Genomic DNA, 60,948 nt, shown 5'->3' on the forward strand with positions numbered 1-60,948 from the left:
TTTTTTTTGGCAAATTATTTCTTTTACCTTTTGATTTAAAGAGCGAAAGCTTAAAATTTGGATAGGTATAAAATGCTTTAGCTTAATAAATGCGAGACATGAGAATACTACAAAAGTGAAAAAGGTCTAAGACAATAATTAATAAAATTAAGGACTGAAGTGAATGAAGTCTCAAAGTGAGTAATTTGGAACAATAAACTGGTACAGCTAGTAGATCATGCATACTACATGGTTATTACTTTCAATCAAAATATATTGTCAGTTCTTTTAATTGAAATATGTCATAACACGGTAATACTATATTCATATGTAAAGCTTATTGCAATCCAGTTGGGAGGATCAATTTCCCAATACATCTATTTCTTCTTTGAGCTCCTTGGGATCTAATCACTGTCCTATTTTGATCACAGTTGGAACCCAACTGGACCAACCCCCAATTACCTTCAAATTTGATCTAGCCTGGCTAAAAGAAGTAGACTTTGTTGAGTTGCTTCAGAAATGGTGGCATGAATTTCCTCTTTCTCCTTCTGGTGATTTAGCTTTACAATGGAAACAAAAATTGAAATCTCTGTCTTTCAAAATCAAAGAGTGGGCTAAGAATCATTATAGGAAAAAGAGGAAGATTAAACAACATGCTTTACAACTTCTCAAACACCTTGAAGCACTCAAAGAGCTTAGGAGTTTGACAACTAGGGAATTAGAGGAATGAAAACTTCAAAAATTCATTCTTGAAGATATTTACTTAGAAGAAGAAATTCATTGGAAAAAATAGGTCTAAACAACAATAGTAGAAGAAGGAGATAAAAATACCAAATTCTTGTATAGGGTAGCCTCTCATAGACAAAAAAAAAGAATAGAATTTCTAGGATCTCAGATGGCCACACAGACTTTATAGATGTTAAGGACATTCAGATTCATGCTAGCTCTTACTATAAATAACTATTAGGAGATGTAGGTGTCAAATATGCCTCTCTGGAACCTACTTTTTGGCAGGAATCTGAGTTGTTAACACTGGAAGAACAAAATACTCTTACTAGACCTTTCACAGAAGAACTCAAACATGCAATCATGACTTCCAATCCTAATGGAACCCCTGGGCCTGATGGTTATTCTTTTAAATTTTATTAATTCTTTTGGGAGTTAATTAAATATGATCTTTTGTTGTTATGTAGTCATTTTCATAGCAATACCCTCAATCTGAGACACATTAATCAATAAGTTATTTGCTTAATTCCTAAATAGACAGATGCTAGGACTCTCAAGCAATATAGGCCTATCAGCTTAGTGAATTGTAGTTTTAAAATCATCTCTAAAATGCTTACTTTTAGATTAGAGGCAATCATGAATAGAATCATTGATCCTACTCAAGTAGCCTTTATACAAGGTAGGTTCATTTTAGACAATGTAGTTCTTAGTCAAGAGGTGACACATTATGCTCAGAGTCTACAACAGCCAGGTGTAGTTATCAAAATAGACTTTGAAAAAGCATATGATAAGATTAATTAGACATATCTTTTAGAAATTATGCAAGGTAGACATTTTGGTGTCCAATGGATTCAATGGATGCATCACTGGTTAGAAAGCTCTCACTCTTGTATTAATATTAATGGCCACCTCACTTCTTATTTTAAATTCAAATGAGGGGTTAGACAAGGGGACCCTCTTTCTCATTTTCTTTATATACTAGCAGCACACACCTTGAGTAGGTTGTTTGATAGAGGCAGGAATCTCAATCTAATTCAGGGCTTAGGCCATCATTGTCATTAGCATAGGGCAGTTACTAACTGTCATTATGTTGATGATACCATCCTTTTTGCTGCAGCAGATTCTCAAAACATTGAGAGAATTTGGTGGACTATGAGAGGTTTTGAGGCCTTGTCTAGTATCAAAATTAACTTTGATAAAACTGAACTATACCCCCTCAACATTCCACCAAACTACACCCAGGTGTTGGCTAGTATCTTTGGTTGTAAAATTGGTTCATTCCCTTTTAAATACCTTGGCTTGCCTCTCTCTAATTCTAAATTACTAGTAAAGGACTGGAAATTTCTCATTAAAAAAAGTGGAATCCAAATTACAGAGTTGGAAAGGTAGGATTTTATCACTAGGTGTTAGGATTACTCTCTTAAACTCAGTTTTATCTGCATTCCCCCTCTATGCTTTATCAATATACCATATTCCTAAAACAGTGTTACTTAGGTTAGATAAGGCAAGAAGACAATTTTTATGGCAAGGATATGGGGTCCACCAACATAAGTATGCACTGATTAACTGGGAGCACATATGTTTGCCAAAATAAATATGGGGGTTTGGGGATCCTAGACCTCGAACTTATGAATGTCTCTCTGCTGGGAAAATGGAGATGGAGATTCAAAGACCTCTGCTGTCAGGGCCTTTGGAAAACTGTCATCACACTTAATTACTATTCTGCTCAACCCCATCCATCCTTCTCCCATTTTCGGCGTGCTATCCAGGAGCACCAATCGATTTATGATAGAAATATTAAATATCATCTTGGTATACACAGTGTGGTTCACTTTTGGACATATATTTGAATAGGAGATTGTGCTTTGTCTATCAGTTATCCCTTTCTATTTGCTCTATGCTCTAACCCTAATATTACATTGCCTAAGGTAATACATTCAAAGGGTCAGATTGTTAGCTTTAGCAGAACTCTGACAGGAGTAGTGAAGCATGAATGGCAAGAAGTATTACACATTTTAGATACTTTCATTTCTGATAACAGTCAAGCTCACATTACTTGGCTCTTGGATTCAAAAGGAAAGTATACTGTTAAATCTTTATATCAATTCCTTAGTTTTGGAGGCTGTCAGGAACTTCATACTATGGAGTGGTGGATATTGAAAATTCCTCCAAAAATTAGAGTGTTTATGTGGCTACTTAGCAAAAATAAAATTTTGACCAAAGACAACTTAACTACCAAAGGTTGGACAGGGAATCCAAAATGTCACTTTTGTAGTGACAATGATCCTAAAGCTAGACAAGTTTTATTTTGCTTAGGCAATATGACCCATTTCCTCTCTGATTGGGACTCTTTCCAGGATATCCTTGATTTTGGCTTTGCTTTACCTTCTAGCTTTAAGCAACATTTCTTGATTGTCCTTAGTGTATTTGCTTAGACTATTTGGAATTCAAGGAACAATGTGTGTTTTAACCATGCTGCAATTGAGAATGTTAAATATTTGGTTACTCATATAATTAATTTGGTCTCTTATTGGACATGTGACTTGGATGGCACTGACTCTCCATGAAGAGCTGATTGGCTGCCTCAAAACATGGAGGACACCCCCCTACAAGAGTGGAACCCAGCTACTGAAGGGCAGATCATAGATGTGGACAGTGAGGGTGACTCTGCACATTGATATAAGAAATAGTTACTTTGTTTTGTGTGTGTCCTGCATGGCCTAACTTTAGCTTATCTGCTATTACATATTATCAGAGTTTGCTGGTTGATGCCGTGTGTAGCATATATATACTTCTCTTTTGGTGTTTGGTTGCATTTGGATTTTAGATCTTCTGTTGGTAGTAGTTAAACTAAGTAAGATGTAACTTAACTTGTTTCTATATAAACAAGATCTTAAGCCTTTTTTCCAAAAAAAAAACATATGTAAAGCTTATTTCGGCCCAAAGTGATAAATGGAGCGCTGGTATGTGACTAGCCTTTTCCTTGCGCTACGCCTTGAAATGACATGGCCTAAGAGAACTGTTGTAGAGAAACTTGTGTGGCGAGTCTCTGACTTGACTGTATTCATACTCCTAGCCATAGTAACAAATGAATAGTTTGAGTTCGGTTCGGCGAGATTAAAAATTCATGATTCGGGTATAATTCGGGAATGATTCGGTACAAGTGTATAACTAGGAAGCAAAAAAAAACCCACCCAAATTTAAATTGCTATACAAAATTTATGTAATTCCTAACCACAAAAGATCTAATATCCACTCAAATGGTCTCTGGCATGCTTTTTGAGAATTGAGATAGGGAATAGGGATCACGTGGTCTGGCAGTAGGCTTTTGTTTTTGCTTCTCCTCACGTTTCTCTCTTCTCGTCAGACAAATTTTTATGGAAAAAATGCGAATAATTCGTAAAATTTGTATTTTATTCGATCAAAGGTTCGATCAACGTTTAATAAACTGTTCGGTTCGGTAATATCAAAAAAATAAATTATTCGTGAATTAAATGCAAATAAAACGCGTACCTTGTCACTATGCTCCTAGTCAACCAAAAATCAATTCGGTTCATATTTAAAATATAGAAAGGTCTGTCTTAAGATTCGTGTCAGATCAGGTATTGCACTGGATCTGAATTCTGAAAATCTAGTGTGGCATAGAGATGGAGCTTATTTTTAAGATTTAATTTTCTCCGATATCTGATGTCAATTACATAAAAATCTAAACTGCCACCTGAGTATAATTCACATGGAATCGGCAAAATTTGATGGGGCATCAAACCAAGTTCAATATGATTTTCAATCAAAGCAGTCCGATCTATATTAATATTGGTACGGACAACTTTCCGTGTTAATCAAGTGCATATGATAAAAATCGGATATGGTTTTAAATTCTAAATTAAATACAGATATCTGATATCCAATTATCGGATACATATATGATTTTAAATTTTGATTAGAGCTATTGAAACAGATGTATACACGGTCCATATACACCTATACACGGACCGTGTACCTGCACCGCCAGACCAAAGAAGGAAGGTGGCAGATTATTTCCTTTATTTCTGAGTTATTTGTTTCCTGATTTTTAAAAGATTGTTTCCTGATTTTCTTAGAAGATTATTTCTAAGATTGTTATTATCTTTCTCTATATATTCTTCTCTTCCTCTCATGTAATATATACATTAAAAATAAATAAAAAAAGAGTGTGTGGTGGTGTGGAGGACGTAGGTACCAAATTGGTACTGAACCTCGTTAAATCTTGTGTCTGTCTCAATACACTTTACTCATACTTGAATTCTTACAGGGTGTGGAGGACACTGATCGGTGTGCAGACTCTAACCCAGAGGAGTACACGGACTGGATGGAGGAGGACATGGACCGTGCACCAGAACCTGAGAGAACCAGATTGAAATAAGAAGTGATACAGTCAGACGAGGAACAAGAAATACCACGCTCAAGCTCTCCAGAGGATGTTCCTGAGGTAAGTTCTTTTCAAACTGAACCTAAAAGACGGTACCCTCTAAGAGCTGTTAGTTTGTAATAATCTAGAAGTCAATAATACGATAAATTATCATAAAGCTTTGTTCATGAATTGAATGCTTATTTATATATATCATTTTGTTGCCTTGAGTATTATTGAAATTATGGATCATTTCGAGTTCATGACTGAAATTGTGAAACTCCATAAATATCGATAATATATACTCTTAAAAGTCACTGACCAAGGTAATTAGCAGGAACACTAATTACCGCGATAAGGTTAGCATGTGGATTAAAAGAGGGTTAAGTTTTACAAACCACCTGACACGATATGTCATTTTAATCACATAGATACATGTTATAGGAACATGGTATTTGACAGACCCCGAATGAAACATTAAATAGAATTGTGTTCGTGTCATTTATGTTTTCATTCAGTGTCAAGTTCTACAGTATGAGGTATTTATCGTTCCTACTAAGAAATATGTATGTGTGAGTGTTATCTAACGCTGTCTGTAAAAAGCAGTCATAACGGTAGCATTTCCATATGTATAGCTTAGCTGAGGAAGTGATAGTCTACCAAGAATACTATTTGTCCCTCGTATCTCTATACGAGCTATAGCGTCACTGGGCCCCTTGGTAGAGTTAGATTATCTGCATGCGGTATAATTACAAGAGTAATTATATTTGATAATCTACTCAAGATCAAGAAAAGATACAGTTAGCAAGGATGGCACACATCTACCTTGAAACTAATCTGATAGCTATGAGACAGAAGAACAGACACAAGTAAATTGTTTACTGGATCGTGATATTGTACAGTACAGCATCATATGTGTAATTGGATGGTCATAGTGTATACTGCCAGATGCCTCCTATGATTATAGAAGTTAAAACAGTTTTAATTCTATTTACCAACATAACACAGATCCTATTGGGTCACACCATATAGGAGTTAATCGGAGAATCTTATTGTGATTGATTATAAATTGGTTATGATCAATATTAAGATGGTTATAATTAATTATACGTGTTATAATTAAATTATATTTGTCATGTTAAAAATGACAAAGCAAAAACTAATGGTTATAATTAGTTATACTTGGTATAATTAATTATAATTAATTATAATTAATTATACGTCGTTTAGAATGACAAACAGAAACATAGGTTTGTTTATAAACGTGTTTGACATGTTGTATAAAAATTACCAAACGAAAACTGTAAACGAATATAATTGTACATGACAATTATACATATTTGATTTGGATAGTTACTATTTACTATTCCTTTGGGTTAATGGGTTTAGAATCCATTAAACAAATCCAACCAATATGAAATAGCAAAATCCAAATTGGATGCCTCATCCAAAACTGCCACAAAAGGGCAAAAATGTAATTTTGTCAAGTACGGGGGTATTTTGGTCTTTTGGCGAACCTCCTCATTTGCCTATAAATAGAGGGGTGAGGGTTAGAGAGAAAAACCACTAGATCACGTGTTAATCTGATTACTTCGTTAATTGGAATTCTCTCTTTCTCTGTTTACGGTTTTTCGATCGGTGAATAGTGTTTTACCGAATTTTCGCGGTATTCCAGATTGGGTTTAATTAGCAAATCTGATTAAAACGAATTTTTCGGTGAATAGTGTTTTTGCAGAATACCGCGGTTTATAGTATTTCTGGCAAAAGAAATAAACCGCTCTCTGGTTAGTACTGGTGGATAACCAATAGAGGTATCACACGTGTGATACTCCGAGTCGATTCTTTCCCTGGTGAGGCTCTACTCGCTCGGTTTGCATTCCAACTGTGATTTGGAAACAAGGTATAAACATGTTATATTAATCTATTTAATTGATAAATAGATTTAATGTTTTAGAAAATCAATTATGGAGTAGATCTGTAAATAGGATTAAACGGATCTTCTTGATTCGTTTAATCTGTAGCTTAAGGTAGATGTAAAAGTTTTGTTTTACTCTTCCGCACCTTAAGCATATAAATGGGTTTGAACAGTCAAAACCCCAACATAATTAATCAATGGGTTTGAACAGTCAAAACCCAACAAGAGCCACTCGGAATATACCACCAAAACGGTATAGGGAAGAGGGTAATAGACAACAAGGATATGCAATATCCAATTATACCAATACTATTGGGTTGTCCAATATGGTGAGAAATTTCACTGAAGAACTGTCAAAGATTCAGGTACCAAATAGTGTAGACGAAGCATTGCGAGACCCCAAATGGGTTAAAGCAATGGAAATAGAAATGGAAGCCCTGAAAACCACAAAGACATGGAAGTTAGTGAAACTACCAAGTAGAAATAAAACTGTTGGGTGCAGTGGGTGTTCTCGGTAAAATATGATGCTACAGGTAAAGTTGAAAGGTATGAGACAAGGTTGGTTGCAAAGGGGTACACCTAGACATATGGAATAGATTTCTAGGAAACTTTTTCTCCAATTGCAAAACTTAACACAGTTCGAGTTTTATTGTCTCTTACAACAAATCAGGACTGGCCACTACATCAATTTGATGTGAAGAATGCATTCTTGCATGGAGATCTGGAGGAAGAGATCTATATGGACATTCCAACAGGATATACACACCAAGAACAAGAGAAGTTGGTATGTAAGCTGGAGCGAAGTCTATATGGATTGAAACAGTCACCACGAGCATGGTTTGGGCGCTCTTGCAAAGCCATGAAGAAGTACAACTACACTCAAAGTGATTCTGACCATACTCTGTTCTACAAGCATCGTCAAGACAAGGTAACTATCCTAATTATCTATGTTGATGACATGATAATTACAAGGGACGATAGTGAGGAGATATGATGGCTAGAGTAGAGATTATCACAGGAGTTTGAGATAAAAAATCTGGGTGGTTTAAAATACTTCATGGGAATAGAGGTGCTATGCTCAAACAAAGGTATCTCTCTATCACAACGAAAGTATACACTTGACTTACTTGCAGAGGTGGGGATGCTAGACTGTAAGCTAGCCGATACACCTGTTGTTCAAAACTTGAAGTTTGAAGGTCTTTCAGATGACCCGGCTGTCGATCGGGAAGCCTATCAGAAATTGGTAGGTAAACTTATCTATTTATCACATATCAGACCCGACATTGCGTATGCTGTAAGTATTGTAAGCCAATTCATGCATGACCCAAGGGAGCAACATATGGATGCTGTGACAAGAATTCTGAGATACCTCAAAAAGACTTCAGGAAAAGGTATCCAATTTAGAAAAAACGGACACTTGGATATTTGGGGTTACATAGATGCTGATTGGGCTGGAGATAAAACCGACCGAAAATTTACATCTGGATACTTCACCTTTGTAGGAGGAAACTTTGTCACTTGGAGAAGTAAGAAGCAGAATGTAGTTACCTTATCAAGTGTAGAAGCTGAGTTTAGAGGAATGTCCAAAGGTCTATGTGAACTTCTATGGCTGAGAAAACTGATGAGCGAGCTAGGCTTTAAGCCGAAAGAAGGAATGCAACTTTATTGTGATAATAAATCAACAATTGAGATAGCACACAACCCGGTACAGCATGACAGAACAAAGCACATAGAGATTGATAGACATTTCATCAAGCAGAATTTGGAAGAAATGATCATCTTATTCCCATTCGTGAGATCCGAGGAACAACTTGCAGATATGTTGACAAAGGGAGTGTCGACAAAATGCTTTGAAGAATTAATTGTCAAGTTAGGTATGGTAGATATCTACCTACCAACTTGAGGGAGGCTGTTGAAACAGATGTATACACGGACCGTGTACCTGCACCGCCAAACCAAAGAAGGAAGGCGGCAGATTATTTCCTTTATTGCTGAGTTATTTGTTTTCTGATTTTTAGAAGATTGTTTCCTGATTTTCTTAGAAGATTCTTTCTAAGATTGTTATTCTTTTTCTCTATATATTTTTCTCTCCCTCTCATGTAACATATACATTAAAAAAAAAGAAATAAAAAAGAGTGTGTGTGGGTGTGGAGGACGTAGGTACCAAATTGGTACTGAACCTCGTTAAATCTTGTGTCTGTCTCAATACATTTTACTCATACTTGAATTCTTACAAGAGCAAAGCTAGGGTGTGATGTGCTTACCAAAAGAGTTTTGTGAGCACGACTTCAAAAGCCTATTGAATTGGCTTGAAACGACGAATCCAAACCGTTAAAATCTATCTACTTCATTTGTGATGCATTTACATATAAATTTTTAAAGTTTCAAATTCATTTAGTATAAGATCAAGTGGTCAAAAGAAATAATGAAAAATAAATACATAAAACAATTTATAAAATAACTTATACAAGTTCATTTTTTATTTACCGCTTGACTTTGTTCTAAATAAATTTAAAACTTCTAAAAAGTTTTATTTACATGCATCACTCATGAAGTATATGAATTTCAACGGGTTGGATTCGTTATTTGAAATTAATCGGATAGATGACTCTTAGAGTTGTACTCATCAAACTTTCTTGATGAGCACATCACACTCTTGTTTTTCTTTTTTAATTATATATATATATATATATATATATCCAAATAATAAATTATATTATATAGTTTAATATATTAAAAAAATTATGTAAATATTTACAGACATATTTGTTTAAACCTAATCCGTATATACATAATAGTTTTATCATCTATCCGATCCGTAGGTGAATATCAGCGGGAAAGTGTATACCTGCGGTACATAGGATACTCCTAGCCAAACCAAATTCATTTCAAAGCCTATTTGAAAGAGATATAGCATGTAGGGGATCGTATTGAGATTATTCGTGTCCAAATTAGAACAGACGACTCGGATCTCAGCACGGTCAGGTATTGCAATGGATGTCAGCATGGGTCTGAATTCAGCTGGAAAAGAGATCATCTTATCTGTTCCGTAGATGATCTGCTGCGGCGACAGTTGTGTGTTCAACTCAGTGCAGTAATATAGAAATTTTGGGTTCCCCAATTTGCCAAAAATATTAATATTGTTCAATCCCGGATAAACCTTGTTGTAGGCCTTTAATTCGTACCGGATTAGAAAAAAGAGGCTCGTTTCAAAAATTAACTAATCAATCTACTAATTAATCTAGCCTTATTCATAAAATAGCAGATTTAGAACAATAATCTCTTGCATAATCATTATGTAAAAAATAAATATACTTATGGCCGGAAGGCGTCTATAGGCAAGCCAATGCTTCCTATATATTATTCTAATTTACGTACATTCATTAATAATATAAAAAAAAATTACTTATAAGGATCTGTTACACCCACTACACGTATATTTTCAAAGTAGCACAAATGCAACTGCTACACTCATTCCCTCTCGTCATTGTGTCAACTTATCCATTTCAGAGCATTCATTAAATTCCTCTTACATATATACCTTATCGGACATTCCCTTTTCCATAACCAAAACAAATTAAGATTCTAAGTCTGTTTCTCTCTCTAAAACAAAGATGAGCACCTCCTTCCAAACCATCACCATAACCTTACTTCTCATTATCACTATCCACATCACCTCCTCTCATGCACAGGTACCGCTAACCGGCACCGGCACAGTAACAGGACCCACAGTGGGAACCCAAACCCAAGGAAGCACCGGCGCTGCTACGGGAACAGGTGAATCGAGCCTAGAATTATACATGCATGACATACTTGGAGGATCAAGCCCGACAGCCAGGCCCATTACAGGATTGCTCGGTAATATTTACAGCGGACAAGTCCCATTTGCACGGCCGATTGGATTCAACACCCCCAGAAATGGCGTTGCAATTCCAAATTCCAACGGTGCAGTCCCGACATACAACGGAAATACCGGCATCCCATTGGATACTGGCTTGGCAGGGTCCGGTTATGTACAACAGACTGCCAATGGGCCCACACCTTCTAACCCAATCCAAACTCAGCTGGGACCTGATGGCCTTAGCCTTGGTTTCGGCACAATAACGGTCATAGATGATGTCCTGACTGCTGGGCCCAATTCAGGGGACCAGAGGATTGGCAAGGCTCAAGGTGTCTATGTGGCAAGTTCTGCTGATGGGACCACCCAAATGATGGCATTCACGGCTATGATGGAAGACGGGGAGTATGGTGATACATTGAACTTCTTTGGCGTGTATAAGATCGGTACAACAATGTCACGTTTGTCGGTGACAGGTGGGACCGGGAAGTTCAAGGGTGCTTGTGGGTTTGCAGAGGTGCGGCCGCTTATTCCATCGGGTCAGCATGTCAGTGATGGGGCTGTGACATTGTTAAGGATCATTGTTAATCTTAAATATTAAATGATTTGCTTATAAAGCCCCGTGGTAAGGCCCATGGTTGATTAGGTGAGAGTGTGCTTGTGTTTGTTTTTGGTTTTGTGTTTTGTGTTTTCATACCAGTATGCATGCGGCTTTTGTGTGAGCATCCAAGTAGAATGCAGTTCTCTTCATTTTGTCTAAAATCAATGTAATTTAAAATTCATATAAATATTATTTGTACAATACAGTGCGCCGAGTCCCCGACATTTTTATTTTTACCCCATTCAAAAATTATTTTAATAATAATAACCAAAGTTCAGCAAAAGTTTTAAAAATACCCCACCCGTGGAAATTTTCCACGGGCAGGAATTTTAATTCCATTTTTTTTTTTTTATAAAACAGAAATTTGTTTTTATTTTTTTATTTTTTGTATTGAAATATTAGAAATGTTAGATATATTTCTTTGAAAATAGATGGAATACAATATAATTTGATTTATTAGAAATACTGTAACAAATAACCCGGATCAATATTTTTCAGGACGGATTTTTCGCGGCTGTAAGAAAAATTAATATATTTCTGTATGTGTTATTGGAAAAAAAATAAAAATGTTTAGATTCTGAGTTATTGATCCCGGTTCAAAAGTCACTTCTATGTAATCTAGAAAATATTGTGATCCTTCTAAGACATTTAATTTATGGAAAGTTGTATCTATTTTTGAAAAAAAACAAAAACTTTAAGTTATTTATTATTCAAAAAGAATTCTCAAAATAGATACAACTTTTTATAAATTAAATGTCCTAGAAGGATCACAATATTTTCTAGATTACATAGAAGTGACTTTTGAACCGGGATCAATAACTCAGAATCTAAGCATTTTTATTTTTTTCCAATAACACATACAGAAATATATTAATTTTTCTTACAGCCGCAAAAAATCCGACCTGAAAAATATTGATCCGGGTTATTTGTTACAGTATTTCTAATAAATCAAATTATATTGTATTCCATCTATTTTCAAAGAAATATATCCAACATTTCTAATATTTCAATACAAAAAAAAAACAAATTTCTGTTTTATAAAAAAAAAAAAAAACGGGAATTAAAATTCCAGCCTGTGGAAAATTTCCAGAGGTGGGGTATTTTTAAAACTTTTGCTAAACTTTGGTTATTATTATTAAAATAATATTTGAATGGGGTAAAAATAAAAATGTCGGGCTGAGTCCTTTTGATAAATTGCCAAGAATGAACGATGCATGTTAAAGCTGACATTTGACAATTCTTTAATTCTAATTTTTCTGACTGACAATACGACATCGAAGTAATTTTGAAATGGATAAAATTGGATATTTGACCTTGTATATCTGAAAAATATATTTCTTTTGGGACCGGGAAGTCCTAAAATATATGGCGTGTCAAGATAATAATACAAATGTCGTATTTAACATAAAATAAGATTAAGCAACACTACAGTTTTCAAAATCTTCGGATACGCTATCTTAACATATATGTATAGTATTTTGATAATCATTAGCTTTGTGTATGAAATAAAAAAAAATTATGTGAAACTATACGATGTTATGTTTTTTTGGTTTCAGAAATAACGTGGAAATTAATAGATGGATGATCAAAGGTGGCAATTGAGGGGAAAAAAAATATACACAAAAGCGCATTAGTAACATTGGTACGAATAAGATTATATAAAAGCAATTGTGGGGGAAAAAACACAAAATCAAACTGGTAACATTTGAAGGAATATAGAGCATTCTGTGACTGAGTACTTCAGCACTTGTTGCTAGCTAAGTATTTCCTCGACGAATGAACCAACTATCTACTGAGTTATCAAAAAAAAAAAATGAACCATCTCTGTTTCACATTGCTTTTCCAATCATTGTATCATTTTTTTTTTAATCATTGGGCCAAATTGATCTTGGACTACCCGTATACACAAATCCAAGATTTCATTCGTAAAAATTTTACAAGTTCCATCCTTATTAGGAGTCAGATAAGCACACTAAATGAGAAATAACATTTTCAAGGGACGCCATATGAGACGAAATCTCGTTTTCAAATCCAGCCAAGTCAGTTTGATCAAGCGCACCACGCATGGCCTTCAAACCACTCTGCAACAGGACTACACCTTCACAAAATCCTTCTGGAATCTTCCTTTTCTTTCTCAAAAGAACCTCTTGCTCCTCCCCCATTTCCATTGGTACAGCAACACTGGTACATGATTCAACTTTCTTTTGAAGAGATTCTCCTTCTTTTTTAAGGAACCCAAATTCTTCACCAGAAAAAACAGCCACACTTGCTGCAACTTCCTTTTCAAGGAATGCCTTTAGTTCAGACATGAACCGGTTTTCATCAGTGACTGTACCAGTCTCGGTATCATAAGAAAGAGCTGCATCATCTGGTACGAACCGCCAGAGCTGAGTACAAGTAGTATGAGCCGCAAAATACCCAAATGCAGCTACTGCTTGATGCATGACTGCCCAGTGCCTTTCTCTTAACAAGATATGATTCAGGTCCCAAATTGCAGTGGACACAGAATTGTCATTGCCTTCAGGTATCTTCATGTGACTTAGACCAGTAATGAAACGGACCAGAGATGGCAAGAAAGTGGTATTGGTGTCAGATTTTGGTACGAAAATGGAATGCACATCTGTAACTAACTCGCTCATTTCAGGATAACCATATAGTTGCTTAGTTTCTGAGATAATATCTAGCATGGAGCTGATTAGCTTGGCAAGAGAAACCTTGGTGCTATTATTGGGTGCATTTTTGTAGCTATGAATCAGACAATGTGTGAACTTGAAGAGCGAGGAGATTGTTTTTTCGTCTAACATGTCCCAATCCTTCAAATTACTGCAGGGCAAAAGAAAAGAAGACAAAGAACAAATAATTAGAAAACCTAATATAAAACAAAAACTTCACTGCAAGATTATATATTTATATTCAAGTCATGACAGGCAGTGGGAAAAGTAGTATGTATGTAAATCCAAGGAAAATTCGCAGAATATCCCCAATTTAGCCAAGAATTTGTAGAAACCCCCTATTTGTAAGAAGAACCTATGTTGTTGGAAAAGACTAATTTAGGCTATTTTCATTAGATTCACATTATGCAACTCCGATACCAACGGGTGATACAAAAAAAAAGGTAATTCTACTGAAATAGTAAAAATAACTTCATTGAAAAATAAATTCACTTGAAACTCTAAGAAACATATTTTTAAAAAAAAAAAAAAAAATGTCATAACAGAACTTATTTCCTCAGATGTTAAATACTAATTTATATTATACTCAAAAATTAAAACTGTTGCAGAACAAACCTGAAGCAATAAGTAATTTTCTGTAAATGAATTTAGAACGAAACTATTTTGAAAATAATGACTGAGGTATGGGTCCAGCAATTTTCATGACAACTAGGGTTTATTGGAAAATTCCTACAGTAAACTAGCCTAGTGTGCTTACCAAAAAAGTAAGGCAGAGGCCAGAGCATGTACAGGAAATCCAATCAAATCAGTACACGTGCCTCCATTTTCTCTACAGTAAGCCTCCATAAACTCATTTAGCACCAAGAAAAGTCTCCTGATAGCAATCCTGTTTACATTTTCAGACAGCGAGTCAAAAGGGAATCCTTCCACTAATAATTGCAAGTAGATGCCAGATTTCTCGTCGTTTGATATTAAAGTGTAAATCCGATCAACTATGTCAGAGCTACCACATGCCAGAAGAGTATTAAAAGCACGTGCGATTCTTGGACTTAAACCATGTGGTGCAACTATTCTTAGAAGAGAGAGGATGTTTTCTATGATTTGATATGTTAGGGCAGCTTCGGCATGATGAAGCACAAAGCATAACAGCTCAGTTGTAATTTCTACGCATAGATAGTGCGTATGGAAAAGGTTTTCCAGCAAAACAGTTTCCACTTCCATCCATGCAACTGCACTTGAAGGAGCCACAAATATCAGAAAAGCTTTCAGGGTTTGTACAACAAAGGTATACATTAATTTCCATGTAATTTCAGGAGTAGGTTTTGAGTTTTCCAATACTGGTATTTCCAAACCAAGAACAAATGGGTATGTTCTTTCATCAATCAGACTACTAAATAGATTTCCAAGACATTTAGATAACTCTATGGTTGTGCTTTCTCCAAGGGAGGGAGAAGTTCGAAGAAGGTTCAAGAAGAGAAGAACCCCACCCGGTAAGGGTGCATCACAATCCGTGCTGAACATTGAAGCTAGCAGATCTGGTTCTTTTGTTTTCAGAAAATCAACCTCTTGCTTGTTTTGAAACAAGCACCCAATAACTTCACACTTGGCACTCGAATCCATAGCATCGGAGCTTAGAACTGCTTGGAGTAGGATAAAAGACGTGGGGCCCACGTATTCTGCAATTGCTTCACTTGCTGCTCTCAGCCGGGTCTCTTTGCTAAAGTACAAACCTAGATTTGAAATAACTAATGCACAGCCAACAATTTTGCGTTGCACCACCAGGGCTTCTAACGGAAATGCAGAACAAATTCGCACAGCATTAATCAAGAAAAACTTTATTGGCAAGAATGCCCTCTTGGCCTCTGCAATACTCGGGCCTTCCTCCAGTGTGAGCACAGACCAACTTTCACTGGCTGACTTTAGCATCTCGAGTGCAAGAGAAATTAGAGTTGTGATAATATCACCCACTTTAAGTTTCTCATCTAAAGCCCCTTTATTAGTTTGCAATAAGGTGACAACACCTTTCCACGATAAATTGAGCAAGGTAACATAGGTCCCACCACCAGATGCAGCAAACACCCCAATTTCATATGAAGTTTGGATGGCGTGTCTTGTAATTTTCGAAACAAGGGATGTGAAGTTTATTTCTCCAATTTTATTGAGCTTCTCTTCTTTTGTGGCGGTATCCATTTTGGAAGCATCAGAATAAGTTGTGCATAATGCTCTTGTTCCTTCGAGAATATTTTGTGCAACCTTGAGCACTTCTGACAAGACATTACAAATCTTCTGCTTCATAAAGTTAATAATCAGAATGAGACATGGTGCAGGACATAATTATATAGTTGTAGTACCAGATAACTGCACATTAACAGTTTGGTTCATTACCAGCGCATTGCAGTTATATGCACCACTAAAGAAAAGTCTTTAGCATGGCCAATACTAGACTCTGTTGGATTTTTAATCGGCACTTTGTAGTTAATATAAACAGCAAATGAGATTTTGTTGTTGTATTTGGAACATACTGGTGCATAACTGGAGATGACCATATGTACCTTATTGTCCATTATTGAAGCCTTGGTTAGGTTTAACAGCTCAGAGATGAAAGTTTCAGTCATAAGCATCAAATTTTCATCTTCCTTTGTAATGCGAGAACTCGTAAGAACTGAGATAAGGTTGGAGGCAAAAACCAAGACATCTAAAATGATCTGCAATGAATCTTAAATTAGTAACCAAAAAGGAAGAAAAGATATTATGCAACAATTTCTGTAGACTTCTCATTTTCCAGAGACAAACCCTGACATAGATTCATCTAAACAAACGGGTAAGGCACCACTCATACTTCTTTTTTGTGACGATCAGCACCTTGAACTTGTAATTCTAACAACACCCCCGCCCCCAGATTGCAACTTTACTTCAAACCATACGCTCATGGTACACCAGATTCTAAAATTTAAAAGACATTTGTGCATAGAATCCTGATTCTGAAAATTGCAAGTTTGTAACTTTGACTTTACAACAAATGAACCTTTTGAAAAGCAGTTGAGTGATTTTCATCCTGTAGCTCATCAATCGCTCCAGTTTCCTTCAAATGCTTTTCACACCAGGAGCTTGCCTGTTACATGATAAATAGTAACAAATCCTGTTAACAAAAGTCAGTAAAAGAGAGATATTACAAGGGTGGGGATCCATTGACAACTGTCAAAATATAACACATTTTTTAAATCCGAAAAGTAAAATGTAATCAATTTTTTATGCAGGTTTAACTGATCATCAAATGAGATGAAATTTGCAATGGTCCATATTTTACGACATTTGATGGAACATCAAATAATATTTAAATTGCATGAAAACTTATACACAGTCAATTTACAAGGAAAACCACATGTCTGTAATATTTTTCTATTTTAAAAGTTATTTTGGCATGATTTGAGAAAGTGTTGTCAGGGTTGTCAAGATAAGCCTTTGTCAACAGATCCTAACCCCACCCTTATATAATAATTTTAATGCAAAACCTATGGATAATAAAATTAAGCTATTGTTAGACAAAGGTCATTAAACTTCACCGAAATATTTTAATCGCTGAAATTAAACTAATTTGGACTTGCTAATATAAAATAAATTTTATATCAGAAAGTCATAATCTATTCCACAGAGAAATCTAAAACAATGAAGTATAGTGAGTTTCATAAAGACATGCTTATAAAAAGTAAATAAAATTAAATTAAAAAAAACCTTTGAACTGAGGACAAGAAATTGGCTTAGACATGTTGTGGTGTCCACTTCCATGCACTTCATGGCAATTTGAAGAATCATTTTGTGTAGCATACAGTGTGATGCACCGACACATGTCGAATCTTCCCAAAATAACCAAGCAGTTGTTAAGGTACAAAACTATAAATATCAAATTAGAGTCAAAGATACCATGCCAACCATACTAATGGATTGACTGGTTTTGAAGCAGTGCTTTGATAGCTGATTAAGGTAATTTATTCACTAAAACCCCCTGAATAAGCACAACGAAATGATACAGTGTCAGTAAAAAAATACAATAATGGTTCTACCTAAAGAGGAACAAAGGATACAAGAAGATAATCGGCCAAAAGCCCTAGCTCAGCAACTTCAAATTGAAAGGAATCTTCAAGTTGGCTAATCAGCGAAATTCTTTTCTCCAAAACCTGTAAGGAAAAAAATAACAAGATATTTCAACTGGAGATTCCAATAGTTGAATCTTAAAACTAACAGTATATCTGAGTTCCTGCTTAAGCAGTGAAATTGCCACTGAACGTAGCTATAACAATAATATCTTCCAACAATGCGCATATCAATTTTGGTATTACAGTATCAAAGCAAACATTGAAATCGTTATATCGAGGGTAAGAAGAAAGAAGATCGAATCTCACATCGGATGCCTTAATGACTTCCAGTAGGGACTGTAGATTATTTTTCTTCGCTTCCGCCTCCATTCTCTCTCTCTCTCTCTCTCTCTCTCTCTCTCTTTTTGGGCGTGGAACCAGCGAGCGCTTCTCTCTCCCGCCTTCCCGCTCCAGAAAATTTCGCGTCAGACTTGGGTATCGTCTTGTGCGTTGGGCCTTACCGGGCCTAATTTGGGCTCATAACTACAATTAAGAATCTCTTTGATTGGTCTGTCCTACTAGAACCTCTGAAGTAACTCAAATTTTGAGTTCAGATTATGTTGGATTTTGGTGCTATTCTTGTATTGGCTTAAGTGCGGAAAAAGACCAAAAAACAAAAAAAATTACGTATAACTTAAGCCAAAGATCTATCTCCTTGATTGATTTCTAAAACTAAATTTATTTAACAATAAAATAAATTAATATAACATTATACCTTAGTTCCAAATTCTAATTGGAACTGCCGCTGGTCTTGCCTCGCTGCTGCTCCTCGGACAATAACACCAGATGTCTAGTGCCTCTATTAGTAGTACACCAAGAATGATCAGAGAGCGAGTATTTCTTCTGCCAGAAATACTATACTCGCAGCACTCAGCTAAACAAGTTGTCTCGTGCTTTGCAGATACTTTGATTCACAACTTATGTGTAAAAGCAGAGTTACCGCTGACTACGCAAGATTACAACCGCTCACCACTCAAAATATATACTTCTATACGTATATATTTCTTTCCTAACCCAAACACTATGTGAGAGGAAAAATCAAGAAAGAAAGGAACCTGGCTTCCGCAGACGATCAATCAGATTTCCAATCTTTCAATGGAATTTGGTATGCCTTTACCATCACCCTCCACCCCTATTTATAAGTGTATATTGCGGTTCTAGGGTTGCTAACAAGCCGAGTTAGCTCGAGTTATGGATAATTCGAACTCAACTCAGAAGATTGTGAGGCGACTTGACTCGAGTTGGGATTACCGAGCCGAGCTGGTTCGCTGACTCGAACTCAACTCGTGAGTAACTCGAGTTGGCTCGTAACTCATGAGCAAACTAGTTTAAGATGTTGAAATGTTGAATATTTGAAGTTTTGAACTAACGATTGTTGTGTTGTAATAATACAGTCTACATCGATTTAACAAACAATTTATAAATTTAACAAACAATCCACAACAATTTAATAAACTAACAAATTTAACAAACAATCCACATTCCACAACAATTTTACAAACAATCCACAAATTGAAAACATGTCAGTAATCATTTAACAAAAGAAAAAACTACATATCTTCAATATTTCACATTCCACAATAATTTAACAAACAATCCACAAATTAAAAACATCTCACTAAGCACTTTGAACAAAAGAAAAATGTACATATCTCCAGCCTTCACCTTTCAACCTACAAAAAGAGCAAGAGAAAAAAGGATGAATACAAATGATGCTTGATAGAATGATAGGTCTTTTATAAGAATTAATAGGCAAAAATAAAACATATCATATCATATCATCATACCATATAACAAGAGAAAGTGGAAGTTATAGGCTTTGAGCCAACTGGAGATAAATAAAAGAAAACCATAAGAATCACAATTAAGTTGACCAATCTGACTCACAATTTTTTTATGGGTTGATCATAATTAAATTTAATCCCACATTACTAGATTAAGTATTTACTGACTTATTACTCTAATCTTAGAAAGCTAATAGGTTAGCAACAACTATATCAAAAAATTATTTAACTGTAGTACCTCTTTTTTCTGCACAACTGAGATTATTTAATCTGTAGCAACCTGAAAATACGTATAAAATATAATTAGTCTTAATTCATACAAAAGAACAACAGAAATAAACTAAATTGAAGGATATCATACCATTTTGGATTAATCATTGCTCATTTGGAATTGGAATGTCCAAATTCTCTTCCTCTATAGCGGATTGCTGAAAATAAATTTGTATTTGAAACATTCTCTTCTCTCTTTGATTGGTCTCGAATCATTGGCCTTAACAGCGAGCACTTTCTCTATAGCAGATTGCTGAGTATAAAGCTTTAAACTAATACAAATTTGAAACTGAAATCTTACTTGTAACGTTTGAATGGTGGTTTTTGCGGTTGCCTTTATCTAATCACTTCCACAAACGAGAATCTCCACCATATCTTTCGAGAGAGGACTTTGATAGTCGTCTAATATACGACCTCCGGCACTAAAGGCCGATTCCGAAGCCACATTCATGATCGGAATGCAAAGCACGTCATGTGCCAACTTGCTTAGAATAGGATACTTGCTGGAATTTTGATTCCACCACTTCAAAACATCAAAAGAATCTCATTTTCTACCAAATAATTAGGTTCTTCCAAATAGACTCAAGGTCAGATTTGGGTGGCTTTTCTACCCCCTAGTCTTAAGAAAAGCATAAAAATCATCATCTATTGGTGCCCGCACGTATGGGCAGCAACTGTTGCTGAATTTGAGGTGCTTGCGGCAAACTTAGCGGCAGCCTTAACCTTAGCCGCCATTTGCTCCTTTGAATACTTCTCAAATAGAACTTTAAGACTAGTGATTACCTCTTCTTTTCGAGTAACAACATCATCCGGATTTGGATACAACCTTCCAAAACTGAATTCAACCGAGACCAATTTAATTTGGATACAACCTTTCAAAACTGAATTCAACCGCGGTTCCAAGGGTGTAAAGTCGGTTTTGGCTTGGGGTGAAAAGACCAAAATGCCCCTGGCCCAATAATGTATTTACAGGGTCCAAAATGAATAGTTCTGGACCCAGAAAGACCCAGAATGAATAGTTCAAGGCCCAGAATAAATGGTTATTAGGCTTTGATTTGGGCTCAATATGAATAGTACATGGGCCCAGAATGGCCCAGACTGAATAGTATAAGGCCTAGAATGAATAATATCAGACCTGTGCTTTTAGGTTTTAACTCTTGGGCTTTCTTAATTATATTCTAAATATAATTAAGGCCCAAATATACTATTTCATATATATAATTGTTCTGAATAATTATATTTCATTTGTGGTTATAACAATAATTACACAATGTGTCATACACGCTTGTAATTTTAATCTGTTTAAGCCTATCATATTTATGATATTTCTATATTAATTATAATATTTATAATTAATGTTTCGCCATCTTATTTATTAATTATAACTATGTATAATTAATAATAAGATTCTCTGATCAGGTTCCTATATAGTGTGACCCGATAGAATCTGTGTTATGTTGGCAATAGAATTAAAAACTGTTTTAATTTCTATAGATCATAGTTGGCACCTGGTAGTGCACTGTGACCTCCAATTACACAGATGACGTTGTCCATTGCAGTAAACTTATTAATTTACTTGTGTTAATTTCATCGTCTCATAGCAACAGATCAGGTTCAGGGTAGGTATGTGTCATCCCTGCAATCCTAATCTTTTATTGATCTTTGAGTAGATTATTTTATATGATTAATCTCTATTAATCATACCGTATACGTATAATCCTACTCCTATCAAGGGGCCCAGTGTTACTATCGCTCATATAATAATACGAGGGATGATAGTACTTTTGGTGAGCATCTCTTCCTCCGCACAAGTCATGTGTATTGAAATGTCACCTTTATAACTACCTTTTACAGACAACGTTTGATAACACTTACAAATACACATTTCTCATGTAGGAAATGTTAACTAGTTGCACCATTAATTGCTCTAAAAACTGAAAATAATTACAATTAAGAGTAAAAAGATGAGTTTAGAGAAATTTGACACGCATGATGTTAACAGAGTTAGGCAAAACAAAGGCCTACGTCTCCGGAGCTTCGCAACCTCTTGTGGGTACGCCTTTCTATTACCCAGTACGAAAGGATTACAACTTGTGAACTGTTGAGCCCTTACACACCAACCGAAAAATCAATCGGCCAACTCAAAGAGATGATAACAAGGTCTCTTAGTTCAAGCTACTCAAGAGAAACACTCAATAGATCACTCTAATCTAAGCTAACTTAAGATTAGTGAAGTGGGTTTGAGGTTATTTGAGAAATTTTGAAGTTTTAAGCTCTCACAACAATGGAGTAAGCTAAGCTCTCAGAAAATCATTTTTTAGAAGTTTAGAGCCGGCTCAGATAATTTGGGAAGAAAGCCCAAAGCTCTATTTATAGAGATAGCTCAAAAATGATCTATTTGACCTAAAACATTATCAACGTTTTAGTTCAAAATGTGATTTAGGGTTTCAATTTTCTGATAGCTTAGTAAAACGTTACCAACGATTGTAAAACGTTATGTAACATTTTCTACTATAAAAACTTGATCAAAAACAGGAATTTCTGAAGCTCAGATTTAATTAAAACATTACAATATTTTTCAAACGTTATAACGTTTGTAACTTGAATTTTGAATTTGATATAGATGTACTTAACGTTCTAACATTCCTAAAACGTTATAACATTTTCAAGTTGATTCTGTACAGCTGTGCTTCATCAGTTCTGTCAGTCCTAAAACGTTACAATGTTTATAAAACGTTACAACATTTTAAGCTATTTCTGAGTTTGATCAAACTGTTACTTCAGTATTTCTGACAGGCCTAAAAAGTTACAACGTTTTACAAACGTTACCAACATTTGATCCCTGTGTAAACAGCCTCAAACATACTTTACCAAGCTTCTGATTTTACAATTTGTATTCTTGATAATTGTCTTCATGATTTCTTCAGTCCAAGTATTTCATAATGCAATTCCATTTGACTTGAACTTACATATCTTTCAAAAATAAAAGAAATCATAAAATTCAATAATTGTATGTTTTTGCAAATTAGTCAAATAGATGAAAAAAATTATTGCTCAAACAACAGGAAAGACCACACCTCATACTGTATAACTTAACACTGAAATGAAACCGTTAATGACACAAACACATTACCATTTAACATCTCATTTAGGATCAGTCAAATATCATGTTCTTAACATGTATCTATGTAATTAAATGACAACTCTTTGTCTATGGTCTGTGAAACTCAACCATCATTTAATCAACATACTAACCTTATAATGGCTAATTAGTGTTCCTGCTAATTACCACGATTAGTGACTATTTAGAGTATTTATCATCTATATTATGAAGTTTCACAATTTCAGTCATGAACTGATTCATAAAGGCAATAAAACTCATGGAACAAAATGATATACATTAATCATCCAATTCATGAACAAAGTACGAATTATGATTGACTGCTAGATTACTACCTAACAAATTAAACGGTCTGAATCTAAACTCAAAATTTAACTCAGTTGAAATGAATTTATAAAGAAGGTTGGATCCAATTAGGGGTGTGAACGGGTACAGTAAAAGTCGAGTGGAAGCATTTTCATACCCATACCCGCCACAAATTATTCTTACCTATACCCTACCCTTACCCGTTACAAATTGCCTTACCCGTACCCTATCCTTACCCATTGTAGTTGTCAGATAACGAAACGTTAACGGGTAAATAACGGTTAATACTTGTATAATAATTATTTTTATTATTTATTAAATAACACACTAAGACATATTTATTTGTCACATATATAATTACATTACTAATATGAAAAATAATTTCTGCTAAATTTTTTTTTTATCAAAACACAAATTAAAAATACAAATATCTTTGTTCTTTAATTAAAAAAAAACATGCAAATAAAAGCAAAATTTAATATCTTGCTTATAACAAAAGACATACAATTTCTCATCTTATCAACTTTAATAAAATTTTAATAAGTACATTACTAATTATTACTTAAAAGTTAAAACATTATTATATAGAATTTCATGTAAATCAATTTCACTCTCATGAAAAATCTATTCTGACATAGATGAGTGCGCTCCATCAGCTTCTTCATAAGATGCATATGGTTAAAACTTTATTGAATTAAGTTAAGTAGGCTTTTAAATTTTATTGGAAATTTGGAATTTACTGAAAAGCGTGGAATCTATTTAAGTGTTTTAATGGTGATTATGTTTAACACAGTTACATATATGGTCAATTGTTCAAATTAAAAAATTTAATTAATTTTATTTTCCAAGATCAAGAGTTGTTGGACTGTTGGAGATGGATAATAATTCAATGCTCATTAAAATACATAATATATATATAGAGAGAGAGAGAGATGGGCTATGGTGCATTGCAATGCATGGAGAGGTTTGTGCATTGGACCATAAATCTAAAATTCAAATGGCCGATCCAAACCGTTCATCTTGTTCTCCATATTAATATGTGCTTGAAGACCAAATTTTACATTTTTCTGAATTTTTTTACTATTTATTAAGTATTTTACAAAATTGTTGATCCAACGGTGGCTGCTGATTTTATTGTTTTGTTAAGCCACCATTGGATCAACAATTTTGTAAAATACTTAATAAATAGTAAACAAATTCAGAAAAATGTAAAATTTGGTCTTCAAGCACATATTAATATGGAGAACAAGATGAACGGTTTGGATCGGCCATTTGGATTTTGAATTTTAGATTTATGGTCCAATGCACAAACCCCTCCATGCATTGCAATGCACCATAGCCCATCTCCATATATATATATATAGAGGTAGGCTAATATACAATCGATTGTTTCTGAGGTCCCGTACAACCAAGTCATTTTTCAATTTTTAAAATCCAAATGATCGATCCAAACCGTTCATTTTGTTCTCCATATTAATATGTGCTTCGAGACCAAATTTTACATTTTTATGAATTTTTTTACTATTTATTAAACCACTTTGAAAATCGCTGATCCAACGGTGGCTTCTGATTTTACTGTTTTGTTAAGCCACCGTTGGATCAGCGGATTTTAATGTGGCTTAATAAATAGTAAAAAAATTCAGAAAAATGTAAAATTTGGTCTCCAAACACATATTAATATGGAGAACAAGATTAACGGTTTGGATCGATCATTTGGACTTTAAAAATCGGAAAATGACTTGGTTGTACGGGACCTCAGGAACAATCGATTGTATATTAGCCTACCTCTATATATATATATATATATATATATATAGAGAGAGAGAGAGAGAGAGAGATAGGCTAATATACAATCGATTGCACCACGCCTCTCGTACAACCAAGTCATTTTCCGATTTCTAAAGTCCAAATGATCGATCCAAACCGTTAGATGTCATCTCCATATTAAAATGTGCTTGGAGACCAAATTTTACATTTTTTGGAATTTTTTTACTATTTTTTAAACCACTTTGAAAATCGCTGATCCAACGGTGGCTTACCAAACAGTAAAATCAGAACCAAACCGTTGGATCAGCGATTTTCAAAGTGGCTTAAAAAATAGTAAAAAATTTCCAAAAAATGTAAAATTTGGTCTCCAAGCACATTTTAATATGGAGATGACATCTAACGGTTTGGATCGATCATTTGGACTTTAGAAATCAGAAAATGACTTGGTTGCACAAGAGACGTGGTGCAATGGATTGTATATTAGCCTATCTATATATATATATATATATATATATATATATATATATAATGTGGCTAATTTGCTACCGGAAGCACTTCGACCGAGGTGTTTCCGGGGCTATATTAGCATATGTGATGTTCAAACAACAAATTCAAACCGTTAGATGTTTAATCTATATTAAAATCTACTTGGAGACCAAATTTTATATTTTTTGGAATTTTTTTACTATTTATTAAGATGGTTTGAAAGTCGCTGTTTTTTACGGTGCAGAATTTTAATAAAAACAGCGATTTTCAAACCATCTTAATAAATAGTAAAAAAATTCCAATAAATGTAAAATTTGGTCTCCAAGTAGATTTCATCTCGGAAGAGAGGGAAGGAAGGAAAGGGGATGGAAGGTGATCAAGTAGAATTCATCTCGGCTACACTCCAATTTGGAGGTGAGATATTTTGTTGAGTTTCTATATAGCATTCACCTCGCTCCCCTCCTCTCCCTTTGTTTACCTCCAAATTTTTGGATTGTGGAGCAAGTGAACTCTCTGGGCAGGTTCGGTCACAGCCAAGTTCACCTTCCCTGCCCTCCTTTTTCTTTAATGATTGAGTTGTAGAGCATCCTAAAGGAATACCAACTTTTCAATACTGAAATACTGACATCATCCGATTTACAATCACCTGTATACTGTATGCAAAAGCAAACTCAACTAAAAGTATAAAACCCTTGAAAACTAAACCAAGTTCCAAACAAAGTAGACCTTTGAAAATATCATCTGACACATCAAACTCAACAGGCTCCTCTTTTGAGTTTAATAAGAAGGAAAATTGAAAAGCAAATCAAACCTACCACTACTAGTAGCTGATCCTATCAGTACCAATGTTTAATGTAGACAAGAAAACAAGTCCAAAATCAAGGTTTCTATATGCAAATAGCATCAGTTTTGTCAATCAACTTTGCGAGAGTTCTCTCAAAAAGCTTGCTGCAATTCACAACAAACCATCCAATATCAAGTTGATCCAGATTATCAATTGTTCAATGTTACAGGAAACTAATCTATAAATTGTCTTCTTCTTCGTCCATCTCTTCTCCTTCTTATTTCTCTTTTCCTTCCTTTTCCTCCATCTCTTCTTCTCATTGTTCTACATCTCCTTCTTCCTCCTCTTCTTCTGCTAAGCCTGCTTCACCTCCTACCACATCATCACCACCACCACCAACACCACCACCACCAGCCTCTTCATCATCATCATCTGTTGTTTCCGTCACATGCCGCATGGACCCATGCAACAGCTCCTCTATTTCATCTAGAGATTCATAAATGTGCCCCTGCTTGCTCTCAACCAACTGACAATTTTCATGTTCACATACTATCTTCCTCAACTTCTTCTTAAATTCATCAGATAAATCCTACAAAAAAATTTAATAATAGTAAGAATGATTAATAATAGTGATGGAACAAGAACAACACAGACAAAAGAAAAAAAATTAGGGTCAGAGGGTGGCATACAACAGCAACGGTTATGACAGAAAGAAAATGGACAAAGAGATACATCTCACAATATCCTAATCCCCCTAAATTATTTCATCACAATGACTCACAAATAGATTCAAGAGAACTTGGTAACAAAACTACCTAAAATAACAATTTTAGATCAAATTTAATAAAAGAAGATAAAGTTAGACAAATGTATTAATGACTAAGGTAACTACTAATTTGAATCCTTGGTTAATGACATTATTATTAAAGATTATTTTTTGAGAGTAATAGGCACCAAAATAGCTTGAAAAGTTGTACTCAATTTAGCCTAATCAATAAGACGACTCAACCAGACCTAAAATAAACAATAAGTTAAGAAAAGTATTCCCGAGTAACATAACTAATTTGAACTCTTGATCAATGACATTATTCATTAGGCTTATTTTTCAAGACAAGCAACAAAGCTCACAATTCATTATAACCATACAAATCTTGATCTGAAAAGTTGAACTCAATAGGCTTATTTAATAAGCCAACTAACCAAATCTTAACTCAATTTGCAGGATAAACTTCATCAAAGAAACAACCTAATAGGAATATGGTGTTTCATTTTATTCTAGAGAGATTTTGTTTCCTAAATAAAATAACAAAAGAGCAAAAATAAAAGAATATGTGCAAAAAAATCTGGTTTAAACAGCTAGGCCCAGATTTTGGTGTAAAAGATAAGTACCTCGCAACAGTAAAAGGTCAAGTTCTCCAAAATTGGTGAATGTTGGACGAGACATTCTATCATATCCATCGAATAAATCAGACAACCATCAAAATTCTCAAAATGTACGGCCTTCAGATTCTCAAAGTACGGACAGTTATTGAGAGCATGTTTTAGCATACCCTTCATATAAAGTAAGAGAACCAGAATTAAATAAAGAAACAAATAAATAAAACAACAGTTATCTAGGAGAACATTTTTAAATGATAAAAGCACTCAGTATAAATTTGTAAAGTGATTACCACAGCTTCTGATCCATGAAGAACTACATCAAGGTTTGTCACTCTCAAAAGGTTGTTCAGGATCTTGGCCTCGCTATTATAGAATTGTGTCACACGTTGAACATGCTCAGTAAAAAAGCAAACAGATGCTTTTACTAACGATGACATGTTTTCAAAAGCAAACTCTGCAGTATCAGAGGACATAATGGTGACTTTCAAATACTGGAGACTTGGAATGGAAACCCGAATCTCCTCAAGGATACAACAACCATTAAGAACTAAACTCTTAAGATTGCCACAATAAATCTGAGAAAAGTTCAATCCACAAGCATACAGCTCCAACTCTTCAAGCTTGGGACAACCCAGTAGAAGCTTGCTCATGAAATCAGCTGTGATTGTAAAATAACCTAGGTTTAATCTTTTCAGACTTGGAAGATTAACCAACTTTGGTTCTAGGACTTCAAGAAAATATTCTTGGTCAACTTGTAGCTTCATCTCCTCTAGAGATGAACATGTAAAAGCCATATCAGGCACGTCTACATAGGCATCACTAGGTTGCACATATATAGATAGCACCCGAGGGCTCTGCACTAGAACGAGACTAATCCACCTTCTCACAGGATGATCATGATCTTGATACTCTTTAATTTGATACTTCCAAACCAGCGTGAACCTATCTATCTGTTGACCTCGTCGTGAGGCTAACACAGCATCAATTAACCTCACAAAGTTCTCATGGCATTCTGAGTGTTCATTGATTAATAAAGTTCCGTGTTTCAGACGCCAAAATTCAGAAAAATCATATTCAAGGACCGGCACTGAGGCCCACACTTTATTCCATCGCTTTGAAAGCACCGACGTCTGTACTGCCTGCTCAGTAGGCAGGTAAGAAAGGATGTGATCTAGATATGTGTCATGCAAAGCACTTATCCGATCGTTGCCACTCATCTTGCTGCTTAAATAGAAAATTTTTAATCCCTTCAAAAAAATCATTTTGTCAAAACCCTTCAAAGAATCATTCTTGTATTAGGTGCACGTAGATCAAACAAGACAACCAGTAATTAAAGAGAATTTTTTATACCTCTTTTTTTTTTTGACAAAAGTGGGGGTTATTACCCCACCACTTTCATTACGAAACTAATGTTTTAGTTACAAAAGGGGTTGGTACAGAGACTGTACCAACATGCCTTGAACATTCAAAAGGAGTTAATATCTAAGGAATTAGACTATGCACACAAGCATAAGTCATCAGTTCTAGAAATAGTAAAAGCTAAAACATGAAAGCTGCAAGTTTCCTTAGAGGTTACAGTTAGAGACAAAATTGGTTACAACCATAGAAATACGAAAGATCAGCCACAACATTTGGAGCACACCATATTGCTGTCAGACTGAGACCCAGAATCAAAAGTTATCTATACCTTAAAACGCCTGAGACACGGTAGATCGTTGCAAAGAATCGAGCCCCTCAATTTAAGTTGCTAGCGTTTGGGTCTTTTGGTGTTGAGAACTACACGATGTTTCAAAGACTCAAGCACCTCGCTCCTTCAATTTGCTAGGGTTAGAATCTTTTGGCGAAGCAATACTACTATAGCGGTGCTAGTGTTTCGATGTAATTTTGGGAGCAAATCTTGAGAAGTGAGCGAGGTGAGAAGTGAGAAGAGAAGTGAGAAGTGAGAAGAGACGGGTTCTATAGACGAGTGAGGGCATTAAATTGATGACCGGGAAGAAATGAAAAGATTGTGAGCTTAAGTAATTTTTTGAAAGGACTCAATTTAATTGGGCTGTAATTTATCATTTACCACGGTCTTTATGTAGAATTTCAGGCCGCCTGGTCGAAGGGAGTCCATTAACTCAAAAGAGCATCTTTTGAGTTTAATGCATCTCAGCCGTTTGATACGGCTGATCAGGATCGGAGCCTAACGCACGGGGCCCTTTGAAATTAGTGCGGATCTCAATCGGACGGTCCAGATATATTAATGCTAGTTCCATTAATGCAGAGGGTACGGATTCGATTTAAGGAGGGTCCTATTTAGGTGGAAGCCAATCTACTCCTTTTCTTGAGTAAAAGGACTCTCGTATTCTCCAATCCGAACGGTTTCAATTACATTTTTTTTATATCAATAGATTTAATAGATTATATTGATATAAAAGAAAAATGTAATTGAAACCGTTTGATTGATTTTGAACGGTTCAAATTGGAGAATAGGAGGGTCCTCCTTTTCTCAAGAAAATGAGTAGAGTTCATTCCCTATTTAGGTCACTTCTTTATTCATGAAATCACAAGTTTATAATCCATGGTGGCACCTTTGATCAAGCTTTTTCTGAATAAGGTTAACCTACTCCTCCATGAGACTCTTACTCTCTGCTACCACCAGTTAACCTACTCCTCCATGAGACTCTTACTCTCTGCTACCACCAAGGCTGTGCTCCAAAAATCTTCGCATAGAGGGAAAGAACAAAAGGGAAAGAGAGGGATCAGCGTTGATTTCACTCCCTCTATACTCTGATTTGGGAGTGACAAATCTCAGAGCTTTTGTACAACAAACTCAACTTCTCTCCCCTTCGCTCCCCTTCGTTTTCTCTTCGATTTTTCTCACAAGGGAATAGCTCAGTCAGATCCGGACTGCTGGGATTTCAGCTCCGCTCCCTTCCCTTCCCTTTAATGAATAATATTTCACATTGTGTGGAGCATAGCCTAAAATCCCCACTCAATTTCTCTTAGGGCGTGCTCCAGAAATTTAAGTAAAGGGGGAGGGGAGGGAAGGGGAGGGGGTAGAAGGGAAGAGAATGGTAAGGCATGGGGCAACTTATAGGCACTTGCTCCAGTGAAAAGTACATAGGGAAAGAAGATTAAGAAATAATTTGTTGTTTTAACTTATATTTTATATTTTATGTAAATATGACTATTTTGCCCTCACCTCTTTAAAGTTTTTTCACATAGGACTTGTAGAATAATGTTAAACCATAATTGAATTCTGTCAAAGCTTGACACAATACTTTGTATGAGGTAAGCGATGAATTATTCCAGGTATTACATTCTAGAAATTTGGATAACTATTCAGATTTATACAATTCTCAAAAATAACACTAGCAAATCAGGAGTGGAAAGCAACTATGCAGGAAGAACTTAGGGCTCTCGACAAAAACAAGACGTGGGAGGTAGTGTCATTACCAGCAGGAAAGAAAAGACAGTTGGGTGCAAGTGGGTCTTCACAGTGAAGTAGAGCCTATAAGGGTGCATTAAGCGCTACAAAGCACTGTTGGTAGCAAAGGGGTATAGTCAGACGTATTGCACTGACTATGATGAGACCTTTGCACTAGTCGCGAAGATGAGCACAATAAGGACGCTGGTTTCTCTGGCAGTGAATGGTGGGTGGAAGCTACACCAACTCGACATAAAAAATACATTTCTTCATGAAAGGGATACAGTCAGACGTATTGCTGGATGAGGTGTAATACCTGGAGGTGTAATGCCTACATGAAAAATACATTTCTTCATGGAGATACCACCAAGTTTTGGCACAAACCAGACAGTCGACAAGGTGTGCAGGCTCAGAAAGTAACTTAATGGGTTGAAGCAATCTCCTCGAGCCTAGTTTGATAGGTTTAGAAGGGCTATGGTAGGCATGGGATATCAGCAGATCAATGCAGACCATACAGTATTCTTTCGGCAACAAGGAGGTCACACTACGATGCTTGTTGTGTATGTTGATGATATGATTATCACATGTGATGATGAAAGGGAGATTGCTCAACTAAAGAAGAAATTGGGAAAATAATTTGAGGTCAAAGACCTAGGCTTGCTTCGATATTTTTTTGGGATTGAGGTAGCTCGTGGAGCAGAGGGGATAGTCATATCTCAGAGAAAGTATGCACTAGATCTCCTCACAGAAACAGGCATGTTGGGATGCAAGCCTGCAGTCTCTCTAATTGATCAGAAGTTCAAGTTGAGTGCAGAGGCAGGAGAGCCAGTTGATCGTGAGAGGTACCAGAGATTGGTAGGTAGACTGATCTATCTAAGTCATACTCATCCCGACATCTCATTTGCAGTGAGCGTTGTGAGCCGCTATATGCATGATCCAAGGAAGAGTCATATGGACGCAGTGTATCAAAATCTGAGGTGCACCAGGAAAGGGGTTAATCTTCAAAAAGAATGGTCATTTAGGCATTGAGGACTATTGTGATTCTGACTGGGCTAGTTGTGTCGATGATAGAAGGTCCACATCAGGATATTGCATGTTCATAGGAGGCAACTTAGTCTCTTGGAAAAGCAAGAAGCAGTAGTAGCGAGGTCAACAGCAGAGTATAGGGCCATGGCCTTAGGAGTTGCCGAGATGTTGTGGCTGAGAGCTCTATTGGTAAAGCTGAAGATGGACCACGAATCTCAAATGAAGTTGTGATCCGATAACAAGTCAGCAATCAACATTGTCAACAATCCAATGTAGCACGACAGAACCAAACAACATGTTGAGATTGATAGGTTCTTCATTAAGGAGAAGCTGAATAATGGACTACTAAAGCTAAGTCATGTTGCTACTGGAAAGCGACTGCCTCACCAAGGAACTTAGCTTATTAGGTCTATCTAGATTGTGTGACAAGATGAGCTTAGTGGAGGATATCTTTCATCTATCTTGAGAGAGAGTGTTGAGATTTGTATCTTTGTTTAGGGACCTATTGGTAATTAGGAAATATAAAGAAGTCTAAGGATTTGTTTGTAAGAATGTAAGCTCTGTATAAATTCAAGAGGTCAATCAATAAAGTATTTTTTTTGGCTGAAATTCTATTCCAGTTGCCAAAACCAAAATCTCTGAGAATATTCGTGTCTAGTTCATTTTCTCCACTATGAAAAACTTCAAAATCAACGTAAGTTTTGAGCCCCATCTTTGTCTAAGCATTCCATTTCTAAGCTCTGATTGTTTACGAACCAAACGCTTCAATTTAAATGTTCTTAATTGTACTACAAAATAAAATAAACCCTACTACCTACTAATTCAGCTATGTATTTATTAATTCGTTCTATAACTGTAATCCGACTGAACAGCATACCAGTATCAGGAATATATCATTAGATAAGAAATTCACAGGGACTTATAAATCCTTCTATGTCAATCAAGGAATCACCTCTAACAGAGAAGTGGACGAGAGAGAAATAAAACATAAAAAAATGGGCTATACTACTATAGTGTTCCCCATTTAGCAAATACAGAAACTGTTTTGCATTAATTAAAACTTCTCCTGACACACACATTCATCATATGACGAAATGATTGTTATATTAGTAGGAGAAGCGAAAATTAGCATATGCAATTTGTCTCAGAAGCTTTCATACAGTGCGTAATACTTGAATGGAGAGCAGCAACAAGAAAAAATGATTGGGGATTAATAAACAACAATAGTTGTGCTGTACATTAATGGATTCTGATCCGTTCAACATTGTCACTAGATGAATATATACTTGTAAACTAAATTTAACATTTTAAGAATTTTTTATTAGTTTTTTAGATGGGTAGAAAATCACTTGATCTGAACCATCCCAAAACATTGATTTTCTTCTCATATAAAAAAATAGTAAAAAATATTTAAAAAATGTAAATTTTAGTTTACAAGTACATATTCATATATAGACCATGTTGAATGGTCCATATCGACCATTAGGATTTTGAAGGTAAAAATATTGATCCATAGTACGGACCACTCCACGCTATGCATAGTACCATAGCCTCACTCATTCAGAAATTATTTGTCATCTTTCTTTTATTTAGTTCCTCTTATAGTATGCCTGTGGCAAGTTTGGAGACTTTCATTTGTTGCAATCATAGTTACATGATTCGCGAATAATTTATTTTTTTGGTGATGCCGAACCGAACGTCGAATTATTCGGTTAATCAAACTTTGACTAAATTAAACCCGATAATTCGTGAATTTTACGAATTATTCGCAAATTTTTTCTGAATTTTTTCACAGAACTTTTTGTTTTTTTTGCTCTTTTGCAGGACTAAGATCTCTGATCCAGATAATTCCAAATCATTCCCGAATTATACCCGAATTATTTTCAAATTACGAATTTTTTACTTCGCCGAACCGAACCCAAATAATTCATTTGTCACTATGGTTGTAATCATGTATGAAACATCTCAGTTGAAGCTGCTTTGGGAGGATTAGTTCATGATATAATATATCATATGCTGATTACTTTCTAGTTTCTAGCAGCAACAGGCCATGGGTCATAACTTATTACTTATCAAGTTATTTAATCACGAAAACAAGCACAGTAGTAATGCTACTGCGCAAAACAAAATGTTAAAGGAATACCAACTTTTCAATACTGAAATACTGACATCATCCAATTTACAATCACGTGTACTCTGTATGCAAAAGCAAAATCCACTAAAAGTATAGAACCCTTGAAAACTAAACCAACCTCCAAACTTTCAAACGACAATATAAAAGGTAATCCAGTTTTGCAGAACATCGACGCTCAGACAACCGGGCTCAGGGGACACAATTGATTTCTGGGAAGACCTATTGGAACATATGCAACTCAAATTGGATATAAACTGAACCAAGCGACACAGATACCGGCAATGTTCAGAGAAGACCTATCGGAACAGGCACAAGAACAGAAACAGGAGCTAATACAACTAATACGGGATATCTCAACACAGCTGAATAGAAAAGATGGGGCCAAGTGGTACTGGACGATGGATGGCCAGTTCTCAGTCAAAACAGCATATTATGCTTTAAAAGACACACCGGGAGGAGGCACAGGATATGGAAATTAAGAGATCCACCAAGATTCAAAGTGTTTGCTTGGATCATGGTTCAAAACAGGATACAGACTTTGGATAATATAGCAAAAAGAGGAGTTTGCGTGGTCAACAGATGTGTGATGTGCGAGAGGGAGCTAGAAATGGTTAGACACCTATTTCAGGATTGCTCACAAGTCAAGGTATTATACTCAAAAATCAAGGACCACTTGCAAATTGGGACACCTACAATTGCGGCACTCACAGGCAGACACAACAGTAATAGTCAGAGATCGGGATTACTGATAACAATGTTCATATGGTGGAGGGAGCGATGTGGCCGAATATTTGCAGAGGCAAATCACACAATGCAGGAATTAATTGAACAAATACTGCTACAGAGCAGATATAGTGCAATGGAACAAACGCAGCAATCAAACACAGCCTAAATCAGAAAAATCAGAAGCCGCGGCAAAATTCAAAGGTGGGGCAACAGGTCACATGCATTATATAAAGAAAATCAGGGACCAAATTGCATAATTTGCTAAGGAGAAATACTGACAAGATATGGCAATGGCTTTGAGGGTACCAGCAGCTAGTGTACCAACAGAAGAAATTTTTATTTTTTATTTTTTATTTTTATTTTTTAGTTTTTAGTTTTTTTTTAAAAAACAGTTTCATTATGTTTTCCATTTAATGCTTTCGTATTTCCAGATTTACTTATTTGTAACTCAACTATTATAGATTTACTTATTTGTAGCTCAACTGTTATGAGCTCAATTGCTTTTTATTTTGGTGGTTACCACCCTTGTGTAACGGATCCTTTCTTTTAACATAAATGTGGACAAGACCCTCATTTTTACTCAAAAAAAAAACCAACCTCCAAACAGAGTAGACCTTTGAAATGTCATCTGACACATCAAACTCAACAGGCTCCTCTTTTGAGTTCAATAAGAAGCACAATTGAATAGCAAAACAAACCTACCAGTAGCTGATCCTATCCGTACCAATGTTTAATCTGGACAGGAAAACTAGTCCAAAATCAAGGTTTATGTATGCAAATAGCACAAGTTTGTCAATCAACTTTGTGAGAGTTCTCTCAAAAAGCTTACCACAATTCATAACAAACCGTCCAATATCAGGTTGATCTAGATTATGAATTGTTCAATGTCACAGGAAACTAATCTATAAATTGTCTTCTTCTTCGTCCATCTCTTCTCCATATTATTTCTCTTTTCCTTCCTGTTCCTCTATCTTCTCCTCATTGTTCTACATCTCCTTTTTCCTCCTCTTCTTCTGCTAAGCCTGCTTCACCTTCTCCTCCCACATCATCACCACCACCACCAACACCGCCGCCACCACCACCATCATCGTCGTCATCGTCGTCATCGTCGTCATCGTCCTCATCATCATCATCATCATCATCATCATCTGTTGTTTCCACCAGATGCAGAGCGTACCGCAACAGCTCCTTTATTTCATCTAGAGATTCATAAACGTGCCCCTGCTTGCTCTCAACCAACTGACAATTTCTAGGTTCACATACTACCTTCCTCAACTTTTTCTTACATTCATCAGATAAATCCTACAAAAAAAAATAATAATAGTAATAATGATTAAATAATGATGGAACAAGAACAACACAGACAAAAAAAAAATAGGGTTAGAGGGTGGCATAGAACAGCAACGGTTATGACAATGAAAGAAAATGGACAAAGAGAAACATCTCACAATATCCTAATCCCACTATATTATTTCATCACAATGACTCGCAAATAGATTCAAGAGAACTTGGTAACAAAACTACCTAAAATAACAATTTTAGATCAAATTAAATAAAATATAAAATAAGTTAAACAAATGTATTAATGACTAACTACTAATAATCCTTGGTTAATGACATTATTATTCAAGATTATTTTTCAAGAGAAGTATGCACCAAAATAGCTCGCAATTGTTTCCTGACCAGACCAAAGTGATTACCTGAAAAGTTGTACTCAATTTAGGCTGATCAATAAGCCGACTCAACAAAACATAAAATAAACAATAAGTTAAGAAAAGTAGATAAGGTCAAACTAATAGGAATATGATCTTTCATTTTTCCTAGTGAGATTTTGTTTCCTAAATAAAATAATAAAGGAGCCAAAATAATATGTGCAAAAAATCTGGTATAAACAACTACGCCCAGATTTTGGAGTAAAAGATAAGTACCTTGCAACAGTAAAAGGTGAAGTTCTCCAAAATTGGTGAATGTTGGACGAGACGATCTATCATATCCATGGAATCAATCAGATCACCATCAAAAGTCTCCAAATGTATGGCCTTCAGATTCTCAAAGTACGGACAATTATTGAGAGCATGTTTTAGCATACCCTTCATATAAAGTAAAAGAACCAAAATTAAATAAAGAAACAAATAGATAAAACAACAATTATCTAGGAGAACATTTTTAAATCATAAAGGCACTCCGTACAAATTTGTAAAGTGATTACCGCAGCTTGTGGTCCATGAAGAACTACATCAAGGTTTGCCACTCTCGAAAGTTCATTCAGGATCTTGGCCTCGCTATTATAGAATTGTGTCACAAATTGAACATCAGTAAAAAAGCAAACAGATGCTCTAACTAACGATGACATGTTTTCGAAAACAAACTCTGTAGTATCGGAGGACATAATGGTGACTTTCAAATACTGGAGACTTGGAATGGAAACCCGAATCTCCTTAAGGGTCGAACAACCATCAAGAACTAAACTCTTAAGGTTGCCACAATAAATCTGAGGAAGGTACAATCTGCAAGCAAACAGCTCCAACTCTTCAAGCTTGGGACAACCCAGTAGAAGCTTGCTCATGAAATCAGCTTTGATTGTAAAACAACCTAGATTTAATCTTTTCAGACTCGGAAGATTAACCGACTCTGGTTCCAGGGTTTCAAACCAATAGTCTTGGTCAACTTGTAGCTTCATCTCCTCTAGAGATAAACATGTAAAAGCCACATCAGGCACGTCTACAATGGAAACACTAGGTTGCACATATATAGACAGCACCCGAGGGCTCAGCAGTAGAACGAGGGTAATCCACCTACTCACAGGATGATCATGATCGTCATACTGTTTAACTTGATCCTTCCAGACCAGTGTGAACCTATCTATCTTTTGACCATGTCGTGAGGCTAACACATCATCAATTAACGTCACAAAGTTCTCGTGGCATTCTGAGTGTTCATTGATTAATAAAGTTCCGTGTTTCAGACGCCAAAATTCAGAAAAATCATATTCGAGGACCGGCACCGAGGCCCACACCTTCTTCCATCGCTTTGAAAGCACCGATGTCCGTACTGCCTGTTCAGTAGGCAGGTAAGAAAGGATGTGATCTAGATATGTGTCATGCAAATCACTTATCCGATCGTTGTCACTCATCTTGCTACTTCAATAGCAACTCTTTAATCCCTTCAAAAAAATCATTTTGTCAAAACCCTTCAAAGAATCATTCTTGTGTTAGGTGCAAATAGATCAAACAAGACCAGTAATTAAAGATAGAGTTATCTATACCTTAAAACGCCTGAGACACGGTAGATCGCTGCAAAGAATCGAGCCCCTCAATTGAGAATTACACGATGTTTCAAAGACTCCAGCACCTCGCTCCTTCAATTTGCCAGATTTAGGATCTTTAGCTAAGCAATACTAGTGTAGCGGTGCTAGTGTTTCCAAGTAATTTTGGGAGTAAATCTTCTGATGAGAAATGGGGGAAGTGGAAGGCAGAGGACTTGAGGTTAGAGAAGGGAGAAGGGAGAAGGGAGAAGGGAGAAGAGACGGGTTCTATAGACGAGTGAGAGCATTAAATGATGACCGGGAAGAAATTAAAAGATTGTGGGCTTAAAGTAATTTTTTGAAATATGATTAAATTTAATTGGGCTTTAATTTATCATTTACATGGTCTTTATCTAGAATTATAGGCCTGGTCGAAAGTGGGTCTCATAGTTAAATATGACACCAGTCCATTTTTATTTTCATCTCTTACCTCTCTGCTACCACTATAATCCCCACTCAATTTGAAGAGAGGGAGGGGAGGGGAAGAGAAAGGAATTTTTTTAATGTAGTTGCTCCAGGAAAGCACACGAAGCAAAGAAAGAGCGTGGTGTAATATTTTAATTTAATTTATATTTTATCTATTAAGACCATTTTACCTCTAACATGATTTTTCCTCTTATCTATTGCTTATGTGCTTGTCTTTCTGAACAGAAGAACACCAGTAACTAACTTTAACCTTAAAATTGTACTCCAATGCAAAACTAACTTTGAACCGGTACGTTGGTACCATGCCACTCTACCTTCCAGCACTATTATTTGTTGGATATATTTTAGCTAGTTAGATTGCATCCAATACAATATAATTCTTTTGTTGGATCAACTGCATAAGTCACCATACAATACGGAAACAATTTTACATCTGAAAATGCATATATGGAGTAAATTGATTTAACTAAAGTCTGCAGTTACTAGATACATGTGAATATTTTTTTTAATTTATAGTATGTGCCTGCAAACGAAAACAGGGAATGCATCTTCTTTTATTAATAGTTATAAATACCTATCAACTAACCTTGCACTTTTCAACATACTGACATGCATATTTACATGTTATTTACACCATATCACCAACAGTATAAGTGTCATCTTCACTAATACTCCCAACACAAACATTCAAAACACATTTTCTTTTACCGAAAAAAAAAAGGCAAAGGCACTTTAACAAGAACTTGGGACTCCATGAGAAGATCGCCAAACATATAATTCAGCTTCAAATCTGCTTTAGAATCAGTGTTATTTTTCACTACATCTCCATTCTCGTGCCTCTTTCTGAAAAGGCCAAGCTGAAAAGCAAGAAATTGATTTAAATTAACAGAAGCATTATATTGAATTAAATATATTTTACAGCAATGGTGTCTGCTTGAAATTTACAGGAATTCCAGTTAGTTATAAATATTGCCCATGGAAACAGATAAGCTGTTCAAGTAGCTTAATTCTTTAGTCAAATTAACAAGCACAAGGCACACATTCCTGCAGCATCCATCTGATCAATTTCTTGCAAGAATTCTCACGCTGCCCCTTCTCCCCTGAGTCACCCCATCTGACCAATTTCCTGCAAGAATTCCCAAACTGCCACTTCTCCCTGAGTCACTGCTTCCATAATTACAGTGATTGAACAAAGCATGATAAATTGGATTTTTTTTATTGCAAAATTAGTGAAGGCAGGGTGTGCACATTTCCACCTTTTCAAGGTCAGACACGTGATATTATCTTTCTTATTGCCGGCACCTATTTATGTCACTTCCATTCATAAATATGCATGCAAGGAACCATTTCGCAACAAAAAAAAAGAAATATATAAGATCATACCTATTGATGGCGGCAATATCAGACCATTGAATTTCGATTTTGCTCTTGAGGCTGCCATCCAGTACTTCCCATGCAAGCTTGTGTTTTGCAAAGCAAATAAGTGGACCCGACCAATCAAGTCAAGGCTGAAACATTGGCATCTCTGGCTTGGTCATATCTGACCCGAGACCCATTTTAGCCACCTCGGGTTTGGATCTGGACTGGACGTCACCAGTGTTGAACGTCATTGAAGAAAATGGAGGGAGGGAAGCGAGTGCTTCTGGCATCAGAGGTAAACCGCGTTCTTCAATCTTAAAAGAATGAACAAGCTAAAGGCCATTTAATTTAAGTTTTCAATTAACTGTGCAATTTGCAAGGATTTCAATAGTAAGTCAGCATATGGTATATAACTCGGTCTAGAATTAGATGAGCAAGAGTATAAAATAAATCTATTGCCTATTGGTAGAAATAAAAATGAAAATACCTAGAAGAGGTGCATTGAAGTGTACAGTTCTTAATTAAGAGACAACTTGTAGCTAGCTTCCCTTGACAGCTGAGAAGATGTCACTTTCACATCTGTCCATGCCTGATTTCAATTTTATACAAACATTACAAAGTTGGTATTGGAAATTAAATTCGGATTGTGGTATTGGATATGGAAGAGAGGAGTTTATATAATATATTTTTTTTTATATTACTCAAGAGAAGTACAAAGCTTTGAATATATATTTTCACTCACTCAATAACGCCTCACTTTAATATGCTCTCTGATTCAATATTCACTTCAATACGTGACCTCTATTTATAGCACCATATGGCGGTGTTAGAATCTTCTGCCTAATTCATTTTATTTCTACTGGACATTAGACTCTAGACTATACGGAATGCACTAATCTACAAAAGTCTAGAATTTATCCTAGCGACATTGGTTTATAATTTTTCTTGAACAATCTAGAAGAAGTATTTGGGCTTTGGGCCTTGGGCCTTCGGTGTTGTTATCTTCAACAGTTGGTACTACGGCAATGTTGCGTTCATACTATCCACTTAATAAAACACGTATTGTAAATTTGCAATTATACCGTTTGTACCGATACCATGAGCGAAAGTATCCCTACTGGTACTGATTTCAAAATTGGGAACTTTGCTGGTAAATTTCAAAGATTATAAACTGTAAAAGTATAGGTACGAAAACCCAACTTTATGAGGATATAATTAACGTGATAAAGAGTCCCCAAATTCAGTCTCAAAGAAAAGACTAAATTTTTTTAGGGAGAATTGATACCCAGGCCCTGCTCTTCATCATAGATCGCACTTGGTAGCCACTACCAAGTTTCTCAAAAAAAGATCTCATCATAGATCGGTCTAACAAATTGCATACAAGCGAGCTGTGGTGCTCAGAACAATCCCCGCCTTGGGTCTCTCCAGTACCAGATACCCTCCAGTTATTAGTATCTTGTCCTTCCCTGACGCAGAAACAACCCTGTTTCGTACAATTGAGAGGATTCATTATGGATCAAACTGAGGTACAGAGTGAGCGGACAAATTGAGAGAGGTAAGAGTCTCATGGAGGAACCGGTTAGCCTTATTCGGAAAAAGCTTGATCAAAGGTGCCACCACGGTTAACTTCTGTAACTTTTATTGAAATAAATTCATTCTTAGAAAATAAAATAAATTTAACTTTCGCTTAAAATTTTTGGATTGCACGAATAATGTTTGATCTGAAGAGAACCTACTCCCGAGAAAGAGATGAAGGAAAATAAAAATGGACTGGTGTCATACTTAATTCTAGATAAATTACAGCCCAATTAAATTGAGTCATTTTTCAAAAAATTACTTTAAGCCCACAATCTTTTCATTTCTTCCCGGTCATCAATGCTCTCACTCAGTCACTCGTCTATAGAACCCGTCTCTTCTCACTCTTCTCTAGACCTGTGAAGCAGGCTTAGCAGAAGAAGAGGAAGAAGGAGATGTAGAACAACGAGGAGAAGAGATGGAGAAACAGGAAGGAAAAGAGAAATAAGATGGAGAATAGATGAATACCAAAAGGAAAATTTATAGATTAGTTTCCTGTGACATGGAACAATTGATAATCTAGATCAATACTGTGCTTTAACATTTTGTTTTGCATAGTAGCATCACTATTGTGCTTGTTTTCGTGATTAAACAACTTGATAACTAAAATGTTAAGAACTATGGCCTATTGCCGCTAGAAAGTAATCAGCATATTGATATAATATATCATGAACTAATTCACCCAAAGCAGTTTTAAAGTGAAGACGAATCAAAAACACTGAACCTTTAAAGTGCCTCCACAAGAAATTTCTTCTCAAGTTCAATATTACAAAAGTGCTTCCTTTTAAACCCACTAAATTAAATAAATAACCAGATTTGCGGGATTTAACCTTAATCAAGGAAAATGCTCTAAATACCTAGAACCAGCTACACTTAACACTCTCGCAACTCACTATAGTAAACTGTACAAAAGAATTTGATATTTAAATGTCTAATTGTAAAAAAGAAAGGAATATTTTTTTATGTGGGGCCAGTGGTGGCTTTCCCTTTCTAAAGAAAATTATATTCCCTACAATTAAGCTGATTGCATTGGAGAGAGGCAAATATTAACCATCTGATTTTGATTGGACCTTTTAGATTAATTTTGACTATCTTATAGGAACCAGGGAAACATTACTAAAAATATATAGAAATTTTTTTCTCTAAGTTGAAAAGATATAATTAAATAGGCAGACTGAACGAAGAAATTATAAATGCGAACATGCAAAATACTTATCAACTCATGCATACACAATTCAATCTAAATATTGATTGTCTGAATAAATAAATAAATTCAACACAACATGAGAACAAATGTGTTGGGTGTAGTAGGCTAGTAGCTAATCAAATTCAAATCTCATTCCCTACTAAATATTGCTTTGAAGAAAATTCTTTGTCCTGTAATTTAGATGAAATAAAGCAGTGAAAGTATGAGAGAATTAGAAAACATGAGGTTAGTTTTAAAGTCAACAAATGCCAAATAATGTATATATTTAGCTCTTATCAGGATCTGGTGATAAATTAGATATAGAATTATAAAAAAAAAAAATTAAGATATAGTTTTAAGGTCAATGAAGGGCTAAATAATGTATAAATTTAGCTCTTATGAGGATTTGGCCATAAATTAGATATAAAATTATCAAACTTTTTAAATTAAATAAAGATGTAGCTCTTAAAAAATTTAAAAGCTAGATGAGATGAAAGAAAAAAATATTCTAAACCGGCCACCACATACTATAGGGTGTGTGCTTGGTCTAGTCCACTAGATCATAGTGACAAATGAATTATTCGGGTTCGGTTCGGCGAGATCAAAAATTCGTGATTCGGGTATAATTCAGGTATAATTCGGGAATGATTCGGAATTATCCGAACCAGAAATCTCAGTCCTGCAAGGGAGCAAAAAAATAAAAAACCAAAAAAATAATTGTTCTTGGAAAAATTCAGGAAAAATTCGTGAATAATTCTTAAAATTCGGAAAAAGTTCGTAAAATTCGGGAATTATTCGGGTTTAATTCAGTCAACTGAATAATTCGGTGTTCGGTTCGGCATCACCCCAAAAAAAAATTAAACGGATATAATTCGAGTACCTTGTCACTATGCACTAGATTCAATGGCGGGTCCATGTTGATTGAATGGGATCAATTCATCACCCCCATTAATTTTCAAAATGATTATATTTATACATGATTTTATATATATATTAGAGTCAAATGTTATAATATCATAAAAACCCTCATTTACCGTATAAAAATTTTATATGATTGGCCCTCATTTAAATTTGATCCACTCCTATTCACATTTAGCTCCCATAGTTCGAAAGTCTGGCTCCGCCCTGACTAGATTAATACTTGGGTCCGGATCCCCTAAAGTAACTCAATTTTTGGGTTTTGGATCGGAACCGTCTGATTTGAATCCATCACTGGGGATCACTTCAGGATTTAAATTTGTCATTCGGAATGTATGCACTCTACTTTGAAATGGATTGTCGCGGATTCGAATCGGACGGTCCCGATCTAAAATATAAAAATTGAGTTACTTCACTGTATCTGAATTCTTACTACTTTTGGAATTGCATTTTTTTTTCTTGAGAAAAAACGAGACTATAGTAAACCGCAATGAACATGTAAAGCTGGTGCTATGGATTTATATTTTTGTTTTAAAATTCAAACAATCATTCAAATTGTTCTGATCTGAGGATCAAATTTTTAACAATATTTTAGATAGGTATAAAATTATTTGATCTAAAAATTCTGAACCATCTGAAAATAACAACTTTCTACTTATCTTAAAAAAAACACGTAAATTTTGATCGGCAAGTGCATGTTCAAACGGAAATCATAATAAGCAATTTGATCCACTATTTACACTTTGAAAATATAAATATAAATCTATAATATAATTAAGTGGACGGACTTGTATTTCGTTTAATGGAGAATTAGGTGACTACTTCCATTGTAAACAGGGTCTTAGGCAAGGTGATCCTTTGTCCCCTCTTTTTTTTGATCTTGTTGCTGATGCTCTTAGTAGGATTTTAAGTATGGCTCAGTCGGCTGGCCTACTATCTGGCTTAGGTACTAACATTAAGGTTTTGAATCTACACTTTGCCGATGACACTTTATTATTTTTAGAGGCTAATTCCCTTATGGTTGAACGTTTGAAATTTCTTTTATTAGGCTTTGAAAATTTGTCTGGTTTGAAAATTAACCTTGATAAAAGTGAACTTATTCCCCTTAATTTATCCACTCAGGAAACTTCTCTTTTGGCTAGTCAATTAAATTGTAAAATAAGTATTTTGCCAATTACATATTTAGGAGTTCCTTTACACTGGAAAAAATTAGTTGTTTCTGATTGGTTTCCTTTAGTTGACAAAATAGAGAAAAAATTACAAACTTGGAAAGGTTCTTTATTATCTCTTAGAGGTAGGGTAACGTTATTAAATTATGTTTTGACATCTATGCCCTTGTATTGGTTATCAATTTATAGAATGCCTGTCACCATTAGGAATAAAATTGATATAATTAGGAAAAGATTTCTTTGGTCTAATGGTACCCCTGGAAGGAAGAGATATCATCTCATTAAGTGGTCAATTGTTTGTTTGCCTAAAAATCATGGGGGCTTAGGTGTTTTAAACCTAAATTACATGAATATTTCCCTCTTAGCTAAATGGTGGTTTAGATTTAAAGATCCAACTGTTGATGGGAAGTGGAAATCAATTCTCATTGCCAAATATAACCTCAATGGTTTAGATTCTAATAGTTTTTCATCTTTTTGGTCTAGTATTTTAGATCTTTCTCAAATATTTGATATGGGTAATAGTAGGGTTGTAGGCGATGGTTCCAATACTTCTTTTTGGTTCGATAGATGGCATGGCAATGGCAGTTGTGCTTTATATTGTTCTTTCCGTAATATTTTTAGAATTATTTCTAACCCTAATATCACTGTAGCAGATGTGTTCACTAATTTCCCCTCCTCATTCCAATTTAATAGACAATTAACCGGTATTATATTTTCTGAATGGTTACAACTTTTAGGTCTTTTCTCTTCTTATTCATTAAATTCATCATGTCCTGATAGATTATTATGGAGATGGAATTCGTCTGGTCTTTTTACTGTAAATTCTCTCTATAAATGGTTATCCTTTAGAGGTGTTCCAAATAGTATTTACAATACTCTTTGGAAGGCAAAGATTCCACTTAAGATTAAGGTTTTTGTTTGATTACTTAGGTACGATAAAATACTTACTAAATGCAATTTACAATCAAGGGGTTGGCATGGTACTGTTGATTGTGTTTTCTGTGGTGCCCAAGAAACTGTAGATCACATCTTTGTTACTTGTCCTTTTATTTCTTCTTTATGGTCTTGGATTGGTAACCATAACAACTTTCTTTTTAATTGTACTAAGGTGTCTAATCTTTGGTATTTTGATTATTGGATTCCATTAAAGGATTTACTACTAGTGGAACTGATTAGGGCTGCAACTCTTTGGATTGTTTGGTTTAGGGGTGTTCATCGGTTCGGTTCGGCTCAAACCGAAATAAAATAGATAAACCAAAGTTTTATTCGGTTTTCAAAAATAGAACTGAACCGACCGATTTAAACTTATAAACCGATTAAAACTGAACCAAATTAAATTTCGGTTTGTTCGGTTAAACCGAACAAACCAATAAGTATATCTAATATTTAACAACCACTATATCTTTATAGTTCCCTAAACCAATATTACATTTTCAAGCGGAGGGATTGCACGAACAATGAAGACTTGATTTGGATTTTGGAGAAGTTTGGATCTTTCAAGCGGAGAGAAGAGGATTAGAGGGGGACAGACGGGTCAAATCTAAACTAGGGTTATGATATTCGGCCGGTTCGGTTTCTACGGTTTTCTAATATCACAAACCGAACCAAACAGAAAAAACCGAACAGTAAAAAAATTTAAACCGAACCGAACCAAATAAACCGAAAAACCGAACCGTTTGAACCAAAAAATTTTGGTTCGGTTAAAAACCAAACAAACCGGCCCCAATGAACACCCCTAGTTTGATTAACACGAAATAAGATTTGTTTTCGAAATTCTCCTATACCTTCTATTAGGTCTGTAGCTGCTTCTATTATTGCTTTAACTTCCTTTTGGTGTAAGTCGCGCTTAGATAATTCTTATTTCAAGTTATCTATGATTATGCCTTTTGATGTTTCTTCTTTGCCTCAGATAGGGCCTCTGATAGTATTATTCGACACGGATGCACAGGACCAGGACAGCTCCCCGCTGGATTTAGACGAGGACCCTGGTCTTGGTTTAGAAGGGTTGGACCTAGCTGATTATTTGAGTGACAGAGCCGTTATTGATGCTATTGATTGTGCTATTGGCCTTCTGCCAAGTATTTCATCTTCATCAGCTAGTGCCTCCTCTTCTAATGATATAGTCATTTCTGATTCCATTTAGTATTACTATTTTATGTGATGCTAGTATGCTTTTGTTGTTAGTTTGTTTTTCTTAAAAACTTTTTTGGTTATTAGGTGTTGATGGATTGTATGCTAGCGCTTTATTTTGGACATGTTGTATAAACTTTTTGTTTCGTAATGAAACCGGTGGTAAAATACCACTTTTGTCAAAAAAAAAAAAAAACATATATATATATATATATATATATATATATATATAATACATAACGATTCTGCACATTGCAATTTACAATGATCTCATTCCACTTTAGAAATGCTAATGTGATGTGAAATTCGCTTGCAGTGGAGCTAATCGACCGATGTTTATTTACTACCGAATTCATAAAAAAATATTCATGTTAGCATGACCACAATGACAAATTTATATACAACAAGCTGTATTAGAGTGGAAAAAAATGTATCGTACCGTATTGTGATGTGATTAATTTGTCGTAATTTTAGTCTCACATTGTATTGTGCCATATTGTGATCAAGTTAATTTTTTACGTACCGTACCATGTTGTGATCAAAATGTCAATGGTAGTCACGGCACGCGAATAGTTACGCTACATAAGTCAGGTGATACTCAAATGTATCATGGCCAAACATGGCTCATGTGACTCGCGTGACAATTTAGTCATAATTTAAATTAGTTTATTTAAGATTCATCATTTAATCAAGATCTTACAGTCCTAATTACACTTAACTCGTATGACTATGTATCGTGCTATGACTAGATCTTTTATGTGACCTGGCATGTCGTGTCATTTTTTTTAAAATAATCACAGCACGAAACGCACGAATCATGGTACATAACTGTTGGTTGAGCAATAATCTTTTTCATCTATTTGACTAATTTGCAAAAACATACAATTATTGAATTTTACATTGTGTTATATTCTTTGAAAGATATGTAGGTTCAAGTCGAATGAAATTGCATTATGGAATACTTGGACTGAAGAAGACATGAAGACACTTATCAAAAATACAAATTGTAAAATCAGAAATTTGGTAAAGTATGTGTGAGGATGTCCAAACAGGGATAAAACGTTGGTAACGTTTTCAAAACGTTGTAACGTTTTATACTTGTCAGAAGTAACAAACTGATCAAAATCAGAAACAAGTTACAACGTTATAATGTTTTATAAACGTTGTGACGATTTAAAAACGTCATAACGTTATATAAACGTTGTAACGTTTTAATAGTTACAGAACTATTGAAGCACAGCTGTACAGTAATAACTTGAAACGTTGTAACGTTTTATGGATGTCAGAATGTTAAGTACAGCTGTACCGCCAAAGATTAAAATTCAAATTTAAACGTTGCAACGTTTATACAAAACGTGGTAACGTTTTAATTAAATTTAAGCTTCAAAGAGCATCTATTTTAATCAAGTTTTTACAAGCTAAAACGTTACATAACGTTTTGCTGAGCTGTCAGAAAATTAAACCTAAAAATCGCCCTTTGAACTAAAACGTTGGTAACATTTTATGTCAAACAACTCATTTTTGAGCTGACTCTATAAATAGGTGATCGGGCTTTCTTCCTAAATTATCTCAGCCAACCCTAATCTTCTAAAAAGCTATTTTCTGAGAGTTTAGCCTATTCCATTGTTGTAAGAGCTTAAAACTTCAAAATCCCTCAAACAACCTCAAACACACTTCACTAATCTCAAATTATATTAGGTTAGAGTGATCTATTGAGTGTTTCTCTTGAGTAGCTCGAACTAAGAGACATTGTTCTCATCTCTTTGAGTTGGCCGTTTGACTTCCCGCTTGGTGTGTAAGGGCTCAACAGTTCACAAGTTGTAATCCTTTCGTATTGGATAATAGAAAGGCACACCACTCAAGGTTGCGAAGCCCCGGAGACATAGGCCTTTGGTTTTCCGAACTCCGTTAACAGCCCACGTGTCAAATTTCTCTAAACTCATCTATTTACTTTCAATTGCAATTTAATTTCAGTTTTTGTTCAATTAGAGGTGCATTTAGCATAACAATAACTAGTACGTGTATCGTGCCATAATTGTACCGTTCAGATCTATTATATAGCTACCGAATTCCTACTCTAACTGTATATCAGAGCATAGGGGCGGAACCAAGGCCTGGGCCAGCCCGGGCCCTGTCCCCCCTTGGCCCAAAATTTTTACAGAGTCTTTTTAATCAAAAGAAAAGCTGGGCACCCCCTTTAGAACCGAAGGCCTCTCTAAGCAAGCCTTAAGGTAGAGAAGAAAAACGTAGGCCCAATTCAAGGAACATGTTGGTCTGCTAAATCAAACGTAGGCCTTAAGGCAAAGGAGGAAAACGTGATCTCTCTCAAGCGGCAAACGCAATCTCTGGAAAACACAAATACGCAAATATGCGAACCATCCCAAACGGCAAACGCGAATACGCGATCTCTCTCTCGATCTCAAGCGAAAATTGATGCCCTTCTCTTCACCCGATCAGGATTCAGAAAGGTAATAATTTAGCAATTTTCAGTTTTAAATAACTGCCTGATTCAAGAGATGACTTTGTGGTAATTATCCTGAAATTAGAGTTTGATTAAAAAGTCACATCATAAAGATTGCAATATGAAATTGTGCTAGTTTTTGATTGAAATTGCTGAATGTTTTTATTCTGAAAAATAGCTAGGTACCAGGGTATAACAAAATATGGTGCTTTCTTTATAGTTTCATTTTTCATATTAAATCTACTTCATTGTCATTTTTATTAGAAAATAACTAAACAATCTTTGTGTAATTGGTATAAATAAACAAATGTAAGAAATTTTCAGTCATAATGAAACAATTAGGCCACTGTATGTAGCAAATAATTTTTTTCTTGAGAAACTAGTTAGGTCGCCTATCGATCATTCATGGTTACGCCACTGTCAGTGCATACAGGATTATAATAAAATTCAGATCTATTATTAAATAATTTAAAATATATACGGAACAGCAATAATGACAGCTTCCAAGTTACTACTAAGATACTAAATAATTTATAATCATGACGTGCGACCAACCAACCAACCCCCATGAATCGCTGGTGTCCACTAAGATACTACTTTCCATCTTTTTTTCCTCCTCATTTTTGTCGAATTATTGGAATATTGTTTGGATTTACTACGAATCAACTTTTAAGTGTCAAAATATATAACTTGTTGGACTAAGTTGTGTACGGGTATAACTACATCTCTGAAACTCTTAGAATTTCTAATCTTATATGACAGTTTCTAACTTAGATTTAGAAATGTGGAAGAGTTTTTTATTTAAAAACTATGTAGGAAAGTTTTTTATTAAGAAACTATTTATAAACTTTATGTTCAAGTAATTGACTCAAATTACTTTTTTTTAATTTATTGCTGATGTGGCTTAATAGAAACCCTAAACTTAATTTCATAAATGTAAAACTTAGAAACTTTAGATATCATAATTTTTAAAAAATGGTTAACGGTTATTTAGAAACTCTAAGAGTTTTAGGAATGCAGATGCTCTGAGTACGAATATAAGAAACGAGTCATTCATGTTTCGACAATCAGTTGCATCAAAGAAAAATCGTACACATGTGTTTTACACATGCTTCGCTAGGCCTCGGCACCACGTCCCGACTGGAATTCTTAAAAATAAGTGGTCTTTTGATTTTTCTTTTTATATAAGAGGAGCGATCGGATGACACCCTTTTTTGGTGACATCGAATGACACCATGCATTTTTAAAGTCCAAACGGTCGATCCAAACCGTTCAACTTGATGAATATGTTAAAATGTGCTTGCAGATCAAATTTTACATTTTTCTGAATTTTGTTTACTATTTATTAAGATGGGTACAAAAATTCAACGGTCTGAATATAGCGATTTTGTTAAATACTTAATAAATAGTAAAAAAAATTGCAAAAAATGTAAAATTTAATCTGCAAGGACATTTTAATTTATCCATCAAGTTTAACGGTTTGGATCGACCGTTTGGACTTTAAAAACTTTGAAAATGCACGATGTTATCCAATGTCACCAAAAAAGGGTGTCATTCAATCCCTCCTCTTTATATAAAAGTATTTTTAAAAGTTTCGGAAAGATTTCCCACGAGTAATTAACATTGATGGCGAACCAACCTTCTAAAGTATCTATATTGTTAATTTTGACATTAAATTTTTGAAGAATTATTCTTAAGGCAGTGGATATAATAATGAATTCAGTTTAAAGGCTTCCTTCATCGTGGTGCTTCTTTATTTATGCAAATGGTAGCATCCAAAAACAATAATTTGGCGACAATATTGATATCATGACAATATTAAAATTCTTGTAAATAAAGTTTAATTTGGAATCCATCATATTTTATGCGCAATTTAGATAATGAAAAATTGTATTTGACAATTAACATGTACTTTAATAACCATGACAACCAACGTCAAACTTTATCCAAAATTTGGAAATAAAATTTCTAGATGACTATATATCATTTATTTCCGTAGAACATATAACAAGTTGGTGCAATTTGAATGTCATTTTTCATTGATAAAAAAAATCAAAAAAAATATATAATCATTCCAATTTGTAAGTTTTAATATCTACTAATGCACCAAATTCGATACGCTAGAAACATGTATAAAAGTTTTCAATTATTTTTTATTATGACATATATTATTCTAATTGTCACAGCTGTGAAATAAAAATGCTGTCAAGATAAATTTGTTCTCATTTTATAAACAAATATGTGTCTTGCCTAAGCAATCAATGAAAATTGATGCAATGGTAAATTCATGAAAAGATTTGAACTTTTCTACTGTGATCCGTAATTTAAATTATGTAAATTTGACAAGATATGTTGGTTCAACAATACATTTATATAAATTTTTGTTTGTTTTTGGATTTTTTTTTATAACTATATAATCATATATTTATGTTGTCAAATAATTACATTCTTTTGAAACATATAGTATATCCAAAGAAATGTGAATGCTTAAATAAAGCAGAGGAACGGATGCAATGCGGTAAGACCAATTATTCGTACATAAAACTTATGGTTCAAATTGAAATTATAATAGTTAAAGATGCAATAATTTTAAATTAGGTCAAATTAAAAAATGTGCTCTCATGCAAAAATTGTTATATTCATTTTTTTCTAAAAGGAAAAAAAGTACTCAACAATCATCAAGATCACATTAAAACGAAGTGATTTTTATAATTTAAAAAAAAAAAAGTAGAATATGTGGCATAAATTAATTTCAACCTTCCAGATATGGGTGTCAATGGGTACGATACGAATAGGATGAAAGCATTTTCATACCCATACCCATTAAGAATAATTTTACCCATACTCTACTCTTACCCATTAAGATTTAACCTTACCTTATCCTACCCTTACCTGTTAAAATTATTGTGTAACGAAATGGTAGCGGGTGAATAACAATAATACTACTATAATAATTAATTTTATTATATTTTACAAATAGAACGTCAAAACTCATTTATTTCTCACATATGCAATAATATTAATAATAATAAAAAGTGCAATCAATTTCAACTAAATTGTTTATAAAACAAGAGAATTCAAAAATAAAATTATATCTTCCGACAAATTTAATTATTTAATTAAAAAAACAAGACATACAAATAAAAATAATATGTTTAATATTTTTCTTACAACAAAAACAATACACTGAATAACAAAGTACTCACTAATTATTGCTCAAACATTATCATATTATTATATTTTATATAATGGAATATGCTACCATGCTATGCATAGCATAGAACCCCTCCATGCAACGCCTTGGATTTTGACTTTTCAAAATTCTAACGGTCGATCCGAACCTTTCATCTTGTTCTCCATATTAATATGTATTTGGGGACCAAATTTTACATTTTTTGGAATTTTTTTACTATTTCTTTAGATTTGTTGAAAATCGCTGTTTTTTTATGGTCCAGATTTGCTGAAAACAGCGATTTTCAATAAATCTAAAGAAATAGTAAAAAAATTCCAAAAAATATAAAATTTGGTCCCCGAACACATATTAATATGGAGAACAAGATGAACGGTTCGGATCGACCGTTAGGATTTTGAAAAGTCAAAATCCAAGGTGTTGCATGGAGGGGCTCTATGTTATGCATAGCATGCTAGCATATTCCTTATATAATTACCCTATAGAGTAACGGGTACGAAATAGTTTTTACCCATACCCTTATCCATTTAGCTAATGAAAAAAAATTTGTATCCATACTCATACTCAATAAGTCAACAAAACAAAAACCTTATTCATACCCGTCTTATAAAATACGGTACGAATCGGATAAACGACTAAAAGGGTATCATTGACACCCCTACTTCCAGAAGCATTCCAGGGATCAATTACAAGATCGGTGGTTCATCGACAATTAGTTTATTTTTTAAATCAAAGTTCACACATTGCATGTTTACACCTAACAGGATCCCAAGTGTCTCTTTCTCATAAACTTAATTAAAATCATAAGCCTGAAAATGCGAGGTTTGTCTGTTGTGTCATTTTCCAAAGCTTTTTTTTTTTAATTAATAACAGAGATGTTTAGAACTAGAAACTAGAAACATCCAAACCATCACGAGTGCGAATCCTCTGAGATATCTCAACTTTTGCTTGACCGACGTGTACGGTACCTATTCGGGAGCAGTATTATTTGTGCTTTGAGATTCGTGTAGTATACATTTCAACAGTTGAGATTTTCCTTAAAAACACTCATAGTTTGAGATACAACAGAGGATGCGAATTCAATCATCACACGGACTGTATCGTGCATGCATGAATTGCGTGGAGGAGCTTTGACCTCCCAATAGGAATCTCGGCCCTTAATTTCCGAGCCTAACAGGTGGGGGCCCATGAGCAAATGAGACCCTTGTTCTTTTTTGAACAACTAAAAAAAACTAGCCGTCTATGCTGTGTTGTCTGACGTCATCAAGTTGTGACCGACACGTCACCCGGTCGCTCTCTCCATGTAAAGATCTTGTTAACCGGCCACCGACGGACAAGTCGGTGCAAATGCTGGCTGGACCCGGTTCTCTCGCTTTAAACGTGGATCAGGCCAAATACGATGCCTGGAAATCACTTGCCTAGTGTACCGTCGAGTATAAATTTATTTTTGCATTTGATGGACTGGTTAAATGCGTATTTAGTTATTTGTCAGTACTCAAGTACACCGAAATTATTTTAGTTTCCATTTCGATATTTCAAAATTCTGACTTTATTAAATTAAAAATTTATTACGTGCGCAACTTAGTGTTGTACATGAATTTCCTTGTGTTTCACCATTAATTTGAACTAAATTTGAAACTTTTTCATTCGTGGGATCCACACCATCTACTTGCTAAAAATATTTGGTGAATTGGATTTAGAATTATCTTATTACATTAAGATGATTTGATTAAAATTAGTCATCCGTTAATTTTAAATCGATGTTCTTCACTTTTAACATTATAATGTATAATAAAACATTTTCATTTTACTTTATGTTATGTTTATATTTGGTTATTTTAAACATAGTTAAAATTGTTCATAATTAATCCTTGAATTATTCATTTTTGGCTCCTCTATAACGTATAGGCAAATTAGCAACTTTTATAAATATGCGAATTATTCTCGTATTTTTGCAGAATTTACAAATCACTTAGCCCTCAGGGGCAGCTGCCCAGCCCAACACCTGGGTGTGGAAGAAGAAATGAAGATCTCTTACTTATTTGAAATTTATGATTTTGTTTAAGTGCAGGGGCTGATAGGCAAAAAGGGAAGTTGTTCAAGGCTTGATGATGGTTAGAGTTGTTTAGGGTTGATTTTGGCTATTTTCTATTTATAGTTTGTTTGTTTCATTTTGTGATGATGTGTCTATGTTTAGTAGGTGCTGTTTATGCTTTAAATCAAGGTTGCTATATGAATTTAGTTTATAGTTTGTTTGTTTGATTTTGTAATGATTTGTCTATGTTCAATAGGTGCTTTTTATGCTTTAAATCATGGTTGTTGTATGAACTTTATTAGATATGTGATGACAGTGGTGTAAGAACATTATCAGAGACTGGTACCAGCTGTTTGGTACCGGTCTATGTTAAATAGTTTCATTTCAATGAAATCCGTAGATACTTCACTATTCTGCAAAAAAAAAAAATCACTTTATTTGTTGTCCGAAAATAATTAATATTTTAGTACATAAAAAATATTATTAAAACTAAAAGTTAATGTCGTACAATTATTCATTACTATTTAGATATGGCGTGTGTCAAAATCAAGATCAAAACAAAAATGTTTAGCATTATTTTGCATAGAAAAAATGTAACAGATAAACTTTAACAGTATTTTGATGGACAATCAATTAAATCTTATTTTGACTTGATTCAATAGACATCATATCTAAGTATCTAACTAATAAAAAAACATATTTCTTTTTTAATTTTAATATTAATAATTTAGTTATAAGTATCAGATGAATGTAGATTTTAAAAAACAATGATTGACTATTAGAATAATCTATTTGAAAAACCCAGCAAAAAAGAGTCCAATCTTTTTCTTTTTATTACAAGTCTGTAGGTAACACACCACATACTTTTCTGCTTTAGGCAGCAATCAACCTAGATTATTATGTGGAAAAATTTGATGTCATACCAGCTGAACTACCCATGGTTAACAAAAAGAATCAAATCCATGATCTATCAACAGCCTAGATTAAAACCGATATTTTATCAATAGGAAAATAAAAAAAAATATTGAGAAAGGTGAACGATTTCGAAAAATTTCAAAATCTAAAAAGACTATTATAATTTACAACGTTCAGATAATTTATATCAATTTACGGGGTTAATTAACTTAACAGGAAAAAAAATACAAGACGTTATTATCCATGACGTCTCGATATTAAAAACAGAAAAATGTCCTGTGTTTTTCTTTCAATCTCTGAACGTTATGAACAAAACGTTATGTTTTCTTTTCTTTTCTTACTTAATTAACTCTTTAAATTGATTTAAATTATTTGAACATTGCAGACATTACGTCGGATTTTGGAATTCTTACAAATTGTTCTCCATTATTATTTCTTTTTGGAGGAACTTAGCAGAGGCTGCTAAGTGAAATTTAATTAATAAAAGAATATTTACAAAAGTACAATACTCCTGTGTCCTGTCCATGTGGGGGTCCTAATCTTCTATGCAGTTATTTTTGTTTATAAATAAAAAATCGGTAAATTAAAACCCCGCACAAACAGTAAACGCGTCGAAAATCCCCCTTGGACCCTTGTCCCCTCGTAAACGCAGTTCATGGAAAATTATGCTTTAATTCAAAAATAAAATAAAATGTGACAATTATGCCGTGCATTCTAACATGGTCCTTTTTTCCATAATAAGTGCCGGCCGTAACATTTCACCTCTTTCCTTTGGTGTAGCGATCTATGTTGGACGACTCGTCTACATTGTTTACATTGACTGCTACATAAAATATCTCAGAAACATTGCCACAGAGAAATTGAACAACCAAAGGACACGTATCCTATTCTTTTCCTCTCTTAACTCCCTAGACTGCTCTGTGCAAAAACAAACTTTGAGCTTCCCATTTATTATACAATGCACTATTTCCTGTAAGCCCCATCCCTCTTCTCTTCCCTCTTTCATTTCCTCGATCTTCTCTTTTGCTATTTTCTCCTTCCTTAGATGTTAGATCTCGTCTATTTCTGTACATTCCAAAATCACAAAGATCGAGAGCATTTCTGAATTTTGGCGTCCGAGTGGCTGGATTTGATGCATTTCTTTCTGTAAGTTACTTGTGGTTTATATCTCGTTTTTCCGCCGGGATTTTAGATCTAGATTTTGCAAATCGTGAAATCTGCGACTGTTCTTTGTATGTGGAGACTCTGTGAATTCGTTCCTGCTTACCAATTCTGAAACTTAAATGCGAATTTGTGTTTGGGCTTTGTGAAATTTGCTTAAATTGGAACACCACCGACTGGTGGTATTGCAATTAAAGCGAGTATTTTGAAATATATTCCTTCCATGAAAAAGTTTGCTTAAATCCACTCATAAAAGAAAAGGTGGTCGCTTGCTTTATTCCGGGTTTAGGGTTCCATGGCGTTTCCATTTTATTCCTAATTTCTCATACAGCCATTTTTCACTTTACCCCTCAATCTATTTTCTATCTGAAAGATGATGTCGATAAGGAGGCGGTCGGCCACAACAAGTTACCCAGAAGAAATGGAGAAATCCAGTGGAAAGACACCTCAGCCTCGGATATGTTGTCTAATCTCTCTCTCAGCAATGTTTTGGGTTTTGATTTTAACTTTTCATTTCTCTGCCTTTTCTGCTCCCCCCATTATCGGACCAGATCAACCTTCAGGTAATCACCAATTTCTACTTGAAGAAACATCGATGCAAAATATCCCAAAATTTGACAATACGAATATTCAGAAACCACCTGTGGAATCCGAAAACCTCTTGGAAAAGGTACCATCTTTACCTCCACCAGCCATAGTACCTCAACCGAAACCAGTTAACAACCTGCCAGAAGCTTATAATTTAAAAGACCATGTGACCGATCAGTATTCTTCGGGTACTGGAAGTGAACCCCAACAATCCCAATTGACTGATAAAATACCTCCTGTTATCCAAAATCAACCCAAAAAACCACCACAAAGTTTTGCATTTGAAAAGGCACTGAGAATGTCAGAGAACCAGTCAGACCCATGCGGTGGCCGATACATCTATGTGCATAATCTGCCCTCCCGGTTCAATGATGATATGCTTCGAGATTGCAAGAAATTGAGTCTCTGGACCAACATGTGTAAGTTTATGATCAATGATGGCCTGGGCCCACCTCTTGACAACTCAGGGGGGGTTTTCTCTGACACCGGCTGGTACGCTACCAACCAATTTGCAGTAGATGTGATATTTAGCAACAGAATGAAGCAATACGAGTGCCTAACCAATGATTCCACAATAGCTGCAGCCGTTTTTGTACCGTTCTATGCTGGTTTCGACATTGCTCGTTATTTGTGGGGATATAACATTTCCACGAGAGATGCCGCCTCATTGGATTTGGTCAATTGGTTGGAGAATAGACCTGAATGGAAAGTGATGGGAGGCAAAGACCATTTCTTGGTGGCGGGTCGAATTACATGGGATTTTAGGCGTTTAACAGAGAATGAAGAGGATTGGGGTAATAAGCTTCTGTTTTTACCAGCGGCTCGTAACATGTCAATGCTAGTGGTAGAATCGAGCCCATGGAATGCAAATGATTTCGGCATACCCTACCCGACTTATTTCCACCCATCAAGGGATGCAGATGTCTTCATATGGCAAGAAAGAATGAGGAAATTGGAGAGAAAATGGTTGTTTTCCTTTGCGGGTGCACCCCGACCTGATAACCTGAAATCCATTAGAGGGCAGATTATTGATGAGTGTAGAAATTCAAGCGTGTGCAAATTGTTGGAGTGTGATTTTGGGGAAAGTAAATGCCATTCGCCGAGTAGTATCATGCAAATGTTTCAAAGCTCTCTCTTTTGTTTGCAACCACAAGGGGATTCATACACAAGGAGGTCAGCTTTTGACTCTATGCTTGCCGGGTGCATACCCGTTTTCTTCCACCCGGGATCTGCATATGTTCAGTACACGTGGCACCTCCCGAAGAACTACACCAGATATTCCGTGTTCATACCCGAAAATGATCTACGAAATGGCAATGTTACCATAGAAGAGAGGCTGAGGCAATATTCACCTCTAATGGTAAAGCAAATGAGAGAGGAGGTGATTAATCTGATACCGGGTTTGATTTACGCAGACCCGAGATCCAAATTGGAAACCTTCAAGGACGCATTTGATGTGGCAGTTGAGGCAATCATCAACAAGGTCGGTAAAATTAGGAGAGGCATGATAGAGGGAAAGGAGGACAAGGATTTCATAGAGGAAAATAGTTGGAAGTATGCATTGTTAGATGAAGATCAGGGAACTGTCGGTGCCCATGTGTGGGACCCATTCTTCTCAAAACCAAAAGATGGCGGTTCGGATCCAGGTAACAGTGCGTCTGCTGAAGCTGCAAAGAATTCTTGGAAAAGCGAGCAAAGGAGTCAGAAATTTTGAGCTTGTTTGGCCGATACATGTAACTAGAGGATGGTGTTTGGAGAAGAATAGAAACATCATTTTGTTAGGTGTTTAATGTTGGTTATGTCATTTGATATATGACAAGTTATTTTCCTTTCTTTTTTCTTTTTTGGAAATAGAATAGATACCTCATTTGTTTAGAACACTTTTCGTAATAATCCATTAAAATTTGTAACATGAATGGTCTAATAGAGAATACTACTGTTGCTCATAATCTGTTCCTAAGGAAAGCATGACTTATTGAACTTAACTATACCTTTTTATTCTCGCTGCCTTTCACGTTCTTGATACATATATAACATAATGAGAATACAAGCTTTACTTGAATCTAACGCTAGCTTAGGCATGTGTTAGACAGACAGTAAAGTGACAGAGAATATAATAAATATCCAACTTTGACCGCACCCATGATTGTAGCATGTTTACTAAAGTAACAATCATGACCAGTAAAGATGCATATGTGTAATAGTGGGAAGCACGAAGTATCACCAATAAGGCAATAATTGGTGCTTGTAACATTCCGTACCAACTACCAAATGACCACTTTTGACCTAATTATCGTAAGACTACTGTAAATTTTACTTGTAATTTGTTTTCTTCCCTCCATGTGGAAACAAACTAGTTGTCGACTAGTTGGTAAATTAATTGTGAAGAAAATAAGTCTCTATGTCTAATCTATTTGTTATTCTGAAGAGATTGTGGGACCCAGTTCGACTAACTCAGTTATATATTAATGAATTGTTGAGGCGTTCAGAGTTTTTCAATCTAGTTGAAAAATGTCCAATTAAAATAAGATCTCAAAGGCTCAAATTACGATAAAATAACCTAAATATAACTTAACACTATAAAATAAGCTTGGGCAAGGTCACTATAAGGTTCGTGAGCCTGTTATACTTCGTATAAATTTCAAATTTGTATTTTTTTTTACTTTTACTTAATGCAATGGTTCAATTAAGCTAACTAATTAATGCAATGGTTCAATGATGGTATTCAATGTCTCTCATTTGTTTTTCAAATTTAATCTGTATATCTAGTAACTTTTCTGTTAAACATATATGTATATATTTTTTTAAAATTATATTGATTTCTTATATTTAAAGTTGTTTTATTGTGATCTCAATAATTATAATTTTATGTTTTGATATAATCATTGTACTGATATCAACATTTGAAATACTTTTACTATCTACTTAATTTTTATTTTTTTTTACTCCGCCACTGCAATGGTCACCCTAAGATCTCAATCGAAGTACCGGTATAATGCATGTCGCTCGTATGCTGTTATGTAAATCTAATAATCAGTTATCACTAGTCTTGACCCATGACAGCCTTCAGTATCATCGCTGCAC

General features: G+C 34.9%; 6 protein-coding genes across 8 annotated transcripts; 3 read left to right on the top strand and 3 right to left on the bottom strand.

Moving 5' to 3' along the window:
- The first annotated feature begins 10,563 nt into the window (after positions 1 to 10,563).
- LOC144567427 (dirigent protein 16-like) lies at positions 10,564 to 11,651 on the top strand. The gene has a single exon (XM_078317563.1). The coding sequence runs from the start codon at positions 10,622 to 10,624 to the stop codon at positions 11,444 to 11,446; it is 825 nt and encodes a 274-aa protein (XP_078173689.1). The 5' UTR covers positions 10,564 to 10,621; the 3' UTR covers positions 11,447 to 11,651.
- Positions 11,652 to 13,289: 1,638 nt separating this feature from the next.
- On the bottom strand, positions 13,290 to 18,643 carry LOC144567769 (holliday junction resolvase). The gene is made up of 7 exons (XM_078317941.1): positions 18,519 to 18,643; positions 18,196 to 18,293; positions 17,851 to 17,980; positions 17,144 to 17,230; positions 16,671 to 16,823; positions 14,876 to 16,404; positions 13,290 to 14,269 (listed from the first exon to the last, which is right to left on the bottom strand). Exons 1-7 carry the CDS (start codon positions 18,579 to 18,581, stop codon positions 13,399 to 13,401), a joined length of 2,931 nt encoding a protein of 976 aa, XP_078174067.1. The 5' UTR covers positions 18,582 to 18,643; the 3' UTR covers positions 13,290 to 13,398.
- An 8,249-nt stretch (positions 18,644 to 26,892) lies between these two features.
- Positions 26,893 to 29,366, bottom strand: LOC144567109 (F-box/LRR-repeat protein At3g58900-like). The gene is made up of 3 exons (XM_078317162.1): positions 28,440 to 29,366; positions 28,159 to 28,320; positions 26,893 to 27,358 (listed from the first exon to the last, which is right to left on the bottom strand). Exons 1-3 carry the CDS (start codon positions 29,364 to 29,366, stop codon positions 27,086 to 27,088), a joined length of 1,362 nt encoding a protein of 453 aa, XP_078173288.1. The 3' UTR covers positions 26,893 to 27,085.
- A 2,669-nt stretch (positions 29,367 to 32,035) lies between these two features.
- On the top strand, positions 32,036 to 32,986 carry LOC144567110 (uncharacterized). Its single transcript, XM_078317164.1, has 4 exons — positions 32,036 to 32,147; positions 32,250 to 32,416; positions 32,633 to 32,776; positions 32,864 to 32,986. The coding sequence occupies exons 1-4, from the start codon at positions 32,036 to 32,038 to the stop codon at positions 32,984 to 32,986; spliced, it is 546 nt and encodes a 181-aa protein (XP_078173290.1).
- Positions 32,987 to 36,196: 3,210 nt separating this feature from the next.
- Positions 36,197 to 39,008, bottom strand: LOC144567846 (F-box/LRR-repeat protein At3g58900-like). 3 transcript variants are annotated; one of them, XM_078318040.1, is made up of 4 exons: positions 38,713 to 39,008; positions 37,657 to 38,601; positions 37,376 to 37,537; positions 36,197 to 36,749 (listed from the first exon to the last, which is right to left on the bottom strand). In XM_078318040.1, exons 2-4 carry the CDS (start codon positions 38,578 to 38,580, stop codon positions 36,426 to 36,428), a joined length of 1,410 nt encoding a protein of 469 aa, XP_078174166.1. In that variant the 5' UTR covers positions 38,581 to 38,601; positions 38,713 to 39,008; the 3' UTR covers positions 36,197 to 36,425. The 3 variants fall into 3 exon arrangements, with proteins under 3 accessions (XP_078174166.1, XP_078174164.1, XP_078174165.1); XM_078318038.1 differs by having other exon boundaries at positions 37,657 to 38,610; XM_078318039.1 differs by having other exon boundaries at positions 37,657 to 38,637.
- Positions 39,009 to 56,971: 17,963 nt separating this feature from the next.
- Positions 56,972 to 59,829, top strand: MUR3 (Exostosin family protein). The gene has a single exon (XM_078317361.1). It carries the CDS (start codon positions 57,650 to 57,652, stop codon positions 59,576 to 59,578), a length of 1,929 nt encoding a protein of 642 aa, XP_078173487.1. The 5' UTR covers positions 56,972 to 57,649; the 3' UTR covers positions 59,579 to 59,829.
- Positions 59,830 to 60,948: the final 1,119 nt, after the last annotated feature.

The sequence above is a fragment of the Carex rostrata genome, chromosome 16, assembly GCF_964058835.1.
Source record: "Carex rostrata chromosome 16, lpCarRost1.2, whole genome shotgun sequence".
Taxonomy (NCBI): Eukaryota; Viridiplantae; Streptophyta; class Magnoliopsida; order Poales; family Cyperaceae; genus Carex; species Carex rostrata.

Bases quoted from the DNA above. Each gene is read 5' to 3' on its own strand.
- LOC144567109 (XM_078317162.1), bottom strand. From the start codon at position 29,366: ATGAGTGGCAACGATCGGATAAGTGCTTTGCATGACACATATCTAGAT. The intron at 28,321-28,439 runs GTAATCACTTTA...CTTTATATGAAG, and splicing joins TTCATGGATCAGAAGCTGTG to GGTATGCTAAAACATGCTCT. The intron at 27,359-28,158 runs GTACTTATCTTT...ATTTTTTTGTAG, and splicing joins TGACCTTTTACTGTTGCGAG to GATTTATCTGATGAATTTAA.
- LOC144567110 (XM_078317164.1), top strand. From the start codon at position 32,036: ATGGTAGGCATGGGATATCAGCAGATCAATGCAGACCATACAGTATTC. The intron at 32,148-32,249 runs GTGATGATGAAA...GGATTGAGGTAG, and splicing joins TGATGATATGATTATCACAT to CTCGTGGAGCAGAGGGGATA. The intron at 32,417-32,632 runs GTAGGTAGACTG...TGTCGATGATAG, and splicing joins GTGAGAGGTACCAGAGATTG to AAGGTCCACATCAGGATATT.
- LOC144567846 (XM_078318040.1), bottom strand. From the start codon at position 38,580: ATGAGTGACAACGATCGGATAAGTGATTTGCATGACACATATCTAGAT. The intron at 37,538-37,656 runs GTAATCACTTTA...CTTTATATGAAG, and splicing joins TTCATGGACCACAAGCTGCG to GGTATGCTAAAACATGCTCT. The intron at 36,750-37,375 runs GTACTTATCTTT...TTTTTTTTGTAG, and splicing joins TCACCTTTTACTGTTGCAAG to GATTTATCTGATGAATGTAA.
- LOC144567427 (XM_078317563.1), top strand. From the start codon at position 10,622: ATGAGCACCTCCTTCCAAACCATCACCATAACCTTACTTCTCATTATC.
- MUR3 (XM_078317361.1), top strand. From the start codon at position 57,650: ATGATGTCGATAAGGAGGCGGTCGGCCACAACAAGTTACCCAGAAGAA.
- LOC144567769 (XM_078317941.1), bottom strand. From the start codon at position 18,581: ATGGAGGCGGAAGCGAAGAAAAATAATCTACAGTCCCTACTGGAAGTC. The intron at 18,294-18,518 runs GTGAGATTCGAT...TTTTCCTTACAG, and splicing joins AAGTCATTAAGGCATCCGAT to GTTTTGGAGAAAAGAATTTC. The intron at 17,981-18,195 runs CTTTGTTCCTCT...TGCTTGGTTATT, and splicing joins GCCGATTATCTTCTTGTATC to TTGGGAAGATTCGACATGTG.